The sequence below is a fragment of the Lineus longissimus genome, chromosome 9 (genome assembly GCF_910592395.1).
Source record: "Lineus longissimus chromosome 9, tnLinLong1.2, whole genome shotgun sequence".
Classification (NCBI taxonomy): domain Eukaryota; kingdom Metazoa; phylum Nemertea; class Pilidiophora; order Heteronemertea; family Lineidae; genus Lineus; species Lineus longissimus.
This window is the reverse complement of record NC_088316.1, coordinates 10,120,833-10,192,921: the sequence shown is the minus strand read 5'-3', so window position 1 is coordinate 10,192,921 and position 72,089 is coordinate 10,120,833. Positions and strand designations below refer to the sequence as shown.

The 72,089-nt window shown below is 41.4% G+C and overlaps 1 protein-coding gene across 1 annotated transcript; it reads right to left on the bottom strand.

Annotated features, from left to right (window-relative positions):
* Nucleotides 1-15,387: 15,387 nt before the first annotated feature.
* Nucleotides 15,388-44,130, bottom strand: LOC135493803 (uncharacterized). Its single transcript, XM_064781382.1, has 4 exons — nucleotides 43,932-44,130; nucleotides 27,451-28,539; nucleotides 17,605-17,804; nucleotides 15,388-17,360 (listed from the first exon to the last, which is right to left on the bottom strand). The coding sequence occupies exons 2-4, from the start codon at nucleotides 28,449-28,451 to the stop codon at nucleotides 17,149-17,151; spliced, it is 1,413 nt and encodes a 470-aa protein (XP_064637452.1). The 5' UTR covers nucleotides 28,452-28,539; nucleotides 43,932-44,130; the 3' UTR covers nucleotides 15,388-17,148.
* Nucleotides 44,131-72,089: the final 27,959 nt, after the last annotated feature.

The window sequence follows — 72,089 nt, the reverse complement described above, 5'->3', positions numbered from 1 at the left end:
CACAAGCTGCATACAAGCCGAAACATGACTATGAAGACTTGCCCGGAAAGAAAGGGAAACCTACGGAGAAACGTGGAGGAAGTCGGAAAGGTCATAGAGGGAAACAGAAGCTACACGCGATGGAGCATTATGCCCAGGAATCTGCCAGCAGTACAGATGACGAGGATGATTATCTCCTATCGATGAACGATAAACAGGACTTTCCTGAGAAATTATTCGCAAAGCTGAAATTGGGAATGCCTGGTGTTTCAATAAGATTCCAGATTGACAGTGGATCGACTGTCAATGTGTTGCCCCTCGATCAATACAAGCGCATTTTCAAAGATGACGACCTCCAGTTCCTAGAGAAAGCCAACCCGCTGTCAATGTTTAATAAAACAGAGATACGCTCAGAAGGGAAGAGACATGTCATGGTTACGAATCCGAAGAATAGCCGCCGCTACAGAATAGAGATTATCGTCGTACCGGAAGGTATACCCATCCTAGGTGCCCAATCCGCGCTGGGGTTGAAACTGATTAAGATCAATAAAGACAACATAATGCAGATGTCTACTCAGAATGGCGAAATACCCGAAGAAGTCCAAGAGATTCTCGACAAATACAAGGACGTCTTCGAAGGTGAAGGTCACCTTGAACACAAGCTCCACCTAGAGGTCGATCCAGCAGTAAAGCCAGTCAAGCTTTCTGTCCGAAAGTTGCCACTTTCTGTCCGAGATAAGCTGAAGTCAGAATTAGACAGACTCGAGAAGCTGAAAATCATCGCGCCTGTCGATAAGCCAACAGATTGGGTGTCCTCTATGGTAGCTGTAACGAAGCCTAATGGAAAGATACGCCTATGCATGGATCCAAAACCATTGAATAAAGCATTGAAGAGGAACCACACGTACTTGCCAACGATTGATGATATCCTACCAGACCTGAAAGATGCTAAAGTATTTTCCGTTGCCGATGCCAGAAACGGATACTGGCATGTAGAATTAGACGAGGAATCAAGCTATCTAACCACTTTTTCTACTTGTTATGGTCGTCGGAGGTGGTTAAGAATGCCGTTTGGAATCTCCCCTGCAAGTGAAGAGTTCCACAATCGCCTGAAAGAAGTACTAGATGGTTTGCCAGGAATAGCAATTATCCATGATGATATCCTCATCTATGGAAAAGATGAAACCGACCATGATCGCCACTTAGAAGCCCTGCTACAACGATGTCGTGAGAAAGGGATAAAGCTGAATAGAGACAAGCTGAAAGTCCGCCTAAATGCCGTGCCGTTCATGGGTCACATACTCACTGACCAAGGTCTGAAGATGGACCCAAGCAAGCTAGAAGCCATTCGAAAGATGCCAGCCCCGCAAGACAAGCAAGGAGTTAGACGCCTATTAGGAATGATCAACTACCTTCAGAAGTTTGCACCGCTAGCTGAACTAACTTTGCCGCTTAGAGACTTGATAAAGAATGAAACCGAGTTCACCTGGTGTGAAGACATCCATGGGAAAGCACTCGAGAAGATTAAAGATGCACTTAGTACACCGCCTGTACTCGCCTACTTCGATCCAGCGAAGCCCACCACGATCCAATGCGACGCGAGTATGTCAGGATTAGGAGCCTCGTTGATGCAACAAGGACAACCTATCGCGTATGCCTCCCGCTCGATGACAGAGACTGAAACTAATTATGCGCAAATAGAAAAAGAGTTACTCGCGAAAGTATACGCCGTCGAACGTTTCCATACCTACGTATATGGTAGAAGGATAACAGTAGAATCCGACCACAAACCGTTGGAATCCATCCTAAAGAAGAACCTGACATCCGCTCCCAAACGTCTTCAACGAATGATGCTACGCCTACAGCACTACGATTTTGAAGTCGTCTACAAGAAAGGAACCGAGATGTATCTTGCCGATACATTGAGCCGAGCCTACCTCGAGACAACAAATGGAGATGAAGCCTTCGAAGCAGTACACCAAATCGACTATGTCCCTATGTCGATTGAACGCCAAGAAACTATCCGTAACGCAACCAGCGAAGATCCAGCCATGAAGACATTTACCGACATCATACGTAACGGATGGCCTGAAACCAAAGACACTGTCCCGTATGCTGCCCGTGATTACTACAACTTTCGTGACGAGATGAGTGTCCAAGATGGTTACATCTTCAAATGTCATCGCCTGGTTGTTCCAGAGAAATGCCGTCCCGAGATCATCAAACGTATCCACAGCAGCCACATCGGTCTACAAGGTTGCCTGAGAAGAGCCCGAGAATGCGCCTATTGGCCCAGATTATTCAATGATCTGAAAGCCTTAGCTGATAAATGCGAACCCTGCAGCATGTTCCAGGCCAAGCAGCCGAAAGAGACAATGGTACCCCACCAGATCCCTACTCGTCCTTGGGAACTGGTACCTGCGATCTATTCCACTGTGATGACCAAGACTACCTCGTCCTCACAGACTACTACTCCGATTTCATCGAAGTAGATCGCCTGCAGAACAAGAAAGCGCCAGAAGTCATTGGTAAACTGAAAGCCCATTTTGCCCGCCATGGTTTGCCAACTGAAGTGATGACAGACAATGGTCCGCCGTACGACTCCCAGAAGTTCAAAGATTTCGCCAAGCAGTACGATTTCAAGCATGTTACCAGCTCTCCTCATTACCCACAGTCAAATGGTAAGAGTGAGAGTGCCGTAAAAGTCGCTAAGAAGATCCTGAAGAAAGCCCATCGATCCGGTGAAGACCCGTACCTAGCCCTCCTAGCCCAGCTGTGAATGGACACTTCTTAGACGTTCATCCGGTTGGAAAGCCGACTACCAACCTCATTATTTCCGGGGTACCACCCTTTCTGCCCAACGATGCCATAATAATGCAGCTTCGTCAATTCGGAACAGTAACCAATAACATCCGTTACATCCCTCTCGGTACCAGGCAAAAGGGCCTAAGTCACATCAAGTCTTTTCGTAGACAAACTAGGATAAGTCTCGATCCCGGGGCAGAGCTGCCGTATACTCTGATGGTTCCGTCTGGTCCTGACCTGGTCAAGGTCTACTTGTCAACAGATAACAATCTACGGTGCGATATGTGTAAGAAAATCGGCCATCCTACGCGTCGTTGTCGTTCAAAAGCAAATTCAACTACTGTGGCTCCTCCTGTCGCAGGAAAAGCACAAGCCGCTTTGTTGGCTTCGACAAATGATCCAAAAACAAGCACCCCAGCCATTCCCACTGTCGCAGGACCTGCAGCGCAGGAGTCCGTTGGAGACTATGTTTCAAAATCAATCAGGAGTGTTGTTGTGGACCCAAAGGCCAGCACTGACCGTCAAAATCTAGATTCCTCTCAAGATGACACTCAACCACGCCTAGGTTTGAATACGGATTCTCTGCAAGATCCTATGGAAACCTCTCAAATAGACAGTTTCAACCCTCTTGTTGGCAATGCACAGCCCCATCAACCAGTTGACACGCCCTCAGTCGATACTCCTGTGGATACGGGCTTGCCGTTCACTCTCGATGGCTTGAACTTCTCTCTAACGGCCCCTTACGTATCTGGAAATGCTGCTGAGAGTGATTCAGTTCCGACAAAGAACGACAGTCATCAAGCGAGCCTTCCATCCAAGCCAGCAACTAGAAAGTCGCGTGCTAGGTCTTTGTCGCCTACCCCATCAACGTCACCGCACAAAAGTGACTCGGCCTCGCGCAAGGTCCCACGTATTGAAAAAACTATATCTGCAACAAACGCACAACCTCCTGATGAACCCATTGCGGAGCTTGGGAATGATGATGCGGAGGATGGATCAGCTATGGATCTGGATCGCTCCTTTGACACAATGTCCCAGATATCCGTCTCATTCGACAACCTGTCTCAAGCTTCAGATGTACAGTCTGACCCATTTGCCATCATAAAAGCAAACGAATCAGGAGATCTCTTCTCGAACAGGAGGGTCATCGAGTTTCTAAAATACGTTAAAGGTTCTCCAAAGCCCCTGCTAAAGGCTAAAGAGTTTACTAATGATGTCGGGAAGCTGCAGAGAAGTCTTCGCAACTACAGAAGTACAAACAAACTTTCTTTTGGGGACCAAAGGAAGATAACAAGACTTGTCGACCATCTGAATAAATCCTAACTGTCTATCTACCTACGTATCTTCCAATGGCTTGTTTGGTTGTTGTCTTGATTATGTCTCTGTCCGTTATTTCGGCTAATGTTAATGGTTGCCACGATTCATTAAAACGTGCAGAAACCCTTAGCTTCTTAAAATTGCTCAAATCGGATGTTTACTTCTTACAAGAAACGCACGCTTCCTCAGCAGATGAGGCATTTTGGAACGTTGCTTGGGGTGGCACTATTCATTTTTCTCACGGAACCATAAATGCTAGAGGAGTAGCCATTCTCTTCTCTTCCAGGATGCTAGGGTATGATGTTTCGGTCAATTATCCCGTAGCTAGTAGGTGCATTCATATCCACCGTACCTTCAAAGGACACGGTCTCAACTTCCTAAATGTTTACGCGCCCAACAATGGGGCTGATCGTATAGCGTTTTATAAAACAATTGGTACATATCTCGCTTCCATAGACAACGATGATCCTTTCATTGTGGGTGGTGATTATAACTGTACCCTTACGCCTAGTTTTGACCGACTGAGCGGCAAGGAAACCAACGTTGCTTCGAGTCATGCTTTGAGAGACGTCATCGATAAGCATGAGCTAATTGACATTTGGCGTTCAAAAAATCCAGATAAGATTGAATTCACATGGTCCTGTCGCACGAACCTAAGGAATTCCGCAGCGAGGCTTGATCGTTTCTATGTTTCAGACTACATTGCAAATCACGTTTCTCAAGTGGAGACCCTGAAAGCTTTCAGGTCTGATCACTCACCGGTAAAACTTCTTATCCAGTTACCAAACAAAACGTCAATTCCTTCACCACACTGGTGTCTGAACACTGATATCCTCTCTGAGACTGCATATGGCAAGGAAGTTCGTGATTTTTGGACATCTTGGCAAGCCTGCAAAACCCAGTATGACTCTCTCTCTCTTTGGTGGGAGATTGGAAAGAATCGGCTCAGGTTGATCTCTAAGCAACATTCCATAAGGAAGAACAGAATAGCCGCTGCTGAGGAGAACAAACTAAATCAAGGGATTCATAGGTTGGACTTGCTTCCCAAACCACTTGACTTGGCCGATACAGCTGAGCTTGAGGAGAAAAAGCAGCTACTTCAGACTTTGAAGGAAAGGAAAATTCGCGGAGCATGTGTCCGGTCACGTTTCCAGTTCTTGCATCATTTTAACGCGTCAACGTCTTATTTCTTTAGCTTTGAAAAGAAGAAGGGCATAAACAGGACAATTTCTAACCTGAGGAAGGAATCTGGAGAAGTGGTCACTGACCCCAACGACATACGGGATATGGCAAAAGATTTCTACTCCAATCTCTTCGCAAAGGAGCCAACTGATTCCGATGTTCAGGATCATTTGCTTCGTGATCTACCAACACTATCCGAAGACCTCAGGAACTCTTGTGATAGTCCCTTAACGCTCGATGATCTCACGGAAGCTTTGTCAACCAGCTCGAGTAATAAATCCCCAGGTATAGACGGTCTACCTTTTGAGTTTTATAAAACGTTTTGGAGCATACTAGGTCCTGACTTACTAGATGTTTTCACCTATGCTGTCGCAAAAAGCGAGCTACCTATATCGTGTAGACGCTCAGTTGTTACACTTTTGCCTAAGAAAGGGGACCTCAGTTGCCTAAAAAATTGGCGTCCTGTATCACTTCTGTGTTGTGATTATAAACTCTTCACAAAGGCCTTATCAAACCGTTTAAAAAACTGCCTACCGGAGGTCATTCACCCTGACCAGTCGTATACGGTTCCAAATAGGTCAATTCTCAATAACATATCGCTTCTACGAGATACGCTTTTCTACTACAACAAGAACAACCTAGATCTTGCAGTTGTTTCCATTGACCAGGAAAAAGCGTTTGATCGGATTGATCATGATTGGCTCTTTCGTGTCCTCCGGACTCTTGGTTTCGGAGAGTTCTACATATCCTGTATCAAACTTCTGTACGTTGATGCTGAGTGTATTTTGAAAATCAATCGATCTCTTGGTGCTCCTTTTGGATTCACTCGTGAAATTCGACAAGGTTGTCCATTGTCGGGGTCGCTCTATGCTATTGCAATTGAGCCTCTTCTCAATAACATTCGGATGAATCCTGATATACAAGGGTTGTCTTTTCCAGATACGGATTTACCACCTACTAAACAGAGTGCGTATGCTGATGACTTAAATGTCTTTATTACATCCAATCCAGGGTTCGTGGCTTTAAAAAACTGTATCAGCACTTATGAGAGGGCCAGTTCGTCCAAGGTCAACTATACAAAATCCACAGGTCTATGGTCCGGTGCGTGGCGGAATAGACCTGATCGGCCACTCGGGTTGTTGTGGAACAACAAAGGCGTGAGAAGTCTCGGAATCTTTCTCGGCAACGAAACGTTGTTTGAAAAACAAAACTGGGATAACACCATGGAGAAGCTCAAGGTGAAATTTGGGGCATGGACGCCTGTCCTTAACTGCTTGTCTGAAAGAGGCAAGGTGTTGCTTATTAACAGTCTTGCTCTGTCGACACTTGTATACAAGCTTTAAGTCATTACACCCCCGGCTACATTGGTGGCTGATGTTCAGCGACTCATGCTAGACTTTTTCTGGACCAACAACAAACACTGGATACCTTCGGAAATTTTGTCTTTACCAGTTTCCGATGGTGGCCTTGCGCTTGGCAATGTCAAATGCAAAATCAGAGCTTTCCGTCTACGGTTCCTCAGAGACGTCCTTTTCGGGGAAAGGGGTCATCCCTGCTACGCTGTCTCTCTCTACTACCTCAAGAGCCTTTTAGGCCTCAACTATACCCAGGAATTTCTAGTTGCTCGTTTTCCAAACGAGATCATCCGCACTCTCCCAAGGTTCTATTCGGAGTCAATTCGTACCATCTCCCAGATCTCCATTATTCGTGAACCTGACACTCTAACCCTCGAACAAATTATCTCCGAACCAGTCTTCTTTAACCCGGATATTCTCCCCAACTTCTCTCCAGTAAACTCGCTCTTAGCCAAGGCTGGTGTAACTTTACTTAGACATCTTCTCCAGTCGGATCTGTCCTTCAGGAATATTGATGAAATTCATCGAGCTGTACCTGACAACTCCAAACGACTCCTTTCAAAGGAGCTGAAGGCCCTAGTTGAGTCCCTTCCTAGGAAATGGGTAGATTTTCTCGCATTTCCAACTTCAAATGTAAGCTCCTTTGATAGGCCTCAGCTGAGGGATGTTCTGGTTGCAGTTACAAGGATTCATGAGAAGGGTGATGATGTCTCCCTAAACGGGGACAACCTCCCCTTCGCCTCCATAACAGTCAAGCAGGCATATAATGTCCTCTGTCTGAATCCCTATCAGGAGAAGTATTTCAGAAGGCCTGGTCACAGGTGGGATGAATTTTTGGCCGGGTCTGATGTTGCTCCCATCTTCACCTCTACGTTTTCAAAGCCTATCAAGGACGACCACGCGTTTATTCATTTTAGACTTCTACATGGTGCAATGCCCACTGGTTTGTTTAGATATAACGCAGGTTTTGTAAACAACCCCCATTGTCTGTTTTGTGGGAGTCACGACGACCTACTACATTCCTTTGTACAATGTCATCATCTTACCCCTCTAGCTCAATGCGTAGCAAGCTTAGTGCTGAAAGTCAACAACGAATACTCTTTCTCGATAAAGGACTATATATCTTTATTACCCCTCACCTCTCTCGCAAACAGGTACATCAATTACATTTTTGTCACCGCCCAAGCAGCAGCATACAAGGCACTTGTGCATAAAATCTTTGGTGAAGGAGCCACCGATCCGCTAGAGATCGTTAGATCATTTCTAAAATACCGTATCAACATAGACTACCTCTATTACAAACTAGAGGATGAAATCATGGTATTTGACAATATGTGGTGCAGGAATGACGCATTCTGCACCATCAATGATGCAGAAGAATTGATCTGGAACTTCTAATTTTCACATCTGGGTTTTACAATCTACCATTTTAGATTTTATCACTTTTGTTTCAGAAAATTCCCTCTAACACTTAATTACGTAACGTCTTTTTTTAGCAGACAATGTCTTTTTCTAACCGCTTTTAATAGACTTTTCAATATCTAGACCTCAAAATCAATATCAACAAAAGCCAACCAATTGTTATTCACTCCTTGCAACACCACTCCCGGGAGAGGTGCCGCAGCCTAAATGTACGTACCTTGCATTATATTAGTGTTTTCAATAGAATCAAAAAATATAGTGCCCTGCACAAAGCAGACAACCTCTCTGACCACTCTAGTTTACAACTGGCTGTTGAAGTAAATAATCAAACTGGTAAAAAGTCCGATACCAATGATAGAAAGCCGGTAAAAACCCAGTTATGGGTATGGCAAGCCAAAGCGGAATTTATTCAAGACTTTAGAATAACCATTCAAGAAGTTGAATATAAGTTCAAGAAGGAAATATATGTTCAAGACTAAAATATGTTCAACCTTGAATCAAATGTTTTCAACCTTAAATAAAATATGTTCAACCTTGAATAAAATATGTTCAACCTTGAATAAAATATGTCCAACCTTGAACAAAATATATTCAACCTTGAACAAAATATATTCAAGACTCACGTGACCATATTCAAGACTCACGTGACCATATTCAAGACGCACGTGACCACAAAATTGATGACGTAGAGCGTAGAATCTGTGGTACTTCTGATGCGTTCTGTTTCATGACGTGATTGATTGCCTGTATAGCCTAAACACTCAAACATGTCAAAAGACAACGAGAATCCGATACAGTGGTATGAAAGGTGAGAGGCATTGCGCATTTTGAACCTATAATTTGCCTGATATGTCTGTGAAACATGTATCGACTCTGACATTCACTCGGCATCCATGTCATGATGTGTAGGATTACAGTACATGTCAGGTGTAGGCGGCTAGGTACGTGTACAACCATGTGTCAAAACCTTCGTGCGAACAATTCGAGCTCCGAAACGCAACACAAGTACCATGGGTTCGGGAAAGTCTGGACGCGGGTTCGGGAAAGTCCGTAAAGCATCAAAACATGAGCAACTACGTCATCAATTTTGTGGTCACGTGCGTCTTGAATATGGTCACGTGAGTCTTGAATATATTTTGTTCAAGGTTGAATATATTTTGTTCAAGGTTGGACATATTTTATTCAAGGTTGAACATATTTTATTCAAGGTTGAACATATTTTATTCAAGGTTGAAAACATTTGATTCAAGGTTGAACATATTTTAGTCTTGAACATATATTTCCTTCTTGAACTAATATTTAACTTCTTGAATGGTAATTCTAAAGTCTTGAATAAATTCCGCTTTGGCTTGCCATATATGGGACAGTGTCGCTCAAGACGATATTGTGAGGTATCAGGAAGTATTAACAGCCAAATTAGGCGAAATAAATGTTCCTTTTCAGGCACTTAGGTGTTATAATTACTCGTGTACGAACCACACTGGGGATATAGAAAAATTCCACGATGATATAATATCGGCATGTGTAAGGGCAGGTGATGAAACTATACCTTATAGTAACAAGAGTACCTTTCGCGGTAGAGCAGGTTGGGACGAAGAAGTCAGTGAGCAAAAGAGACGGGCTTCGTTTTGGCATGAGTTATGGAAAGAAAATGGGAGACCAAGAAATGGTTACGTCGCAGACATACGTCGCCACACTAGGGCACAATATCATTTAGCGGTAAAACGGGTAAAAAAGAATCAAGATAAGGTAGCTGCAGAAAAATTAACAAACTCAGCTGGGGGTAAGAGTAGTAAGGAATTCTGGACAGATGTGAAGAAAATAAAAGGTACAGGTCGTGTGACACCTAATACTATGGACGGTGTTGAGGGGAGTGAGGCGATATGTCAAGTTTTTGCAAATAAATTCAGAAGGTTATACAACTCAGTTCCGTATGAAGTAGATGAAATGCATGAGTTGAAAAGGAGTCTAAATGATAGTATTTTACAAAATTGCTGTGTTGGTCAATGCCAAAATGATCATCGAGTTAATGTGCAAGAAGTTAGTTAGGGGGTGAAACAGCTTAAAGCGGGAAAAAAGGACAGTATTTCAGACATTAGAACTTGTCATTTTATAAATGGTGGTCCTAAACTTTATACGTATATATCGTTTCTGCTTAGTTTGATAATCTCACATGGTTACTGTCCTACTAATTTTACAAGGTCTAAGGTAATACCAATACCTAAAAATAACAGGAAGTCTTTATGTTCATCAGAGAATTACAGAGGTATTTCTCTGAGCAGCATTATTGGCAAGGTTCTTGATAACACCCTATTAAAGAAGTACGATTCTGTTTTATCTACATCTGACTCCCAGTTTGGTTTTAAGGCTGGGATGTCAACTGCTACATGCAGCACTGTTGTGAATGAGGTTATAGAATATTATAATAGCTGCAAAACCGCAGTCTACTGTGTTATGCTTGATGCAAGTCGGGCCTTTGATTGTGTTCATTTTATTAAATTATTCAGGGTATTGATGAAGAAAGGCCTGTGCCCTTTAATTGCACGACTTCTGGCCAACTTATATACAAATCAGATCATGCAAGTACAATGGGGTGAGGTTTTATAAGTGGAATTCACAGTTAGGAATGGTGTGAAACAAGGAGGTGTCTTATCACCAGTATTATTTGGTATATATCTTGACGAACTTTTAGATAAATTGGGTAAATCTGGGGTAGGCTGCCATATTGGAAACATGTTCTTGGGCGCCTTTGCCTACGCAGATGATATCATTATTTTAGCACCGGTGCTAGGAAAATGCTGAAGGTTGCTAGTGAGTTCTCGCTTGAGTATATGATTTCGTTCAACGCGTTGAAAAGCAAATTTCTTGTATTTGGGTGTAATGACCCTCCGCCTGAGGTGGTTTTTCAAGGTAATGCAATCAGAGTATCCCAAGAGGAAATTCATTTAGGGATACTTCTGGGTCATGACGTACGACGTAGGCGGATACAACTATAGTCTTGGTTCCACTACAGGGTTTAGATCCGTTTCTATCGCATCCGCATCAGGTCCGAACTTAGCTTAGTCCGGACTAACGAATGTGGTGCAGTTCGACTACAGGATTGGTAAGTTAACAGATACGGCTACAGGCGGCGCCACTCTATGCGCGTTAGGCTAAACTCCTTGGTCTTTGGGTGACCAAGTTCAGTCAATTCTTTTGCTATTTTAGCATATACTTTCGTGTCTTTACAGGTCCCATTTAGTTGGGCCTGAATGTCCTCACGCTCCCAAATGGTTAGAATCGCGAGGGTTTCCACCTCTGTCCATGAACAGCGAGCCATAGTTAGGATAAAGCACTAGAATTTACTTAAATTAAGAATTGAATAATGAAATGAGAAATGAGAACGAATCAGAGTTGACCTGTTGACAGAAATACCGCGTGTTGTTTTGACAGAACCAACACTGATCTTTATAAACGCACGAACATTTTAATGTCTCAGTTTAGATTTGGCAACTACAGCACAAGATATAGACTATTTAAAACCTTCTGTATGTCCCTATATGGCTACCAACTATTAGATATGTCAAAACCTTATATGGAAGATCTTTACATCGCATGGCGTAAATGCATCAGACAGGTATTGTGTCTCTCTCACCGTACTCATAATGAGTTACTATCAGATATTATTCAAGATGCTGTATTCAAAATCAATTGGAAAAGAGAATGGTGAAATTTGTATATGGCATGTGTGTTGCAAAAAACATGTACACTCGGAAATGTTTTCAGTTAATAGTTGCAGGTAGCAGTTCACCAATAGGGAAAACTTTTACCTTCATTACCCATAAATATAGTTGGAATAGGTACAATTTGCCACTTGTAGGACATATGATACATAATGTTTATAAATTGCCAGGTCAAACGAGGGTGGGATTTCAAATCAGGGAACTGTTAGAATTAAGGGATCAGGGGAGCAACTTTTTGTCGTGTGCTGAGATCAAAACACTTCTAGATTTTTTGTGTACAATGTAAGTGTCTGAATACTTTTATTGTTTTGTCCATAAGTTAAAAATTATGTCGAGATTTCGGTGATGTTCTTTTGTTGGCACCCGCACAAAATGTTCATGCACTTGCACAATATTTCTGTACCCTTAGTACGAATAAACATACATATTAGTTCAGGAGTGCTTGGATAGGGCTGTATTTTATCAGTAGAGGTCATGAAGTCATTATCTAATTGTCTAATTATGTATATGAAATGTACCAACTTCTCGTTTGGTTAACAAAATCTTTGCTTTTTTTACCTAACAACTTTCTTTAACCCTCCTAACTAACCCAAACAGAAATGACGAGAATGTACTGACTTCACAAGACAGTCCAAACAGTACTACATACTGATCTGTTAATATCCTCTCTCTCTCATTCTCTCATGTTCCAACCGGGCCTGTGATAGCCATTCAAGCTGCGCTCGATTAAAGCTCTGCTCGATACAAGCTATGCTCTATTAAACACGGACATCATTATTTTGATCCCCATGGATTAATTAAGTGTCATGCATTGAATTACTTCTTACCGACAGTACAGACTTTACAGACTTTACACTTTCTAGTAAGTGCAGAGTATTATGATAATGCATGCTAGATTATTCGGCTTTGTATTGGAAATGAGGCAACTTTAATGGGTTTAATTGATAGATTTTGGCCCTTTTTGCTACAATTATCGTAGAAATCGTGGATTGCATTATCATAACACTAATGGTGTAAAATGAGTTGACATGACATTGACCGATGTCCGCACAGCAAACAGAGCACTATTGAGGTACTTGTCCCATTCAGTCCGATACTTTTTTGACAGAACCTTGGCGAGCATGGCTTTTAAGGTCCTATGTGATCGTTCTATTTTGCTGTTTGTGCTGGAATCGAAGGCAGTGGTATGAATGGTCAGTACCCCGAGCAGTCGACAAGTATGTTTATACAATTCAGAGAGAAATTGCGTTCCCCTGTCCAAAAAATATCGTTTGAAATCCTCCAAACCTGGTAATGATTCCTTCTGTAAGAGCTGTCGCTACCGAGAGCGCAGTTTGGTCCTTCATAGGGAAACCTTCCATCCAGCCACGGAAACTATCCATAACCGTGAGGACGTACTTGTACCCATTGGAACTAGTTTCGAAAGGGGCCAATGAAGTCAATTGACCAACGGCTAAATAAGGGTTCCACAGGCATAGGAATTAATGGTCACCTGAGAGAACTCGTCATCAGACTAAAAGTTGCTAATCTCAAACTAAAACCATCCAAGTGCTCATGGGCAGTGAATGTACTCAAGTACTGCTACATTCCCACTGATAATTATGTGTTATCAGGCCAATATAATGTCTACATTCTTCCTTCAGTGGAATTTGGTAAGAAGCTTGGTCCAGATCACAGAGGCTCAAATACTTAGCCGAATTTACGCAACCCTGAGGAAGTCTGCTAAATTCCCACTGATAATTATGTGTTATCAGGTCAATATAATGTCTACATTCTTCCTTCAGTGGAATTTGGTAAGAAGCTTGGTCCAGATCACAGAGGCTCAAATACTTAGCCGAATTTACGCAACCCTGAGGAAGTCTGCTAAATTCCCACTGATAATTATGTGTTATCAGGCCAATATAATGTCTACATTCTTCCTTCAGTGGAATTTGGTAAGAAGCTTGGTCCAGATCACAGAGGCTCAAACACTTACCCATTTCCGAGTCCTTTTTGTTTTTGCGTCTTTTTGGTACAGTGTTCTTTGTCTTAACTGTAGTTTTCTTTTGTTCACATAAATGTTCTACCTTAATGTTCTTAATATCATTGTCGATGTTACTATCACTGTCTGATGCACACAAGGGCTCCTCTTTCGACGTGGGAACTGCATGCAGCAAGCCGTTCTGTCTTCCCGCTATCCTGCTATTGGTTATTCGGTCTCTGCTGGTTCATTTCACAACTTCTTCCGTATAGTGTCCAAGCTGTCCACACGAATAGCATCTTGGTTTTCCGTCTGTATCACGTTGGTTTCGGCCAGAAGCTCCCCTGCGGACATAATTCGGATTTTGTCTCGTCGATGGTCGATCTATTCTTTCTCTGAGTTGTCACACCTGTTCCGCCAAGTCTGTAACTGTTAAAGTGATCTTATCTATATCGGACTCTAATTTCATCGACGTCAGGGAGTGCCAATCTATCCTTAAAACCTTGAGCGCATTTCTGGCAAGTTGATCCGCATCATTAAAGGTTGCTGGCATGGAGGCACATACAATCTTTCGGATTTCCATTGGTAGTCCGTCCATGAAGATACTGTGACTCATATGTTCTGGTAAATTCAACTGCCTTATCCTTCGGCGAATGTCATCTGTATACGTTTCAATGGATTCACCCGACAAGAGCTTTCTTCCTGTCAGTTTCCGTGTCCGGATCCACTTCAGATCCATGTTATTATAACGATCGAAGAACTGGGCTATCAATTTGTCCCATGTTCGTAGCTTTGTTTCATCAAGGCCTTGGAACCAGAGTGGGGCATCCGCCCTCAAATAAAGGGGGGGGGGGACCCATTCACCTCGTCAGTGTCACTCCATTCTAATAGTAGTGTGCACTTTTCCCCCAAGTCTTTATCCAGGAAACAGGATCGGATAATCCGGAATAACACCCAGGTTTCTGTGAATGTTACTGCACTTACTTGCATTTTGACTGCCCAGCAGCTTCTTTTGTTGTCCTTCGTATCTTTCTGACCCTGAAAGTGAGGAATTGTCCTTTTTCCTTGTCCTTGTCCATGCTTGACATGGCAATTTTGTCCTGCAATTCAGACACCAATTTCTCTTGCATATCAGATGCTAATCAACTTTCGGATGTTTTGTGGAATCCTCCGTGTCTCATCTTTTAAGACGAGACACGGAGGATTCTTGAGAAATTAAAATTTCTCAAGAGACGCATGGACATCCTTGAGGGTGTTGGACCCTATTTCTCCAATTTAAGCATTAGTTTCTAAAATGCACTCACCCAAGCATGAAACTGTTTTGGAAAAGAATCCTCCAATTCTTCACAGCGTGCCTCCTGATCCTGCTTGTGAGATTTAAAAGCCGTTCCCATAGTTGCAAAAATGCCACTTTTGTCGTCTAAAATACCCCGTAGAATTTCCTTTTGTTCTTTTAGTTCTTTTGTGAGATCTCCCCTTCGGTTAGTGCATTATCCACCATTGTTCCTGTATTTTCTCCTGCTAGTTTAATGGTCGACATCAAGGTTATAAATATTGATCACATTCCACTTTGATGGCACACAGCACTCTGACGAGTTTAGTCCACCATTGTTAAATTAATTTCTTACAACGCATCATATGGGGATATAGTTCCTTTTTATTATTTTCACTCGACACACAAAATACATCTATCTTCCTTCGCATTCTTTAGGGTGTCTATAAACCTAATACTTAAGACCTAAGACTCTATAAAAGTAAGACCCAATAGAAAACTAAGACCCATAGGACTATAAAACTAAGACCAAATTAGGAAACAAAATCAGGCTGCCCCACCTGGTAGCTAAACGTGAAACTAGTATCCATTGCGCGCAGTGTGGGATAATGAAGAACTACCCTGTGTGGTATTGACTGGTTATCTTCAACCGTAGTTTCGTATTCAACCTGGGTTTCGTTGTAACGGCCAAGAACAACGTTGAACGGTTGTCTTCCTTTAGAGGCGACCGCGAAAGGGAGATTCACTTGAACATGCCCACATTGTATAACAGTTCTTTGGCCTGATATTGCATGCTATCAGTAATGAGAAATGCCTTTTTGGTGAATAAGGGACAAAAAATGTGGCCGTTCAAAAAGTGTCCCTAGATGAAACAAGCCCATCATGCATGCTATGTCTTTAAGTAAACCAAATCCTTTTGAATTAGGGTACCTAATTTGGCCTTTGAATACGGTATTCCCATAAAGGACAGGTTTGCGTGACCTCTGGTTTCTGAATGACGTGTTCGAAGATGATATATCCGTACGGGGCAGGTGTATTCTGGTTGGATGCGACACTGTCTTCAAGTAAATCAAACCGTTCAGAATGACTTCTTCAAATGAAGCGGTCAGGGCCGTTGTGCTTACCTGTAGACATCAGCCAACAAACGCTATTTTGTGACCTTGAAAAGTAGGCTTAGCTGGGTTAGGGTTAGGGTTAGGCAGACACGGCAACCACTGGGGTATTGGGGCAAGGACATGTTGTCCATGATGTTGACACACGTCAAATTTGAAAACTGACCGTGCCAAAATTTGGCATGCGCTTGGAGGTCATATTGAGGTTATGTATCAAATATGAACACCCTAGGTCAAATTGCTTTTGAGTTATAGCACTTGGATCCGTTTTGGGTCAGGCCCCCTGGTGGCCATATCTGAAGTTGGAACGGGCTGAAATTTTGTGCCCCGGAGGTCTTCCTGTCATACATTTTTCCAGGTTTTGAAGTTGCTATGTAAAACAATGACAAAACGTGCCACATTTTTTGTATTTTCCAACTTTGACCTCTGTCACCTTGAAAAGTACATCAATATGCACTATCACCAGATGAACCCACGATAATAGTTTCGTCTTATTAGCTAGCCGCGTTCAGAAGTTATGGCCAAAAGTAGGTTTTCACAAAGCGCCCCCTATATGCCAGAAAAATAATCAAATTGCGCCAAATTTCGATATACAAGTTACTGTTGCCCCAAGAGACCCACACACTAAGCTTAAAGTTTCTAGATCCAGCGGTTAAGAAAGTGCCACCATTGTTTAACGGACGATGGACGACGCGCTATTGCTATAGCTCCCCTGTCCTTAAGACAAAAAGGTATTCCAAACAGGGCAGCGCAAGTGTTTGTTCCAGGTGGATGTATTCTTGTTTTCAAGTATATCAACCACTTTCTATAAAGTCTTCAAAGATGGTTTTACAAAACAGATCATCATAATCACACACTCCGTGACAATCATACATGTAGATAATATGACCCACGACCACCATTCATGATCACTTATAAGTTAATTTAGGTCCGTGAAATGACTAAAGGTTTTCTTAATGCATAAATCTGCTGATTTTAACAAATAAGATAAATATAATTTCTTGTAATGAGGTGACGTTGTTCACTTCGTCACCGGTGTGTTTGAACTGCCGATCAGCAGCAACACAGCAAAGCAAACCAGGGCAATTAGGGCAATCCGCAGGATGAGGTGCCCCCAGGTAGTGGTGCTCCCCGGATTAGGATCTGACGGCGATTTTGGAGGTTGATCCCTCAGCTCCTTCGAGGCTTTCCTACGGCGAGTCATATTGGGTTTCTCAACAGCCGGTTGTGGATCTGCAAGTCAGACATAATGTGACGATAGGTTTTACAGTTCTTGTCATACTTATGGTTACCCAGGCATCTACTTGTATCTGGGCAATTGCCTCTAAATTACGAATTTATGACTGATAATCAAATAACACTTCCATACAAAAATTTGCGTTTAAGAAGACTTCAAGCTGTGAAAGGGTCTTTACGCTTTTTCCCTGTCTTCATAGTTTTGAAAACGATTCTCGCTAATTCTTAATGAGACATATACCTAGAGTGGGTGCACTTTCAATCCTCCTCATCTCATCCAGGAGTTGGCTGATGTCTCGCTTTTCATCTTCGATCATTTGCTCGAGCTGGGCCTTGGCATCGTCGAGGTTGGGATGATCTGTGACCACGTTGTAGAATCTATTCACACATTCACCCATCAGACGAATGGTTGGTTTTAACCGCTGCCTCATTGCCACAAACCTGAGGGAAAGGGAAAAGAATGTGTCGAAAGTCATGTATAGAAGGCTGAGGTTCACCTATAACACATCTATTGTGCGCTTCCAACAAAAATATCTGTAACATATTGATCACAAAGTGGTACCTATTTTTTAGTTCCAACCTTTTATCTTCCCATTCAGCTTAAAGATATCAATTTTGACAGATGAGAATAGAGTTAATTAGCTTTTAATAAGAGTTCATAATTTGAGTTTTGAACAATTCCTACAGACTTTACGATGCGACATATCCGTTTCAGACATGATGACCTCACATCGCAAAATATCAGAGCGAAGCGATAGGTTGACAAGTTTATAGGGTTTTGAGGCCGCCGCAATTGCTTTACTTTGCTTTTTTGTACCCGAGGTTCTGACGTAATCTTCTTCAATAATGTCATCACAGCCCGGTAAAACCATGCGCCTCAATGTGAGATCTCGTGATATTTGGTTGGTCGATCGCTCCAGTCAACACCTGGACGAATTTGCAATTTGCCACAATCTAAAACAACTTTGGACACTGCATGCATGTGGAAAAAGGAATCATCGTATCTTTCCAGGTTGTGTATGTTGTATACTGAATAATAAATGCATAGTTTGAAGAAAAAGTGATGCCTGACCGCAACCCTGAAATTTGACAGCAATTAAAGGCCTTGGTTTTCAATGGTCCGCTGATTTGCACATAATATTTTGAAACGCACTCTAGTGGGCTCGTGTTGTAAATAGTAAACAAACCGACATGAATGATAAAGTTTCAAAATGTCAAGCAGTTTTTCTCCACTTTTATAAAACATTTTTCAAATTTTGAAAATGGAAATGTGCTGTTAACCAACTGGAGCTTGTACCGCATGCCGCGGATTTTGGGTTTTGCAAGAAAATTTCCACGACATTTCCGAAATAGAGAAATTATGTGGAGTAAAAGCTATACTTTGTTAATTACATGCATAATTAGAATTAAAAAATAATAATCGGCGGTTATACGGACATGCGCTAGGAATGGTTGCGTCCTTTCCAACAGAGTATGCTTCGATGCGACATAGCATGTTGACATGAAATTGACCAAGGTGATTTTTTGACCTTCCTGAAAAAGCAGTATTTCTGGGTAATCCAGAAATACGATCCAGTTATTTAGGGGGAAAGTTCACTTAGTTGCTTCATGCGTAATGTACCGTACCATAATTGTTTTGGGAATCATTGTTATCAATGAATTATTACGAGTTGAAGTTAGGTAGTTTTGAGCCGAGCATTTGCGCCACGCCAGGTATTGATTGACCTCAACCTATGAATGCACCTGATAATATGAAGCATGCGGTGTCCAACTATAGCTCGTAGGCAAATATTACTGTAAAAACGCAATTCGCGCCAGCACAAAACTGTTATAAATCAAGCAAAACTGTGAATTATTTTGAGATCATGCTGCCTAAGACAATGTCACACCTCCGTTGATCCGATATGTGTGCAAAGTCTCAAAAATACACTTCGTAATACACCTTTGGCGGCGACCGAATGCTGTGATTTTGCGAGTTCGTCAAGGCATTGAAAACGTAGCTACAATCCAACCTTGGGTCAGGAATTGGGTCTCACAAGCTAGTGCGGAGAATGCCTCCAGCTGAACCAACGAGTAGGTCCAGGCATGTTCTGGAATCCTTCTGAGCTCAACCTTTTGTCCATACTGCAACCATCCTACTACAACCATCACTTTTTTAGATTTGTAGGGACCCAGGAGAGACTTTTAGAGCATGTTCGATGGACTTTATCTGCTAGTTTCCAATAGGTAGCACACCGATCCTAGAAATGGTCCAAAATAGGCCTGATGTGTGTTAAGTTCACCTGGTCGTAGATTGGTGAAATAATATTTATTTCATCGTGAGGGAACAACCATGTAATTGCCAGGGAAATATATTCTTAAATCAAATAAAAAAACCATAGGGGTGTTGCGACTTTTCATCAATCAAATTTGACTTAAATTGAAACTACAGGAATTGACTATCGCGCAACTATCACCAGACTCGCCCACCAGATTGAAGGTATGTTGCATATTGTTTGGGCGGGGTATCAGTTATAACTGCCACACCCTACACATTTTAAGGTTGTAGAGACCAAGCAACGCATTTTGGAACAATTTGGATGGATTTAATGTGTTGTAGAGACCAAGCAATGCATTTTGGAACAATTTGGATGGATTAAATGTGATAAGGAACCAATAGGTGGCGCCACCTTTGATACCCCCCAGATCCTGCAAACGGTCAAATATTGGAGAAAAAAAGTTCTTGCTGTGAGGCTGAAGTTTGTCTGGTCAAGGACTCAATGATGAAATATTTATTTTCATCTGAAAGAACCACCTTATGATAGCCAGGAGAATACTGTTTCTAAATTTGATCAAAAAAATGCACGGTCGTTGCTGCTCTTCCTATAAAAAACAACAAAAGCCTATTTTTATATAAACGATTGAAAGAGTTGTCGTTTGGATTTCTCAAGGTGATGAGTGGATGTGTATGAAATTTGTTTTTCACCATCCTTGTTAATATTACAAGGATGTAATACGTGCACTGGATACAGGGAAAGCGGTCTTCGTAGTGGCACTGGACCTGTCCGCCGCGTTTGACACTATAGATCACGAGATACTTTTAAGTCGCCAAGACAGGAGATGTGAAATTCGCGGTACTGCCTTGGATTGGTTCCGCTCGTACCTGTACGCGCACGGGGCGCACGGGCACGCACGGAGTATAAGATCAACGTCATGGTCTTTAAATGTCTTTCAGGAACTTCTCCGCAGAACCTCGCAGACTGTGTATCGGCTTGGTAGTTGATAAAACTTGGAATCAGTGAAACCATGTAACCTGTGCTAAACCATGGAATCAGTCCTAAAAATGCATAAAAACATGAAATAATGCCATTGGAACCTAAGGTGGTTACGAATCAATATTTGGAGCTTATTTTTACATGATCAGATCGGAATTTGACGGTAGTTTAGAAATCAGTCGCATTTCCGATTCAACAATATATATTTTAGAACAACCCAGTCATACCTCGCCTCCAGTGTACATTACTGATCTCCCAAATATGGGCATGCACGTCACGACACGCCCACCACACACCCATAATATGCACCAATCAGCGGTGTGATCATACAGGGTGATACAGAGAAGATTGACTACATCATGCAGTACCAGCTGGCACTTATCCGTATATAATCTTAAGCATGACAAGAAACGTATAAGAAGATTTATTACCGAAGGTTTTAGCCGGGTTTGGAGATGAAAAATGAGAACGAATTCCTTCACGGTGAGCGATTTCGTACATTTTCATGCACACATCAGGATGTAGAGATATTTTCGTGATGTCACCAGTTCTATAGCGGACACATTTTTTAGTGATTCCCGAGTGCATGTTTGTCCTATCTACCAAGCTTAATCAGAGCATCATACATACAAAATGATTCTTAGGAATTAGTCGCAGATCCGTTTTAATATTCCATATTTTGGAAAAACCCAAACGTCCTCCGGGTAGGCCTAGTGACCGGCTAGTGACCTAGGCTTGGTAAGGTCCGTATAGGCCTACCCCTGATGTCACTAGCCGGTCACTAGGCCTACCCGGAGGACTGTTTCACCATTCTTTCAAAGAGCCTGCTAATAAATAAGGATACAAGAATTCCTATTTCTTTTACAAGGGAAGCCTTTATTTTAACAATATAAACATCTTCAGCATACGTCCTGGAACCCTTGTTATATTGTATATTGAAATCAGCTCAACCCAGATATTCGATGACGTCATCCTCCACAAAAAGGTGGTTTCTGGAACTACTGGCAAATTGCTATCAATTAAGTCAGCTGGGACGAGATTGGCAGTTGGAAGGGTATTAATTGTGGAAGGAACGCGCCCGATTTCACGCGGTACTTGCACAGTGATTCCACGGTTCAGCACTGACTATTCATTGGTTTAGCACAGGTTACATGGTTTCACTGATTCCAAGTCACGTTTTATCAACTACCGTATCGGCTTATGCTCCGGCCCGCGCTCTCAGATCAAGTAATAAAAGTCTATGCCGGGAGGGGCGATTGGATCTTCAAGCTTCTCTGTGGCGGGGCCAAAACTTTGGAACCAATTACCAGATGTTTTAAAATCCATAGCTAACATCAAAACTTTTAAGTCACACTTAAAAACATATCTTTTTAGGAAGCACTTTTTCGGTGACAATGCACTCTAGAATGTTTTATAGTCATCTTGTCTCTAATTGTCTTACCTAATGTCTTATAGTCTCTGTTTTGTCCAGCATCAAGAATTTATAGTGGCGATAAAGTTTTAGAGTGACATTTGTGTTCAAAATAGAGTATCGCGAGTGCCATTCAAGTATAGCGTGACATTTACGTCAAAAGTCGTCTGGATTAATGTCAAATAGAGACATTAGCGTCAAATGCCAAATTAGTGACTCTGCGCCTAGTTTGCCTTAGTCTATCAAACTTACATTGAGTTAAAATTCCTCGCAGTTTTCGCTACTAGTGATAATATTAGTTTGTTACATCAAGTTGATCTATTTAAGTCTAGGGTTGTGTGTCATGGCTGCGTCATGGGTTGAGGTCGTCGCTGACAAGATGGAGGTTCACCCTCACCGTTAAAGTTGCCGACTGTACGTGAAATGATGGACTTAGATCAGAAACGGAGGCGAGAGAAAGTGCTTACAGCCCATTTGGAAGAGATTGAAGATGACATTTAAGACCTAAACGCAGAGCCAGGAAATGCGAGAAAGGTTGAAGCTCGCTGGATTGAAAGAGGAATACATGGAGTTACGTAACAAGATTGTTGATTTGCTTCTGGCCGAAGTGTGCAGTACATACTAATGGAGATTTGTCAGATGTTCAGAAATTTGTCTACCTACGAAGTACTTTGAAGGGATTAGCATTGAAATTCATCGAGGGATTCGAAGTTACTTCCAGGAACTATCAACATGCAGTGAATACCATCTGAGATAGATTTGGTCGGATACGCCTAATTGTTTCGTCACTAGTCAAGTCGATCGTTGGTTTAGACATCAAGGGTAACATGACTGCTGCTACTCTTAGAGATTTTCACGACATGTTACAGAATCAAATCCGAAAACTAGAGGCCCTACAAGCCACTGCACAACGTCAGCCTTGTATGGAGCTGCTGGAGATAACAAGAAGAAACCCTGTGCTGTCTGCCAACACCATCCAACATTAGCAACTGTCCAGACATCGTGAAGAAAAGTGTAGAAGATAGATGGGAGCTCGCAAAGTCCAAACATCTTTGCTTCAACTGTCTGAAACCAACAAACCCCAGTCACTCAGTGGGAAGCTGTCGGACAGCAAGATGTTTGATGGAAGGCTGCGGAAAGAAGCATTATCGCTTGCTACACAACAGTCATAGGACAGAAGAAAAGAAGAAGAAGGTGACTGGATTATTAGTCAAGTCCAGTCCGGCCCGAGCAGCACAAGTCTTATTACACACAGCGCAGACTACGATGACAGTAGATAGTGGGAAAAGCATAATGTACGCCTACTGTTGGATCCTAGCAGCCAGAGGTCATACATCCGGAAGCGAATCGCAGATTCCCTTGGATTGAAGGGACCTTGTGAGATGTTAAGTATTGCAACCTTAGGAGGGCAAACTACCGAGACCAAACGACTGAGAAGGGTTGGTGTCAAGATTGGAGTTGTCGAGATTGAAGCATTAGCAATTGAAGAGATCTGTACACGATTGGAAATAATTGGTTGGAACACAACAGAAGACTGCATTCGTTTTATCACTGCCAAGAAGCTAGTTCTCATAGAGGATCCCAAGAAGAAGTGAAGCTTACTCAGCATTGCAGCGAAGATATTTGATCCAATGGGTCTATTGCTGCCCTACACAGTACAAGCCAAGCTTTTCTTTCAAGAATTGTGGCAGAAGGGATTAGACTGGGACAATTCACTAGATGACGAATTGGTCCAGGTCTGGCGTCGGTGGAAGGAGGAGTTGACTGAACTTGATAAGATACGCATTCCTCGTTGCTTGCCTTTGGATCTCGGTGTCGTTTATTCAAGAATAGAGTTTCATAGATTTGGGGATGCATCTGAAAAGGCCTACAAAGCTGGAGTGTACCTTCGCATTACTGGTGTAGATGGCCAAGTGGTTACTAGACTGATAACATCAAAGTTAAAGGTTGTAAGCGTGAAGAGAGTTTCTCTGCCAAGGTTGGAGCTCCTGGCTGCAGTGATGAATACTCGTCTCGTCAACTTTGTCCAGTGCACTTTGTCAAGAAAAATTTCTAGAGTTACACTTTGGACTGACAGTATGGTTTCACTCGCCTGGATTAGGAAACCAAGCCATGTTTGGAAAAGTTTTGTAGCCAATAGAGTTCAAGAGTTCCAGTCAAGATGGGAGCCGGAGATGTGGAGATTTTGTCCTGGAAAAACTAATCCAAGTGATCTGCAGACCAGAGTGGTGGGATGGTCCAACATGGCTGAGAGAGCCGGAGAATGAATGGCCACAGCAGAAGGCATTGCAAAAGGATATCCCAGAACCCAACTTGGAAATGAAGAACACCACTAAGTCAAATGTCGGAACTACTGAGCAGAAGACTGATCCTCTCATTGATGTCAACAAGTACATTACATGGGACAAGTTGGTGAGAGTCACAGCCCGTGTTATAAAGTGTGCTGCTTAATGGATGAGTCACATGAAAGGAGAATATACTAACTCCAAGCAGGGATGGTTAAAGCCACTCACAGTCCATGATCTACGACGAGCAATGTTATACTGGCACCAACAGATCCAGGAGAATGCATACCCAGTGGACTTGAAGTTGCTGAAGCATGGAAAGAACGTCACTCCGACAAGCCATCTCCTGAAGTTGGATCCATACTTTGATCAAGATTGTCAAGTAATTAGAGTCAGAAGTAGACTGCAGAATTCTGAGTTTCCAGAAGAAAACAAGCACCAAGTCATCCTGCCTCATAATGACCCAATTGTCGAGAAGTTGATCAAAGCCACTCACGTCTTGTTTTCACATGCAGGTCCCGATACAGTACTAGCTAACCTGAAAGCAAGAGTTTGGTTGACTCATGGCAGAAGAGAGATTAAACGAGTCATTTGCAAATATTTTGAATGTCGTAGGGAGAAAGTTGGTGCACATTCTCAGAAGATGGGACCATTGCCGATGATAAATCAACATGGGATTTGAGACACTCTCTGGTCAGACAACGCCAAGACTTTTAAGTCAGCAGAATCAGTCGTTAGCACGCTCTTCGGAAAGCTTTTTGGGTTCGTTAATGCTGAATGTTTCTGTCATGCTCTGCGTATGCTAACCCAAATCTATATCCTCATTCAAATCATGATAATTGTCATTCCCATGAAAGCTGTTGAAATTTTATGCATTTTGACCTTCAGTAGAGCACTTGTTGATATTTCGCTATCAGAAGTAAACTAGTTATGTTTAGGATGAGGAGAAGGCAATACTGGTTGGTTTAGCATTAGCATATCAGTAACAAACAACATTTACAGTCCGCTACAGCTTATGATGGACGTGATGGTGCGGCGACTGGAACTTATGGTGAATTCTAACTATACGCTCCAGCAACTTCAAATGAGGGTCACAGCAATGTAAGGAGTCTAATTTAATGAGAGCACACATTACATTTCTGGAGCCCTTGATCCCGATTCGGATTTTGTTCTATCTTCCCTCAAGATCGTCCATTGTTCCCGACCAAGCGTGAGCCTAATTCCTCAACCCCAAACAATAGCAAGAAGGCTGTTCCATATATCAGCCGCCCTCCCTGTTACTAATCCAACAGAGGGCAGCAGGGTTTAACACCTCCTTTTGTTGAGGATATGGGTCATTGCTGCTTTGTGTGATTATTGCATAACCAGATGTGTATAAACAAGCCTAATTCTAATCAATATATTCTGTGTCACCCCAGGTAGAGATTAATTACCAGTATATATACTATGCTTAATATATATATCATTGTTTAGTGTAGTGAGGACGACTCTGACTAGAAGCATGGTTGATTTTTGAAAATAGTGACTTTGATGAACAAAAAATTTACAACAATTATAAAAGTTATTTTGTTCTTAGGACGCTTTATGTTTGGGCCAATATTGTTAGAACTTTGACAGACTGATTATTAGGTCTGTGACAACATGAATATATGAGCATTTTTTTCAGTGAAATGTCTCATCTTACAAATGAAGTGGTCCAGGGACCATGTGCTCACCTCGGGTAATGTAGTGCATGTCATTTGCAGTGGATATGGGAAAAAAAGTTTCTGGCTAGTTTCACCAGTTTTGATTCCATTGAATAGTATTATTCTTCACGGCTCAATGGCACCAACGAAAATTACTGGTACCATCTAAGTATAGCATTTCGGTTGTAAAGTTGACTGAATTTGGGATTATTGAAGAGTGTACATGTCACATGGAAATTGGTTGACATCTGTTCAACAGTTTAGGAGTAATAGGACTTTATTGGATTTTCAAGTTGGCGGCCTGGTAGCCATATTTGTCATGGGATTTGACTGAAAATTAGGGATATTGATAAGAGTACATAGATACATAATCACATGAAGTTTGGTTGCAATCCGATCATTAGTTTTGGGGGTAATAGGACTTTGTTTAATTCTCAAGATGGCCACCTGGCGGCCATCTTAGCAAATGGATTTGACTAAAAATCAGGGATGTTGTAGAGAGTACATAGATATACAATCACATGAAATTTGGCTGCAATCCAACTTTGTTTAATTTTCAAGGTGGCTGCCGGCCATATTTAAAGTCCAAGGGGGACAAATATTTGGGGTAGAATAGAGGGTCCCTAGATATATGTCCTCACATGTTTAGAACCATCTAGCTCAAATAGAAACGAAACGTGCTACCAATCGGTGATTTAGTGAACTTTGACCCCTGTGACCTTGAAAAGTAGATCAAATCAAAAACCCAGGTGATATGTCATTTAACCTTATAAGATACACACACCATAAAAATGTTGTCACTCTACGTACAACCATTAGCTTAAAAAGGCAAAAAACCAATTTCCAAGATGGCCGCCTGGAGGCCAGGAAGTAGGTCATATCGCGAAAAAGAAAAATAGGTCTAGGCATATTGCCCAAAGCTACCATCACACAAAGTTTTAGCCATCTAGCCCTAGCGGTTAAGAAACATGCCCAGGATACGACGACGGACACAGCGGTATTGTATAGACTCCCCGAGTGATGAGCCAAAAAGGCAAATAACCAATTTTCAAGATGGCTGCCTGGAGACCAGAAAGAAGGTCACATCGCGAAAAAGAAAAATAATTCTGGGCATATTGCCCAAAGCTACCATCACACCAAGTTTTAGCCATCTAGCCCTAGCGGTAATGAAACGTGCTCCGCTAACGGACGACGACAACGGACGCCACGGTATCGTATAAGCTCCCCAGAGATGAGCTAAAAACTAACTGTGAGTAATTTTTTTTGCGTCATTAAACATTAAACTTATTCCTAGCCGAAGATCATGACACATCCAAATTTTGTCACAGATAATAAAAATCCGTAAAGGATAATAAAAATCCCCGGCAGTGGCCGCTTTAGCGCCACCACGTCGGGCCTAATGGTATTAGGCTACATCGTTTGTCAAGACCGATTTCTAATGTTTAGACTTACCAGGAATGGGTGACCAAGGCCTCGTACTTGAAGGCTTGTGAGGAAAGCAACTCCTCAAAATCATCCTCATCACTGGTGTGGTCAATCAGCTTCTCAACTATCGTGTTGTATCGTGTGCCGATCGCCTGCCAGAACGAAACTTGGCGCTGTAGGCTAGCCTCAATCTTCTTGAATGCATCCACTGTACAGCAAATGCCCTGATCGAAGGCACTGGCTTTGTCCACCTCTGACTGAGCCGAGATCTTGCTAAATTGAAGATTAAGCAAGTCCTGCTGGATATTAGCCATTTCTTCCATGCGCGTCTGGGGTTCATTGCCGGGGAACCACTTCCGTCTCAAACTTTCGATGGTGGTGTTCAAATCAGCAACATGTTTCTCCTTTGCCTTGATATTGCTGGTCAGACCCCTGACTATCTTCTCGCTCGCCTCTACCTCTTTGCTTGCACCATCACCGCTATCAACATTTCTTGTCCTCATAGCTTTTACTTCCGTGGACAAATCACTGATCTCCTCTTTAACTCGTCGGAATGCATCTTTCATCTCGTCTGCCTTCTTCCGGGAGGCTGTGAACTTGGCCAGCGCCCTCTTCTTTCGCCCCTCTACTGCGTAAAGGAACCCGATGGTACTGCACTCCAACACATCTTTACAAGCAGAGTCGTACTCTATTACTGCAAGTTTGGAATCATCCATGCATTTTCCAAACCTCATGGCTAAGTCGAATATCTCATTGAGGCGTGTTGCATCACACTTGTTACTCGCTATGAGTGTAAAGGTGGCAAGCCTCAGTGAAAGGGAGGCGCGCACACTCAAATCAGCCTGCTCAGCAATGGCATACCCATCCTTGGAAATGGTCTGTTTGAGTTGCTGTACGAGTTGGCATGTCTCTTCTGGTTCCTTGCCGAGGTTGTAGGTCTCGCCACTTGTGCTAATTGTAAGGGATGGTTGAAAGGCATCACCAGCCTCCCTTTTCTGTTTTTGCTGTGATACCACGTTTATTTCCATGACCAAGTCAAGTGTGTCAAAACTCAATTCTCGGTCTCAGCTCGTTCCGTTTGATGTCAGGTAACTAGCGCAAAGGATGATGGGGCTTCTGAAATAAGAATCAAGAACGTACTTTGATCAGATTGGTGGCAATCGTTGGGTCGGTGCACAGACTGATTCTTCTTTCCTGATACTACCAAAGTGTGCCGATTTGTTCTCAGTCCGTACTAGTGTACTTAATGTTGCTAAGCATTTATATATTGTACAGGGTGTTAAAGGAAGAAAGATCCTAAAATTGATTTTGGTTGTTTTTCGGTTTGCACATAACATTTTTTCATTAGTTTGCAATTTTTTAAGATCTTGTTTTTACTCCAAAAACAGCATAAATACGGCTTTTATCAATTTTAATACACCGCCAAAGGAGATTTTGTTTTGGAAGTGACTACTTAGTATTTTGGGAGCGCGGCTTATCAAACAACCGCTCATTTCTGCTAGCATTAGATGGCAAGCCGATCTCATTCATGCTAGCCTTCCAGGAGCTCATTATCATTTAAAATGAAAACTCGGTCATCTGACAACACTACTGGAGGTGAAGCGAAGGATATTTAGCAGTGTACCAAGTGTATTTACTTTACTTCTTGGTTACATTTTACCGTCCTGTTGTATCCCATTCGTGTACATGCCTCTTCATCAATTATGGACAAAAACACAAGTTCAGTAAGAGTAAGAAAGTGAATCAAGAGCGAGAAGATGGCCATTGTTAATTATGTCCATATTAATCCAACTATGACATCACAGTTCTTTTTGGCTAATAAGCGGCTCTCCAAAACAAGACAAAAATGATGCTTGTTCGGCGAGTGACACGCCAAATATCCCAAGCTTGTTTTTACGATCACGGACCTCACTAGATTCTATATTATATGTCCGTAGTACGACGTTCCCCCATTGATATGCAATCTATACTCATGGCAACACGGGGGTAGTCAACTTTGGTGATGGTTGTGAGTTCTATGTCGACGTAAGTCGCTGACCACAATCTTATTCACACGCGGCTTTCTTCAAAATAAAATAAGGACGATTTGACAAGCATTTTTTATGTAAAAAGGTTGCTGATTAAAATGAAAAAGCCAGAGCCATTGTGTTCACCTCCGTCACAGACATGTTATTGTTTTCTTTTTTAGGCAGATGGTGGCTAAACCGGACCAAAATTTAGTCTGCAAGGTTTCAAAACATAGGGTCACCATCGGCTAATTTAGGCTATTTGACCTCTCTGGAGTTGAGCTAAAAACACACAGTCTTATTGACCCAAATCTCGACAAAACCACTCATTTTTCAAGTTGCATCATAATTACGTAAGTAAGTATGGCAAGCCGTGTGTCCAATAATTAAGAAAACCTAGTTTTTTCGAAGAGAGTTTTTTGCAAGAAAACTTTGTAAACATCAATACTAAAACACCAGATTCCTGTTAGGGCCCACAGGGACAAACGCAAGAGGAACTACGTGCTTCTTGTGACTCCACATGCGAAGTGATCTTTATTACAACATTATTACAAGGGTGAACATATAAACCACGTGACTCCGTAAATGCATGTCATATTTCACTACAGTAAATTTGTCTACGGTGCCCTGTAAACCTAGTTTACACAAAAACTGTGTTTTTAAAAATTAAACCTAAGCTTCTTCAATAAAAACGTAGTTTCGTATAAGAAAACTTGGTTATGTGGAATGAAACCAGGTAATGTACATGTCTTCATCAAAACCGAGGTTTTATTGAAAAAGCAGGTTATTTCTTTTTAAACCTGGTTTCCAATCCTTACGCCAGAAAACCTAGTCTTTTTACCTCGTCTCTACGGCATGGCATGCATGGCAAGAGGTTGGGTTGGAGACGAGCGAGGTAAAAAGACCAGGTTTCAGTAGAAACTGGTTTTCTTCTTTCAACATGTTCAAAAACTTAGTTTCATAGAAGCAAACCATGTTTTTTTTCAATGAAACTAGGTTTTTATGGAAGAAAACCATGTTTTCTTCTGATCTCTTATTTCTGTAGTGCAGAATCCCAGGCTGTAAATCACACAATCTCAAATGACGTAGGTGTAACCCAAAAATGTCATTGAGCCCACTCGCAGGTAAGGCCGGTCGCCAAGGCACTAGTGTTCACGTACAATAGACCGGGAGCCAATTGAGATTGTTGCGGGTATGGCAAGCCAAAGCGGAATTTATTCAAGACTTTAGAATTACCATTCAAGAAGTTAAATATAAGTTCAAGAAGGAAATATATGTTCAAGACTAAAATATGTTCAACCTTGAATCAAATGTTTTCAACCTTGAATAAAATATGTTCAACAGTACCTTGAATAAAATATGTCCAACCTTGAACAAAATATATTCAACCTTGAACAAAATATATTCAAGACTCACGTGACCATATTCAAGACGCACGTGACCACAAAATTGATGACGTAGAGCGTAGAATCTGTGGTACTTCTGATGCGTTCTGTTTCACGACATGATTGATTGCCTGTATAGCCTAAACACTCAAACATGTCAAAAGACAACGAGAATCTGATACAGTGGTGTCGGCCTTAAGATTAAGAATGAAAGGTGAGAGGCATTGCGCATTTTGAACCTATAATTTGCCTGATATGTCTGTGAAACATGTTTCGACTCTGACATTCACTCGGCATCCATGTCATGATGTGTCGGATTACAGTACATGTCAGGTGTAGGCGGCTAGGTACGTGTACAACCATGTGTCAAAACCTCTTGCGAACAATTCGAGCTCCGAAACGCAACACAAGTACCATGGGTTCGGGAAAGTCCGGACGCGGGTTCGGGAAAGTCCGTAAAGCATCAAAACATGAGCAACTACGTCATCAATTTTGTGGTCACGTGAGTCTTGAATATATTTTGTTCAAGGTTGAATATATTTTGTTCAAGGTTGGACATATTTTATTCAAGGTTGAACATATTTTATTCAAGGTTGAACAGATTTTATTCAAGGTTGAAAACATTTGATTCAAGGTTGAACATATTTTAGTCTTGAACATATATTTCCTTCTTGAACTTATATTTAACTTCTTGAATGGTAATTCTAAAGTCTTGAATAAATTCCGCTTTGGCTTGCCATATGCGGGAGTTCCAAAAGGTTTGAGGTGGCTGAGTTGTAGAGGTACCCCAGCTGACCAAACAAACCCAATTCTTAAGTTAATCTAATGCGGGAGCAAATAGGGGGCGCAACTGTACCCCCAAAAAGGGATTTAATTATTGTGAAAGTTCCATTCAAAATTCTTTTGATATTTGATAGAGGACATCTCACTGATCCCAAATCCACTACTTAAGAACAATTTTTTGGCTGGAAAAGCTACTTAAGAAGTACGCTAATTAGTGCTAATTAGGGATTTAATTGTTGTGAAAGTTCCATCCTTGGAACCAAATGTAAAATGCAGGGTATGATCAACCGATTAAGAATCACCAACTGAGGAACACTTGTGTTGCGTTCCCGCACTAATTATACCTTTGACCCCTTCTAAAGTTCTAATTAGTGCCAATTAGGGATTTAAGAAGGGATAAAGTGCTAATTAGTGCCTCATTGGCAATTTCCCCAAAATGGCCTATTTACAGTACATTTGACCTCTGTGACCTTGAAAAGTAGGTCAAATCAAAAAAGACCCGGGTGACGCATTGAATGGTTGCTAGAATTAGATGTACCTATGATATAAAATTGGTGCCAATCGAGCAAGTAATTAAGGAATAATAGCATTTTGAAGAATTTTGGATTTGGCCCTCTCCCTGGAGGTCGAACGGCAAATCAGATCACACAAAACTTCGGTACCTGGGATCACCTGACCAAGGGGTACATGTGTACTTAATTTGTGATCAATAGCCATTTCGCTTAAGAAACGTGCCATATTTACGGCCTGATGACCAATTTACGCTATTTGACCTCTGTGACCTTGAAAAGTAGATCAAATTAAAAACCTGTGTGCCATATACTGTATGGTGGTCAGATGTACCCATGATATCAAATTGGTGGCAATCGGGCAAGAAGTTAAGGAATAATCACATTTTTAAGGTTTTTGGATTTTACCCCCTGGTGGTCAAGTGGTGAATCATATTGGACCGAACTTCGGTCCCTGAGATCACCTGACTAAGGGGTACATGTGTACTAAATTTGGGATCAATAGTCATTGCAGTTTAAAAACGTGCCATAGTTACATCCTAACGGCCAATTTACGCCATTTGACCTCTGTGACCTGGAAAAGTAGGTCAAATCAAAAACGCGTATGATATGTGATGTATCCTCGCTGGGAGTACCTACCATAAATTTTTATTGAAAACTGATCATTAATAAGAGACAAATCACACTTTTTATGTTTTCAGTTTTGGCCCCCTGGTGGCCAAATCAGGAATCAGGCATGGGGAAACATGTGTACCAAGTTTCAAGTCAATAGCTCCAGAAGTTACGAAACGTGTCCTGATAACGGACAACGCCTCTCAGAGAGGTGAGCTAAAAAGGTGTCAAATGCCAGTTAGCACCAATTAGGGATTGCTGTAATAAAGCTCCATCCAAATTCCTTTACTAATTAAAAGACAGTCAAAATAAACTACTATTTGTTGAAAAACAAGAATATTTTATTTCACAACAGGTTTATCTTATAATGATTTCAGAATAACAGTAACAGTAACAGTCAATACAGTATAAACAGTAACAGTAACAGTAAATAGCCTACACCTCCATCATGATACTACAACCGGTATATTGAGGTGGGAGTCATATGGTATTATAAATAATGCGCAGACTAAGTTCACATCATTGTCTTGCAGTTGAATATAATCAATTTAATGTAACGTCCGTTCTTTAAATGTCAAATCACAAGTCATGAAGATCAACGAGGTTCATCGACTCTTGAAAGGCAGATGGGTTAGAGCAGTATTGTCAGTGCTTGAAGCATGTGCTTCAAGTATCAAATATGAACAATACGATTAATTTAAACTCACAAACACTCAAATACCATCCTTGTATACGTAAATGGTGAACCCTTAATAAACACACAATCATGTATATGTTGACATGTATATGATGACATGTATTTGATATCCTGATCAAAAAATTGCCGGTTGCCCCGTACATCTTCGAAGTAAATGACTAGATGGTTTCTACATGAAGTGACGTGTTGTCCAGTTTTCCAGTTGACATTTCTGCAAATGCCTCTTGGGCCACCTTGTTTTTTTCCAGCCTTGCGAAGGGCGAATTTTTCCTTTCCTTACAAAAGCTGAGGTATAATCGCAATCCGTAAAGGCGTGAAATGCGGGCAAAGCGAGGCACAGTGGTTGACCCAAGGCTGCACTCATGACTGATAAATCGATATATCGCCTGTCATTCCTTGATGCGGTGCCTACATCCATCCACACATTGGCAGCAAATTTCTCTGAATGATAGAGCATGATGACAGCTTTGACCCCTTTTTAAGTGCACTTTCCCACAAGATAATTGTTCTTAAGTTGGTTATTCTAAATCGGGTGACCATACTCTACATTTTACTTTTGGTTCCAAGGATGGAACTTTCAAAACAATTAAATCCCCAATTGCAAATTAGGCACTAATTAGCATTTTAACCCCATTCTTAAGTGCACTTTCCCGTTATATAATTGTTCTTCACACTTTTGGGAGGGCAGTTATTTTCACCCAGGGATGGAGCCAATTTTTGGCCTTTTAGGACCTTTTTTAAATGGGCTAGTTCTCAAAAACTAAAAGAGATTACTTCAAACAACTACTTGGAACATATAAGAAACTTACTAAACTTTATTCAAAAATTAAAAATTCTGAAAAAAAAGCTAATTAGAACAGGTGATCTAATTAGCATATTCCGTGACTCAGTCAAATGTCAATTTCGGTGATTGAAATAAGTCCTAACATTTATCAGTGCCCCTGATAAAAAAAAAACAGCATAGACCTGAAGGATGATATTGTTCTGCATATTTTAGCAGAAGATTATTTGAAAAAGATTGGAACATGAATTTTTGGGGGTGTTTTCTTGATTTTAGTGAAAATCGTCAAAATCCGTGAATTTTGCAAACTTATGAAAGTCTTCAAAAAAAACATGTGGCCTATGCTGTTTTTTACATACAAATTGTTTTGTGAATATTACAAGCCTGTGTAGGTGATGACATCACCATCTGATGCTGATAATTGCATATAAATGAAATTTCTCAAGTCTTCTTTGGGGGGGGGGGGGGGGGGGGCTGATCTACATGACTTATGAGCACCCGACACGACACCCGACACGATTTTTTTCTCGGCTCACGGATTAAGACTCAAAAACTCAATTTTAGTAAGGAGTGTGATCCGTATTCTTACACTACTTGACTTTTAAGACGGTAAGGAGTCTACTCAGCGACATTTGATCTATCAAGTGGCTTAGTCCAGTGGTTTTTGAGGACTGTCTACCGAAAAACTCAGTGCTTTTCCGGTGCATGTATTAAACGTATACATGCGAACGTGTGTATTCGCCCATAGTAATTCAGCGGTATTGTGATCTTTTCGCGTGGCTAGCTATGTGTGTCGAACGCTGCGGAGGTCTCCCGAATGGGCCGTGCCCACACAGCGCAACGTCTCTTACAGCAGATGACGTAAAGTATAGGCATTGTGATTTATGGCTGTGCACGAGCTGTTTTAACGTAAGATTCCCAGAGAAACAGGTGTCCAGTGAGAAGTTAAAGGACTTATCGGAGGTGACACTGAACAAAAAGACGCCTAACCTGAGTGCGCGTTTCGTCGCTTCGCTGGACAATCTTTTTCAATATCGTGTCGGCGACATAAAAGGAACTCTTAATGAACTTGAACAATATTGCTTGATGGACATACACAAGAGGCTCTGTAGTAAGCTCTGTGAAATGTTTCCGGTCTTAATTGATAAAAGACCTATCAATCGCCAGGTGAAACATAAATTGATTGACGACATCTATCACCTTGGCACTGGGGTGGTAGATTCAAACCTCTCTGAGGATATTGAAAAGATCTTCAAAAGTGAGGGCTCTGGTGCATCATCGTCTCTAACGTCTGAGACTGATGGTGTGAACGAGCTGTCAATAGATCAGTTATCAAGGATTGTATATGTTCAAAAACTTCGCATTGAGATGTTGGAAGCGACTGTCCAGGAACTGTGCAATGTGTTGAAAATACAACCTACTCGTGTCACATCGGAGTCTCAATCATCAGTGGATATCACGGTCGCAAGCGACATTAATGAGTCCAAGATCGATTTATCCCAAGTATCCGATGGCACAGTGGACCCTGATATTGTGGCAACAATTGGAACCGAGGATAGGGCTAACGAAACCGATGTTAATGTGAATGGGACTGACGTCGATATTCCTGCCGAGGACTTTGTTTTGCAGCCTTCGCAGGCCAAGAAAGTTAGGCAACAGGAGCGCAAACGGCAACGGCAGAACAGGCGTGGAGCATCCGGGGGTCAGCCTGCTAAAGGGCCGGCCAAGATCGCTGCTGCTCCTGTTCTGTATGACATTTACATCGGGAGAGTAGATCCAAAGCATACCGAGCAGGACATTGTGGATCACATCCATGCACACGGTGTCTTGGAAAACGTATCTGTCCAGATCCTAGCAGATCGTCGCTCTCAGAAATCGTTCAAAATCACTGTTCCTCAGCATGATTTTAAATCTGTGCTTGACAGAGACATGTGGGATAAGGGGGTAATTATTCGGCCCTTTCGCAAAGCAGGGGGCGCGATTCGAGCGGCATCAGCGCAGGTTAAGCCTCACGCCCAACGGCCATATCGCCGCCAAGTCCCCAGGCAACGGCAGAAACGTGATCAAAACACGCACACGTACAATTCACATTACGAATACGACGGATACTCCCGTAGGGACTACGACCAGGAAGGCTACCACTCATACAAGTATGACCGCCGGGACTACGGGCAGGAACGCTCCCCTTTCGAATGCGAAGAAAGAGAGGAGGGCCGCCGCTGGCGCTAGTGTGCAGGTCGGTCTTCTGAACACTCGTAGTGTGAAAACTGTGACAGCGTCCCGTAACAAGCTTGCTGAATTCCAGAATCTTGTTATCGGTGAGAATCTGGACATTGTATGCGTCACCGAATCGTGGCTGGACGACAATATACACGACAATGAGGTTCTTCCTTCGAACCTTTTCAGTGTTTATCGTCGCGACCGCAACACAGATACATGTGGTGGTGGCGTTCTTCTCGGCGTCCGCAAGGGATTCTATTCGAGGCGAAGAAAGGAATTCGAGACGGATGATAACGAAATTATGGTTTGTGAAATCCAGGATGGCCAAACGGGTCCGAAAGTTGGCTTTATTGTGTGTTATAGGCCGCCGGACGACAATTCGTTTGTGAACAAGCTGTATGAAGTGATTTTGAATTGTGAGGGCGCCTTTAATCGAACGTGCCTCCTTGGTGATTTCAACTATAAGGAAATCGATTGGAATACTGTGTCCGCTCCGGGCCTTGGACCCGCGCATTGCTTCTGTGAGCTCGTTAGTGATTTCTCTCTGACACAACTGATTAATGAACCGACTCATAAAAAAGGCAATATTCTTGATCTTATTCTAACTGACTGTCCAGAGGTCTTCTCTCATGTCAGGGTGCTGCCTCTCATGTTTGACTCAGATCATTACCCCATCATTGCTGACATGAACTTCCGTCCAGCCCGTAGGCCGGGTACTCAACGTACGGTTCTTGACTTTAAAAATGCGGACTTTCAAGGACTCCAGACATATTTTAGGGACGTGTTTAGCAATGTTTCGCCTTTTGCCCACCGTCATTCAACGTCGAGGGATGTTGAGTCTATGTGGTGTGACTGGTACTCCATCTTTAATGTTGGCATTGAGAAATTCATTCCGAAACGACAAGTGAAGGACACTAACAGGCACATATGGATTGATGCTGAGGTTAAACACCTTTCAAACCAGGTGAAATCAGCTCGTAGAAAAGCCAAGTCGGATAGCAGACCGCAGTCGTGGGCTAAATTTAAATCCTTACGCAATCGTTTACGTAATTTGACCAGGGACAAATACAGGTCTCATGTGAAAGATCTTGGCGAGGTTTTCAAAGCAAATCCAAGGAAATTGTGGTCCTTTTATCATGGTAAAACAAAGTCTAAAAGCGTCCCGGACACTGTCACTTTCAAAGAGCAGCGCGTTTCAGACGGGACATCTAAAGCAGAGGTTTTCTGCGAACTTTTTTCTTCATTATTTTCTGATCAGCGTGCTCAACCTTTGCCTGAGATATCCATTGTTAAAAATGACAGTCTTGAATGCTTGAACTTTTCTGATGATGATGTTCGCAGAGTTCTCACAAATCTAGATGCCTCCAAAGCGGTTGGCTCGGACGGTATCTCACCTAGGGTTCTGAAACATTTCGCCGACGCTTTGTGTAGTTCTCTTGCAAGTTTTTTTAACAAGTCTATGAAGTACGGGGCACTTCCCAATTGCTGGAAGATTGCAAATGTGGTTCCAGTTTTCAAGAAGCACGACAAAGAATGTGTTGAAAACTATAGGGGGATTTCTCTCCTTTCATGCGTGTCTAAGGTTATGGAACGATGCATCAGTAACCAGGTTTATCCTTTGGTGGAGAGCATGTTGTCTCCCTCTCAACATGGGTTTGTTAAGGGTCGCTCAACTGCTACACAGCTTGTCCAATTTTTAGATAAAGTTGGTAAAACACTGGACGATGGCGGCCAGATGGATGTGTTATACCTGGACTTCTCCCGCGCTTTTGACTCTGTCCCCCACGTGTTATTATGTCACAAATTGCAAACTTTTGGCTTTAATGGCCGCTTATTGGCATGGTTCAAGGACTATCTGCAGGGCCGGTCCCAAAGAGTGGTTCTTGATGGTTTTGCCTCGCCCTTGAAACCGGTTTTATCGGGGGTACCTCAGGGTTCCATTTTAGGTCCTCTGCTTTTTTCATTATATGTCAACGATTTGCCCGAGGCAGTTAGTGAGAGGACTGGCTCGGAGCTTTACGCGGACGACGCCAAGTGTTACAGGGTAATTGAGAACTTGTTTGATTGTCTGTCTTTACAGGATGACTTGGATGCCCTTAGGGCATGGAGTAGCAAGTGGGGTCTCTCCTTTAACACTCTGAAATTTCAAATTATAAGTTTCACGAGACGCCTTCATCCAATCAAGTTTCATTACAATTTAGGCGGTTGCGTGCTGGAGAGGGCAAACCAGGTAAAAGACCTGGGGGTATTATTGCAAAATGACTTGTCGTGGAATAAACATGTTGACTTTGTTGCGCACAGTGCAAACAAACACTGGCACGTTATTAGAAGGATAACTGGTAATTGTAAGCACAAGGATGCGTTAAAGACATTGTATTCAAGTGTTGTCAGGAGTCGAGTCGAGTACTGTTCAGTGGCTTGGAGTGGTCTCTCCAAACGGAATCTTTCTGTTTTGGAGAATGTTCAGCGCCGGGCCACAAGACACATCTCGGATCGTGATCTATCTTATGCTGAACGAATGTCAGGGCTTGGACTTTTACCTCTGGCCTTTCGCCGTGAAATTTTAGATCTACTCTTTATACACAATTGTTTTACACAGAAGTTTTCAGTGCCTGTCGATGAGTACGTCAATTTTACAACTCGTAGGGGCGACCCCATGGTTTTAAAACAAACACGGTGCAGGACCGAGTCGTTTTTTACTTCTTTTTTTAATCGGATAGTAGGCACCTGGAATGCGCTATCAATCGCAGCTCGGTGCCAAAGTCGCCACGCATGTTTTAAAACTAATGTTATTGATTTTTATTGTAAGAAGCTTGGTGGTTTTATCGTCGACAATACATGCTCTTGGGTCACTGCCTGCAGATGTCCCCTCTGTAGGCAGTGCTAGTACACTACATTTTATGCCATATTTATTTTTCTACTGTATTTATTTATACTTTGTGGTGCTGGCTAACATAGGACATTTCCTGTGCCAACACCACTCTGTACATGTTTCTGTCGTCACTATTATTGTATACGTGGATGTACATGTACAGTAAAATTTCAATAAATAAATAAAATAAATAAATGTAATCCCCAGTCGGAATCATTTTCCCCACCAGAGTCAGTCATAAATGCACCAGCCAGCTCCTCCGCCGTAAAAGAGGACGACTATATTTTCGCCATTATTGCTACCACGTGCCACGCCGCAATTCGCGCCAAAATCCTGGGGCAAACCTAGCAAACCAGAACAGATTCGCCAAACCATTAGCTTTAGTTTTATGAGCTATTAGGAGATGGCAGCACCATACACATAGTGTATCACTGTGTTGAAAGCATAATACGCGGAGCATATCATACGGAAATAGTGTGGGAAATACATAATATGCCTGCGTACCAAGCATCCCGAAAGGGTTAAGTTGGTTATTCTGACTCGCGTGATCATACTCTACATTTTACATTTGGTTTGAAGGATGGAACTTCACAACAATTAGATCCCTAATTAGCACTAATTAGCGTACTTCTTAAGTAGCTTTTCCTGCCAAAAAAATGTTCTTACGTAGTGGATTTGGGATCAGTGAGATGTCCTCTATCAAATAGCAGAAGAATTTTGGATGGAACTTTCACAACAATAAAAACCTAATTGGCACTAATTAGCACTTTAACCCCTTCTTACGGGCACTTCCCCACAATATAATTTATTTCAAGTTGGTGATTCTGAATTGGGTGACCATACTCTACACTTTACATTCGGTTTCAAGCAAATGTAGTGAATTTGGGATCAGTGAGATGTCCTCTATCAAATAGCAAAAGAATTTTCAGAACTTTCACAACAATTAAATCCCATTTTGGGGGTAATAGACCCTATGCGTTAATAATTGTAATCACTCGGACGCCATTTTCTTCCGACCTGGAAGTAAATGGAAGTGCCCGGCTTCACAGCAAACGTATTGATTTTTCATCAATACGCAATTTTAGTGTCTCTTTACTAGTGTTAAGTACTCCAATCAGTTTATTCTGTTCTCTAATTATCACTGAATACCTGTAACAGCCACATATTTTCCAATACAATATATTTGATAAGAACATCGGCATTAAATGAAACAAAACTTTAGCGGACGAAAACAGTTCAGCGCCATCACCGATCACGTGATGTCTGCAGTCCAAAATGTTGGTCCTCATGAATTGATAATTGATTGATACATGTATTGATATGGGCACGGTAAGGATTAGCCTGCAGTGCACACTTGATTGCAAATGGCGATCAGTCTTTGCTCATCAGCTAAAAATATATTTCGCTTAATGTCAATTTTCTTCTACAAGGTAAAGATTCGTACACTTTTGGGATGTTACACGTACATTGTGATGAATATACAACACGATAAGCCGGTGGGAATGCTTATCACTCGCAAGGAGCATTAAAAAAAAGGTTTTTCTGCAGCCGTATTGACAAAAAATGAAGAGCCGGGCACTTCCGGGTCGGAAAAAATGGCGTCCTAGTGTTTACAATTACAGGGGGGTACAAATCTTCAAATTCGATCTCCTGAACCAGTAGGAGGCAGAACGTTACTTGGAACAGCCGGGGTTCCCTGGCTGTTCCTCGGGAAATACCCTACCTATATGACGTCACAATAGTGGTTGGGACTTAGTTTTCCCAGTTAAAGAAATGTTTTGCGGCTTGGATACAAAAAACTGCAATAACTTTGGCAATTTATAAGTCTTAACTCAACACGACAAAAAGCATTCTTTTCTGCAAAATCTACTTTACCCGAAATATATCATGAGGTACTGTGTAGGATATTGAATAAGATTTTACAAATATCAAAAATCAAATTGTAATGACTTTACCCCTATTTTGGCATTCATATGCCAATATAAGTCTAGAAAATAAAATTGGAACAACATGAAACAATTTTTGGATCCATCACAGCAACAGTCTCCATACTTTTGGAGTAAAATCATGTGAATAGGCAACTGGATTTTTTAAAGCCCCAAATTAACTGTTTTGGCTGTATAACACTGTTTATTGGTTTCTATGGTAACCGGCCAATAAATAACATTAAAGACATCTTACAAAAAATCCTATTAACTTGAAGAGGAGATAGTACCCTTCATCACAAAAGTAGAATTAAATCAATTGGTCATGTTTTAAGAAATCTACATGTCTTTCAATAATTTGTATCAATCTGATAAGTTTCATTAAAATTGACGTATCAAAAAGTCGTTGTTGACTGTTTGCGATGGAAGCAAAAGATAAGTCAGATTTTTTGGCCTAGTTATTTAGTTCGTTGGTCCCCATAATGGACCATTGTTTCAATTTTTGCATTTCACCACTTTAAGTGATAACTAATAACTTTCCAAATTACAAAGATATGAATCCCATATTTTGACGGGTAATGGAAGAGTGCTGGTGCTTTACAGGGGAAAAAATATCAGGATTACTAACCATATTTTTTATGAAAAATGCAAATACTAAAAAATATCACCTCTTGAATTTAAAAAAAAGCCAAAAACTGCTTTGTTGATTGTTCGGACCATTAATATCAAATTTTCTTATTGAAACTTTTTTCAGTTATAGCCCATAGCATGAAATGAGAGACCATCATTGCCGATTTTCTAATTTCCCCACCGTTTGAGAATTTGAAAAATTCACTGAGCAATAATGTTTTAGCTGATTTCGGCTAAATTTTAAAGTGGTGTATATCCTGTAATTCTTCAGAAATTTCATACTGTTCATAATCTAGGTTTAGTGAACATATTCTTACTTCAGATTTTGTATTTTAATGAGTATCAATGCAACATGATATCTTTATTCAGCCGAATTGTCCGTGGAAAACGTTGTTTTTTATAAGATCACCCTTAAAAAATATTTTTTAACCTATTTTTGACAAATTTATGATTGAAATAGATAGCACAGGTATCACTTCATGAGTTTCTAAAAGATGAGTTAATTGTAATTCCTCTAACTAGTCGAATTGCGAATTAGTAAGGGGGTAGTTGAGGCAATAATAATACGCTAATTAGGGTCAGCCTTACGATTAATCTAAATAAAAATCCGCTTTATTCAATCAATAACCATGTTTCTATACATTTTTGTGTTTGCATGAATATCCTTAATGTACTGATGTAAAATTAAGTACTTGTGTTGCTGTTTCGATGAATTATTCACTTTAAACAAATGGTAATTACACATTTTTGAATTTTAAACTTGTTGTTGGAGCACTCATAATCAATACAGAGTATCAGTCTTTAAAAGATCAAGCACCAGCCTACATGGAGGCTAACATATTGGCTTAAAGTGGGTCGGACCCTTAGTGGCATCCTGAGAGGCTTATATAGTGAAGATGTGCCCCCCTGTACAATTATTAACGCACAGGGTCTATTACAGTAGCACCCCTTATTTACTCCCACATTAGATTAACTTAACCCCTTGCCTCCCTAGAAGGGACGATAGATCGTCCCTATCTTTTGTCTCGCGTATACCTTGTAGGGACGATCTATCGTCCCTTTACTGATGCATTGGGATAGAATTCACAGTACACCAACTGATTAGCATATACATTAATATTCTGATATTCGATCAATCAGTAATAGACAATAGTCAAAGGTTATCAATCAAGTTACGCTGGTCATTAACAGGTTGTAACTGCATCAATTACAGTTCCATATACTTGTTCAAATCAGAAAAATCAATCAATTAGAGCAAAATCAATCAAAAAAATATTGATTATTATTGATCACCGATTACCTCTTACCCAATCGATACCCAGAAACAACGCCAATTGATAGCCAGGTAATCAGCTTTACAATCAAATGGCCAAGGGCCATTGGGTGATTTCAAAGTCAGTTTTTAGATTTAGTTTTAAAACTAAATGGAACACTAAAACCCTTGATTAAGCCGGCATTGAAATGAAGCGGGTTTTAGTCTCATCCTATTTCAGAGTTGGTGTTTGTTGGTTTTAGCATTATGTCCGGTTTTAGCTTAAAACTAAGGGATGGTTTTAGTGTCAAAAACTAACACCGGGACTAAAAGTAAACTAAAACTCTCCACAACACCAGAAATGAAATCTGTTCTGGTGTTAGTTTTGACACTCAGATTTAGCATTATCCTATTTCAAATGCATGTTTGGTTTTTCCAAGGTTTTATCTCTGCCCATCTTGGTGTTAGTTTTACCTGCAGAATAAAACTTCTTCTTAGTTTCAGCCCAGGTTTTAGGTGTTTAGATAAAACCAGGTGTTGGTGTTAAACTAAAACCTCGAATTGGTCTTATCCAGACATAGGTTTTTAGGGGTAGAAATTAAGAATAAAACTGACACTAACACCCAACACTAAAACCAAAACAAACTTTGAAATCACCCATAATGTTACAATACATTGGCCTTGAGAGCCAGAGGGTTAAGAATTGGGTTTATTTGGTCGGCTGGGGTACCTCTACACCTCAGTCACCTCAAACCTTTTGGAACTCTCGCAACAATTAAATCTCATATTGCTCCTGTACAAGTTTATATGAGAAAGAGAAAGTACTTCATACTCACTTTCACTTCGAATCCGATCTCAAGCGAAATACGTCGGTTTTAACAAGATACCGGAATGGAGTAGAAGGATAACCCAGCAATACATCAACTATGATGCAAACACCTTTTGAAGGACTGATGCCTTATGAGTTAAGAAGGCGTCAAACTGAAGAGACATCAGAATCCAACCAGGAAAACCATATTTCATGTATTTCCACGTAATTCCATACGGGGATTCCCCGCGTGTGAATCTGCCGAGCTTATGCGAAATGCGAAATCGCGAGATACCAACCTCGTTGAGAGTACCATGATGCGCCACAGGTCTCATTAGCCGGTGCGGAGGCCATGCCTACCTGCCTCCAAAAATGACGCAACGTCATTTCATGCATACCCCTGTTCTAGCGGCTGTAGACCTGACAGTATCTCACTCTCATACAAACCTATACATTTCTGAATAGCTTGTCACTTCTAGAATACATCTGGCCAAGCTACAATGTCGTCTCGACATTCAGTCATACATAGACTCATGCAGCATAATGCATGAGACAACATGTATGTCAACACAAATTTGAAAGATTTCACCTTTGTGCCTTGTAACTTCAAGATTAACAACGATGGTGAAAAAAAATTTCATACACATCCATTCATCATGCCAAATGACAACTCTTTCAATCTTTTATTTAGAAATAGGCTGTCGTTGCGGCTTTTGTTTGAGTTTTTTGCCCTCGAAATTTTACCTTGAGAACATGTGCAATCTCACAGGAACCAGTCTTTGTCAACATCATGTTGAGCTATAAACAGCATGCGGGGCCTGCTCACCGCGTAAGTGCACATAAGAAACTGGTATTTTCGTCAAATAATCGTCAGAGCTACCCCTTCACAAAATACCTCGGACATTTACATTTGAACAAGTAGCAATACACATGGAACCTGAAAAGGCGAACATTCATTGGACCGAGGCTGTATTAGGGAGCTATCCTTGTTTTGATTGGCCCATTGAAATAGACTCTGCTGTGCGGTGTGTGGAATTTAAGCTAATTTATAGCCTAGTTTCGATGGTCAGACTATCCCGTGCTATTTTTAGGGATGACCATACGTTCACCAGGTGCATGCCCAGTGTTATCGGTCAGTCATATGTACGGTGACTTGTGCCGCCAGGCGTAACAGGAAAATAATCTTGATACACGCAGCATCCTGAACCTCGTGGTATTACACTCACAATATATCTTGATAAGTTGCAAAAACCTTAGTGGTCAAGATGAACATGCAGTTGCATGAAGCCTTTGTATTGTCTTCGGCCCTACTATCATTGAATGGAGAAGTGGACAGCAGCATCAGAAATGGTGATTGTCATTGTCCAGGGAAGTAGAAAATGTTGTGGCAGAAAATAATGATTACTCATCTCGCGATTTAGCGATTTCTCACCTCGCGGTTTATAATAAGCCAATCTGCCGGTATGTCCCGGATATGACATCCTGAGGAAATCAGGGGTTAATGTTCGCTTCTCCGGCCCTGCACACAAACGGCTGAGACATTCGCCCTCATTTGGTGAAATAGCCAGCGCAGAAGTAAGTGCGCCCAATCAGAGCGTCGCTTACATTTGAGTCTAGGAATTTCCAAAACGCTATCCAAACTCACATTCATTCTCTGGCGCAGTGGATAGTTGAGATAGTAGTCCTACACTATGCTTGAATGTTATGGCTGCTTTGGAGAATGACTGACTCGCATTTGATCATGCCGACAACTAGGTGCGCACTGCAGCCTCGATTCTAAGAGTTCTGAGTGCGGTTTTCATTCATACGAATCACAGAAGTACGGTATTAGAACCGAGGTTATCTTGGTGCTGACTTAATGCAAGTATCAATTCGTTTCTTGTACCCCCCCCCCCCCCTCCTCAAGGGTAGTTAAGCTATCACCACTAATCTTTGCCGATGCTTGAGTAGTATTTATTTTTCCTTTAGTGAAAATTTGGCGAAGCTGGAAAGAATAAGGATGCTAATGTGTTGATGTCTTGTCGAACATACAGCCTTACCCAGTAAAATTAGTTCGGTTACTTTATATGACGGTGATAACTGATATATTGTTGATGGTGATGTCTTGACGAAAGAAAAAGTAGCATTGGTGAAAAAAGGGTGATGCTTGAGCCTTAAGATGTCGTTATAGGGTGATAAGGTGTCGTACCCTTGAGGAGGGGGGGGGGGGGGGGGGGGTACAAGACACGAATTGATACTTGCATAAAGGTGATGTATGCCTGTACTTTACCAAATGAGGGCGAATGTCTCGGGGGGGGGGGGGTTGTGTGCAGGGCCAGAGAAGCCCGGATTTCCTCAGGATGGGATATGACGATGGTACGTATAGGTTTGCTCATAACTGACATGACCACCAACGCATATCTCATTCAAAGAAAACACTTCGTTGCGCACCTGATGATTATGCTATAACATATCAGATCACACTGGTTTTTTTCTCTACACGTATGACATGTATGAGGTGTGCAAAACTAGGTTGATGTTATTTTCGATACATAATTGCAGGTCATGTGATATTTGAGGTTTCGCGGGAAATAAATGGTAAATAAACACACGTGCGCGCAGCTCAAATGTCAACAAATGCACGTGGGTGGTTGTTTAACTTGGGCTTTCCCGTTTTTTGGTCATTCTTCTGTCAAGGGGGGACTATAGGCAGGAGCAGGGGAGTCAAATTTTATGTACACTATACATTTTCCTGTACATTTTTACAATTTTTTGGCATAAAAAATTGGTACGTGCTTAAAGAATGGACTGATAATAATGAAGATAAGACAATCAAGAGGGGAATGCAACCGGAGACCTTGATGACAAGATGCTCGAACTGGGATCTCGCTCTCCCTCTGATTGCATGCGTTCCTTGGAATTTCACGCCCTTCTAAGTCCTGGTATTCTAAACTAACCTGATACTCGAAATCTTGACTTGTCCAAAAGCACTGACTTTAACTAAGAAAGACGATATGCATGTATCTCATTGAAATCTTGATAATCATAGTAAAAAGGAAGGAGCTTCATAGCCTAATGGCTAGTGCTGGCTACAACGTAAAAGGCCCTGGTTCGATCCCGGGGAGAACCAAGGATCGTATTTCTGGATGAACCGGCTTAGATTTCCCTGGCCCTTCACAGTCCTTCGAATGAGACTACAACCGGGAGGTTCCTTGTATCTGTTGTCTACGGTTAGACCCCACCAAGTGGGTAAACATGAATGGCTAGCGTTGACTCCTGGTCCGAGTCACTTGGCCTTGCCGAAGTCGGAGTCACAAGGCCAATAAACCCTATTGGCGCATAACCGTAGTGGCTCGCAAAAAAGTACGCTCAGCCCGCCTTGGGGGAGGAATACTCCCTGGAGAAAATCACCTCCAAGTGCAGACCGAACGCTAAAGAGAGAGATACTAAAAAGTGATACATATGTGTGATATGTACTGTATGCCTTGGAACTATCTGTGGCAAAGAGGCAATAACAGACCAAGTCAAATTTACCATATACATGTACGTATATATGGTATTGGAATACAAAGCGTGGACCACGCGTGTGTTTATTTACAACACATGACCTGATATCTTGTCAACCATAAAACTAGGTACAGTGACAACAAATCCAGTCCTAAATTGAATTGAATTGAATAGTTTATTACACTCTAAACATAGACAATGAGGAGTCTCAATAATATTATAATAATAAAAAAGAATTTATATAGCGCCGCTTTAAATCAAATTGTCAGCGGCGCTTTACAATACATACATAGATATAAAACAATTTAACCATAAAACACATTGAATAAAACACTATCTAGTGGAAATATAGGTTAAAAAGGTGCCAATGTTTTGGACAATTTATTTGTTTCTTGCAATTTGTTCCAGAGCTGTGGAGCGCTGACACTATATGCCCTATCTCCAGCTGTCTTCTTCTTTGACTAACATTGAGTAAGTCTCGGTGCCGCTCCTGCCCTGGTTGTTCTCTGGGTCGAAAGAAGCGGCAGCCGAAGATAGGCAGGGCCACAGCCAAACACAGCTATGTAAGAAAAGGTTAAAAGTTGAGTTGAGTTCCAGCATGAACTGGTATAGCCAGTGAAATTGACGGAGGACAGGAGTTATATGGTCTCTTCTCTTGGTGTTGGTAACCAGTCGTGCAGTTTGATTTTGAATTTTCGTCAGGCGGTTGAGTTCATAATCTGGCTAACCAAAGTACAATGAATTGCAAAAGTCCAATTTAGATGTAATAAAAGCATGGGTTAAGGTAACTAAAAGTCCGGCAGGGAGATATTTTTTCATGGAGACAATTTTGCGTAAGTGGAAATAACCTGCGGATACAACACTTGATATTTGATCATGAAAGGTCATTGTGTTGTCAAAGATAAAACCTAGATTGCGAGAATTTTTGGACGGCAGAATTTCAGCAGTGCCCATGTGCAGTACAATATCACTTGGTCGCATTTGATCCTGAGAAGGGGACATGAGTCAACAACAATACAAAGTACGTGAACAATAAAGATATGATAACATCAATAATGAGCACCATCTACTCAGCATGGAAACATCTGTAGAAATGAATGCCAGGAAAACATATATATTCCTTCAAACCGTTATCTATGTTTAGATCACATCTCACTCTAAGATATCTTTTTGTACAATCAACGTTCCCAAACAATGAGGGATAAACACTGACCAGAAACACTCAGAAACGTTACACTCGCAAGGCTGCGAAAAGCGTCCTGTGACGACACCTCGCATATACTCTAAAACCTCGAATACAAGGAATGAGGCTCCGCCCCCATTCATTACAATGGATGAGAGAGTCAAAAACCTCAATATCAATTCTAAAGAAACGACACAATGGGGTCTCTTTTATTAAACGAAATGGGCCTACTACAACCAGTCGTGTTAATTTCGTTTCACTGTCAATGTCAGCCAAGATCAGAGCGTGATTATAACACATGCGACTCCATTGGCCCATGCCATTGATAAGAGAATAATAGCTGACTTATTGGCCCATTCCCATTCAAACCATTGTAATGATTTTTGGCGGAGCCCCATTCCTTGCATTCGAGGTTTTAGAGTACATGTATAACAGACACGGCAATAATCAGATGGAATCACGATAACACGGTTGTTTTGTCAAGTTGAGCAATGGATCGTCAATCCTGAATCAATATATAAACTCGCCAGAATACCTTACAAGCGTACGGTGTGCAACCAGACCCACAGGGATAAAGTGCACTCTCCATGATGGTGTATGAGACAGTGCTCGACGAGACTGCGCATCTCCGTCAACGTTTTCTCACAAAAATTACAAAATAAACATTGCTCCTGAAATAGAGTAAAATATAAGCCTAATTAAAGGAAATTCCTGTGCCACGAAGGCATCAAAGATCAACTACTGGTAGTAAGGCTACATTTTAGATTAGGAAATATGACCGTCAGGGCCAAATTCCGAGTGAAATGCGATAAATAATTTTTTTATCGTTGAACTATACAATCCGCGCGTACTCTTTCAATGCGTTACATTGCTAAACCAGTGTACAGAAGTATCGCTAAACACCGTACACTTTCATGAAGTCGAGATATTTTGCGCTGTATCTCAGCAATGCGAAGGGCATATACTCTAAAACCTCGAACACAAGGAATGAGGCTCCGCCCCCAATTATTACAATGCTTTTGAATGGGGATTGGTCAATAAGTCAGCTGTTATTCTTTTATCAATGGCATTGGCCAATGGAGTCGCATGTGTTATAATCACGCTCTGATCTTGACTGACATTGACAGTGAAACGAAATCAACATCACTGGTTATAGTAGGCCCATTTCTTCCAATAAAAGAGACCCAGCCTATTACTTAGATTGACAGTCAAGATCAGCGTCATTGGTTGACAGAACAATGCGAAAACCTGACAATCCTTCCTCCATTGTAATGAATGGGGGCGAAGCCTCGGACCTTCTTCGAGGTTTTAGAATCCCTCCTTCCTTTTAATGAATGGGGGCGGAGCCTCATACCTTGTATTCGAGGTTTTAGAGTATTACTTGCCACTTCGTCAGTCTTAACTGTTGGCATTGTAGTACATGTGCAAGATAGCCCTGCAAGAATGGCGTCAAGAATAAGTGTAATAAGTGACATGTCCAGTTACATCACGGTGACATGATTATGTTAACAAGGACTTTAAATGAATTCTTTTCAAACTAAATCAACAGAACTAAAAGACCTTTACTCGACAATCAGAGGATAGGAAATCCAACACCACATGTTCATTTTAAACATGACGTAATACCACGTTGCACACCTACTCTACCTTCGGGTTCCAGACGAACTCGGCCATGTCCGATGGTGATGACGTCACCGGCTTTGTGTCTATTTCGATTAATCTCCGAATATACGAGTCCATATATTCGCAGGCTCTTATACTTATGAGCTACATTTTGAAGGCACATTGTTGTTCAAAATCATTCTTATATCAGACCCCACTTGTGACGAAAAAGATAACACCCTCAAGGTGTAAATTTAAATCCCACATAAAATCTGATGTGAATGATTTCGAAATCAGAGTGAAATAAACAAAAGGAAAAGCACATTTTGGGTGGGAGTTCGTTTCATTTCCCTAAAAATCGTGTTGCTTTGTATTTGTTGGTCTCTGCGTACAGAAACACGATTATGTAATAGACTCGGAGCTGATCGATGACGATGACAGTCTGCATAGAAGTGTGAATCAGTCTTGGCATGAGATTCGTATTCAGCTGAGGCCCACGTATAAAAATTTGACGGTTTGAAGGCAGAAAACGAACCACAAAACAGGTTGTTTTCTCCATGCGTGGCCATCTGTGGGTGGTTATAATTAGGTGTGAGCTAACATAGTTTCCTAATTTGTAGCAGCCGTGTTAGCTGAGTGAACAGTCGTAGCAAGGGCATTTTAATCGAGTTTGGAAGATTCAACTTATGCACAACTTAAGAGGGGAAAAAATCAGTCCCATATTTGATGACGTATTTTGCAAAAAATATAAGTATACGTATAAGTTTTGCTATAAGGTGCGGATCTCATACTCATGTGGTACATGTCGGACCAATGAAAAGAAAACCTTCTTCAAAACTATTGATAAAGGCAGCGGTGGAGCGTAAATTAAGCATGTACCGGTATAGTTGCGTATGTTACAGTTATTTTCGATTGATCAAACTCTATTTTGAAACCGAGTCGGGGATTTATAATAATATAGACATATATAGAGCTAGTCAAATATAGGTTTGCAGCAGTGCGCGAACAATAACTTCGTCATACGTGTTGAAGCGGACATGGCTTACAGGCAGTTAGTTTAATTCAGGTCCCCAGTATAACCAAGCGGTTTTATTTTAGTTTGGACTGTGCCTCTGAAAGCGAAACGAAATTTTCACAGTGTGTGCCCGGTTAACACACGCGCATTTCATTGCTTACGGGGACTAAATACGTTGAATGACGTTTTAAAACAAGCTCGGACTTGGCCCATATTCCAGATGTTTGTGTTGAGTTAAAGAGGTACGCCGTTCGTAATAACTGGTGGTCTAGGAAAAAGAAATGCAGTACATAAGGCGTCGTGCAATTATTATGCATACGAATTTGATGAAACTTGGTATTCGTAGTATCTTTATATCTGTCTACGCAACGGCAATGCTGTATCTAGTAGGGCGTATAAATGCATTTAGAAATTTTCTAATTCAATTACAAATTTCCAATTTTTAACGAACAGTGCTGACCTTAAATACTTTTTAGGGACGAGATTGGTAGCTCACATGATACTTGACAATAACCTTGTTACTGAAGCAATGCCAACGTCAGTACTCAAACAGGGCATGAATGTCTCGGGAAGTGTCATCACGTCATCGGTTCGCGTGGTGGAGATCTACAACTTTATTCAAGGCTACATCGTCCCAGGCCTGTTGCTCCTCGGGATCATGGGGAACACTCTCTCCCTTGTCATCTTCATTAGGACCAGGAAACGTGCCGATGCAGCTGTCCAGTACCTGAGCACTCTTGCAATCTCTGACACAGGGTTTATCATCATCCTTGGAGTGGCATTTTGGATTAATGATGGTCTTGCTTACGTCTCCAATGGCAAACATTCCTTCGATGTATTAACATATTCAAATGCAACATGTAAACTGCTAGGGTTCATAAGGCACGTGTTGGAAATTGCATCTGCGTGGACAATAGTTGCTTTTACTTTAGAAAGAGTTTTTATTGTTTGGTACCCTTTACGACGAGTAGACATCACTGCAAGAAAGCGAATAGTTACAATAGTTGCAATTTGGGTCATGTCTGTTTGTCTGAGTATGCATCGACTAATTTTATTTCACCTCTTCACCGAATCTTCTATGTCCAAGTGCTATTATACGACGCCATTATCAATCACTTTTTGGATCCTTATTTTCGACATAGCCATTTATAATTATCTGCCCTGTTGCTTTATATTTGTTGCAAACATTCTTATACTGTTTGGAATACGACGAGCTAAGACTTCAATCCCTTCAACAACTTTAACGACGAGAAAGGAACATCAGGATAATCGATTGGTCGTATCTTTGCTGTTAGTTTCGACGCTGTATATCGTGTTCATGACGCCCGTTTCCCTCTCTGCTACCCACTATTTCCATTACCTTAAATCTCCTAAATCAATAGATCCCCAAACGCATGAAATTCTCTATTACGTGCTTACCTTTCTTGACCAGTTCAGTTTGTTGAATTATTGCTCCAATTTCATCATATATGGCTGCACCTTACCATTTTACCGGAAACAAGTGTATCGACTACTGTCACTGGGCTGCATGCATCGAAATGGGGCCGGGTAAGGGGTATCCAAGCAAGCGCTTAGTAGTCAGGGGCCGAATAGATCGAAAGGGGATCCTGTGGGAATTTTTGCATGAAATCTGCCGACTGGTCTAGATCGATAGAGAATTGCTTCGGGAACTCGAAAAAGATTGTCGGCAATCTGGACACTTTTTACAGCAGTTATGGCCGTTACCATGGCAACCAGTCATAAAAAACGTTAATCTTTGTAAATACCGTTTTCTTCCAACTTAGTTATCGGAAATATTCAATTTAAAAATTGATGCCTCATCCATGACTTGCAAATATAACTTGCATCTGAAACATTCAATGAACATGGGGTCAGAACAAATCTCTCATAATTAAAGGGAACTGAAACCGCCAAGCCAGTTCATATGACCTCGTTTTCATTTCCCGCGTATCGGGTGATCAGAACGAGGCATGAATGAAACATGGCGCCCAGCTGTCAATCATTGAGTGACGTCACTACTATGGAATTTACTACGAAAACTCATGAATGAAAGATCGCATGACTCACGTGATTCTCACATGATTCTCAATAATAACAAATTGAACTGCGCATACTCGGGCACTGGGGCGGAGCTACAAATCTGAACTCGAATAGGAAGTTGGAAGTTTGACTTCTCGGGCGGTGAAAGTCGAAAAGTTGAATAAATCACTCGGCGGTTCCAGTTCCCTTTAAGGGCATAAGACCGGCGGCAGGGTTGCGAAGCGATATCCTCTTTTCTATAAGAAAATAAATTGACAACGAAATAAACTAAGCCACAACTAAATTTGGACGACCGCAATCTACATCCCTATCGCAATGGATCCGTAAAAACATTGTGAAATGGAAAGTTGTTCGCTAATTGTTCACAGAATCAACTATTCCACTGTAGGATTATTTTTATATACACTTCTTTACTATGGCAATGTTAATCCACAATCGAGCAATAGGATATGTATGCATTAGAAAAATACTATCAGACATTGATTCAAGTCACATTGGTCTGTACGTCATCTCCGGATGTACGGAACGGGACGGACTTTCTTGAGTATTTTGATTGTTTTACAATACAATTATTTAACTGTGTCGCAGTTCAAAGACATCACTAACAATTCCAGGTTTAATTGATGAAAACAGGTTTCAATGCGATAAAAAACGGTTGGAACGAAATGGGCTGAAACGTAAGTGCGCAAATGCGTTCAGTGGTGGAATGCAGCCATTTTTGAAACCCCACACGCCAGAGCCACCTAGGTGGCACTACGCAGTGGGGACGGGGTCCGTTTTGTCCCCCACCCCACCCCCAGGGAAATGTAGTACTTAGGACGCAGGCCGTTACTATGTTCATGAATGGGTCCAACCTGTTCCAAATACTATTTACTTTGACGCCCTGGTCTTAGTTTCCATGTGCAGAGGGATCTTTGGCGATTTTATGAGTCTAGAATCTTTGCCATTTAAAGCGGGTCTCAATCTCCAGTTTGGCCTGACTATGTAACAGACCTTCCATCTGCCACGCGAGGTTGGGCGTAGTTGTGCGAGTGTCAATTATGCTCGTCCAAATTCTAGGCCATATAGCGAAAAAACAGCCGAAATGACACCAAGTTTTCACATCAAATAAAGAAACTAAATGCATTTGGCTATCTGCCGGTGGTAATGGCATTCCCAAGTCATTCATTTTGAACCGACTGAGGCCCGTTTGAAGATCGCACACATCATGCCATTTCTTGGTCAATTATTTACCATTTTCAGGATCCGAGTGGTGTCAAAAGTGGCGCCACCTATCGGTGAACTTATGAATTAAATGCAATGAAATTGCTGCCTTCTTCTTCTGTGGATTCATATGAAACCAGAAATGTATGGATTATGGTGCCTATGATGTATGATCAGGCCTCAGCAGGAACAGAAAGACTACCTCGTGTCGGTTGCCCGCGGCCTATTTGACGCTGCCCTTGACGCTGTCCTCTGCACTGTGTAGTGCCACCCTATCTGTTTTAGGCAGTGTCAGATGCTACGTCCTCATGACGTAACAACTCTTACGTCACTTGGCTTCATCGATCGAGCCAAATCGAAACACTAAGGTCTCACTAGCCAGTGGTGATCAGGTCAACATTGGTCCCCCTTAAAAAAAAGTTCTTCAATCTCAGGCGATTACCATGGATACAGATAAGCCTATCATATCGCTATTGCTGCATGTTCAAATGTCGGTGTCCTGGGTATTTTGTGAAGAGGTAGCTCTGACGATTATTTGAGGAAAATATCAGCTTCTTCTGTGCACGTCCGCAGTGACCAGGCCTCGCATGCTATGTATAGCTCAATCGGATGTTGACATGAACTGGTTCCTGTCAGAGTGCACATGTTCTCAAGGTGAGACTTCGCGGTCAAAATGCTAAACGAAAAGCCGCAACGGCACCCTATTTTGGTATCAAAATTTAAAATTGTTATTATTTGGCTTTCTCAAGGTGATAAGTAGAAGTTTATAAAAATATTATTTCACCATCCATGTTAATTGTCAAGTTATAAGGCGGCAAGGTGAAATTTTCAAAATTTTCATCGATGTACAGGGTGTCTCATGTATTGTGCTGCCCCCATGTTCTCATGACTGAATTACTTGATAACAATGAAAGCTGGCCAGATGTATTCTAGAAGCGACAAGCTATTCAGAAATGTATAGGTTTATGTGTGAGAGTGATATACTGCAAGGTCGACAGCCACTTGAACAGGGGTATGCATGAAATGACGTCGCGCCATTTGTGGAGCCAGGTAGGCCTGGCCATTGCACTGGCTAGTGAGACCTAAAATGCTTCGGAGAAGCATTGGGAAATGTTATTTTTCTGAAAAAAATGGCGGAAATGGCCAAAAATGATGAATTTACGTTGCACTGGTTGTTCGAAAGGAGGTGGCTATAACTCGGACAATTTAACTTTGGAGATGAAGCTTTATTCGCAGTCTCGTGGTTACATCTTACACTCACAACAACAACATTCCGGTTGGGCCACGACCCACTCTTACTAGCCGAAGACACGTGATTGTGACCGGCAATCATCAATACGCAAGAACTTGTTAACACTAAATAATGCTGACTACACATACAGTAGTAGTAACTTACTTTAAAACCAACTGTTTACCAAAAAGTGAATAGAACATTGTAGAAAATGACACGAAAAACAAGAACATACATGATCTATGAAAAGTCCATCAACTAACTTATCAGAAATGAGAATGACTCTGAAGTTGGCAAATACAGCTTTTAGACGAGCTGAGGCCATAGGTTTTTGACTGACTGAGGCCTCACATAATCCTGCAGGTACTTTGGCTCACTTGTCATTCTCGAACTACGTCTCAGTGGTGGTGAAGACAAATTAAGAGCCACTGCCACGCTTGGTTCACCTGATCCCTCTGAAACACCTGCCGGATTCTGGCGGTTTACAGAACTACCACCATTATGCAACAGTACACTGGGATTCGCATTTACACTAGGAGTGCCAAGGGAAATGTTACTCTGGGGTACAGCCTCTCATGCAACTGTGGAACATGGGGAGGAGGAGCAGCGCTTGGAGCAGTTTCTGGTACCTCTAGAGGATTATGTGAGGCCTCAGTCAGTCAAAAATCTATGACCTCAGCTCGTCTAAAAGCTGTATTTGCCAATTTCAGAGTCATTCTCATTTCTGATAAGTCAGTTGATGGAATTTTCATAGATCATGTATGTTTCTTGTTTTTCGTGTCATTTTCGACATCAGTAGATCTCATTTGCACCCGGTTTCTACGATAGACACCGCCGTCTCTCCGCCTGACAAAATAGGTCCTTTAACCAAGTAAATCAATAATCTTCCCCAAAATCCAGCGCTCCTATTCCTTATGTTCAAAAAACACACTTTTACTAGTAGAAAGCTTAGGCAACTCAGTAGCTTTCTTATCATGGCTACGCTTCATCGTAACCTTGCGTTTTTTACGCCCTTCACTCGACACAGCTTTTTCACAACTTTGGTGCATAGCACTAGCGTCCGGAATCACCGAACGTGTATTGCGTCCAAAAAACATTTGAGCAGGGCTAAGCCCAGTGTCCTCTCTCGGAGTATTGCGTAGCTCCAGTAGTGCAATGTACGGATCAGTTTTTGTCTTTTTAGCCTTGGTTAGCAAATGTTTGGCCACTTTCACAGCTGCTTCCGCTTTTCCGTTGGCTGAGTGGTGACCCGGCGACGATTCCACATGAACGATACCATAATCCTTGGTGAATTTTCGGAATTCATCTGACGCAAGTTGGGACCCAGAATCAGTGTGCAACACGCGCGGTATGCCATAACGTGCGAAATGCTTTTTCATCACTAATATCACCTGCGCACTAGTGATATTTGGCAAATAATCCACTTCTAGGAATTTGGAGTAGAAATCAATCGTAACTAGATGCTGACGACCATCAATTTCATATATATCACTCGCTACTTTATCCTATGGTCTTTGACCATCGTCCTGAGGAATAAGCGGCTCCTTAGGGCTACGGGCCCTACGTTCTTGACATGGCTCACAGGTGGCAACCATTTGCTGGATATCATGAGTTAATCCTGGCCAGAAAACAAGGCCACGAGCTCGACGGATCATGCTGTTGTATCCAAGGTGAGCGGCATGAAGACGAGATTTCATATCTGCACGTAAACCAGCAGGGACAACGATGGCTTCTCCTTTTAGAATGATACCAGCTTCACAGCTAAACGTGTCCCTGGAATCGAAGTATGGCCTGGCTTCATAGGGAGTGTCGTGCTTGGTTTCAGGTCAGCCATTTTGGATCAACAACATCAGCTTTTGCATCGTAGGATCGCAGGAAGTGGCATGACGTACCTCTTCCAATCTCGTATCAGAAATACGTGAGAAGTAATCGATGTTCATTACCCTCGGCCTCTCATCCTGAGTACCAGAGTCAATGAAGGCGCGGCTAAGCGTATCCGCGATTATCCGTTCAGTTCCTTTGAGGAAATGAAACTCCACATCATACCTATGCAGACGCATCAGTAATGCTTGTAGACGCTTTGGCGCTTGACTTAGCGGCTTTTTCAAGATTGCAGCCAAAGGTTTGTGATCGTTTTCAACAATGACTTTAGTCCCTTTGGTATATTGATCGAAACGCTCAAGCCCAAAACAAACTGACAACAGTTCTTTCTCTATTTGCGCCCAAGATATCTGAGCATTCGAAAGAGATCGCGAAGCATATTCCACTAGGCGTCCATCTTGTAGCAAAACTGCGCCAATACCATCCTTACTACTATCCGTCTGGATCTTAACTTCTTTCTTGGCATCAAAATAGGCCAATACTGGAGCAACAGTCAGTTTTGTTTCACCGTTTCGAAAGCTTGGTCACAGGCGTTGGACCAATGCCATTCAGTCTCTTTCTTCGTGAGAGCTCGGATAGGACCCACGTCATTGGAAAGGTTGGGCAGGAATCGTGACATATACTGCACCATGCCACAAAATCGCTTAACCCCAACTACGTCAGTTGGAGCCGGCATCTTTCCGATTGCCTCAATTTTGCTCTCATCAGGCTTCACTCCGCTATCCGTGAAGCAATGCCCATGGAAAATCATTTCCGTTTTACCGATTTCTTTCTTTTCCTCATTCAGTACGATATGCCTATGATCACAATGCCTGTACAGTCGTGCCAGCTTGACATCATTGTCCTTGAGGGCCTCAGATTCTGATGCTCCACATCCGGCGACCGTGATGTCGTCAGCGATCGTGAAGACACCTTCGAGTCCACTCAGAGCTTCCGTAAGCCTCTTCTGAAAAATCTCGCTGCTGACTTTCAATCCAAATGGTAGGCGGCACCACCTATATCTACCAAATGATGTGATCATAGTAGTCAACAAGCTGGATTCAGTATCCAACCGTGCATGCCAGAAAGCATTTTTCACATCGACTTTACTATACACCTTTGCCTCACTGAGCATAGGCAGAACGTCATCAAGTGTAGGTAGTTTGTAGTACTCCCTCATGAGTGCTTCGTTGAGTGGCTGCGGGTCCAAGCAGATCCTTAGCCGACCGTTTGATTTTCGCACAACTGCCATTTGGCTAACCCACTCGGTTGGCTCTGACACGGGCTTTAGGACGTCCAGATCCACCAGATGATCTAACTCACTTTTCACATCTCCCTTCAGCGCAATTGGTAGATTCTTGCATGGTAGAACACGAGGTTTAACGTCAGGATTCACGTGAAGATGTGCCTCCCCAAGGTCACCGAGTTTTGCTGTCGTCTTCGTTTTCACTTTCGCGACGAAACGATCCTTATCAACAGTAATCAGTCCCATCTTTTGCATCGTACTGAGACCAAGTAGGCAAGACAGGTCATTGGGTACAATTACGAACTTGACAGGTTGTACCTCTCCAGTACGGCTGTTCGTTAGGGAAAGAGTCGCTTCCCCTTTCGGTTTTACTTCCGAACCGTTCCACATGATCAATTTCTTCCTCGACGGTTTGATCTGGTCTTTTTTTACAAATCTTTGACAGAGCGTGTTTACCTCAGCGCCAGTATCCAATTGGAAATGAAGATTGCACCCATTGACTACCATCTTAGCAGTTAGAGTAGATTTACCCTTGCGACGCGATATCACTTTCTCTAAGTAGTAGTCGTCCTCTGATTCCGAAAACCTTTCACTATCCTGTGATACGGTCTTCACCTGTGGTTTTCGACACTTGGTGCTAAAATGATTTTTTGCCCCACAGTTGTCACAAGTCTTTCCCCAGGCAGGACACTTTTCTTTGATCATCGGGTGGTTTTGCCCACAGAACTTACAGTCCTTGGCCGGAGTACCACCGCGGTTCTTGGCAGAATAATCAGAGCTATCAGTAGTAGTGCTAGTACACTGACATCAGCATCACCATCTGCAGACAGCGCTTTGCCTTGAATGTTAGCATTCTCTGCAGCTTTACAGATGTTAACACAACCCTCAAGCGTGAGGTTGCGTTCCCGCAGAAGTAGTTTTGGAGTCTCTTTATCCTTGATTCCCAGAACAATCTTGTCCCTGAGAATCGAGTTAACAGAGTCAGCATGGTAATTGCAAGACTTGATGAGAGTTCTTATTTCGGCCATGAAAGCTTCAAAAGTTTCATTGGTCTGTTGGTCACGTTTATTAAACAAATAACGCTCATATGTTTCGTTGACCTCCCCTGTAGCGTAGCCGTCAAACTTGTCGAGAATTTCAGCAGCGGTTCGATTATCATCCGGGATGTCGAAACGAAATCCATTGCAGATGCGAAGTCCTTCATCCCAGAGAGTGTGAAGCAGGAACGCCACCTGGTAGGCACGATCATGGCCACGAAGATTAGTGATGACCGTATAATTGCTCCATTTTTGCTTGAACATACGCCATTGCTCAGCAATACTCCCCACAGCAGAGAAATCAGGTGGCTATGGTGGCCTAATGCCCTGCACAGGACGAGGAAGAGCCACAGCCACTGAAGCTGCTGCTGGAGCTACTGGAGCTGCATCATCGGCCATGCTCGTTTTAGAATGTCAAAGAGTCGTATACACTACAGTCAGATGTACAGCACGATGTACACGCACAGCGTTGAGACATTGCCTAGAACGGGACAGATGTATACCTTCAGTTCAACACCTCACAGCAGCGACGGAGGTTATCAGACTGACGGGAAAACAACTATAGTTTATTCATTAACTCTTTAACACCGCTGCCACCATGTTTCGTGGGTCTTGAGGTGGCTATAATTCGGACATGGAGATGAAGCTTTATTCGCAGGCTCGTGGTTACATCTTACACTCACAACAACAACATTCCGGTTGGCCGCGACCCACTCTTACTAGCCGAAGAAACGTGATTGTGACCGGCAATCATCAATACGCAACATTCCGATAACTAAGTTTGGAGAAAACGATCGTTACAAAAACTGACGTTTTTTATAACTCGTTGCCATGGTAACGGCTATAACTGCTGTCAAAAGTAATTGCCACATTGCGGAATTACTATCAGACATGTTTCCATGTCCATTTCTGTTTGTACGAGTTGTTGAATATATTTATTGATTTGCTCCAACATGTTAAAAAACGAGTTTGATTCAAGGAATTTTGGTTTAATTTCTAGTTTGCGAAAAAATTGAGTGGATTTAGTATCATATCTTTCTTCTTGTATGTAATCATATCAATAATGTAAGATATGACGATTGGCTTATAGTGTTCAGATGAGTTAATTAGGCCTTGTTCATTGTCTCATTTTCGGTAAAGCTTATGTCGGCCTTACCTTTTGAACCAGTCTTTTGATACATTCCATCCACAGTGTAACAGTGTTCCACATATCACATCGATTCACACGATCTTACACTATTTTAAAGCATAACAGTAACACGTACTAAGGCGCTTCCAAATATCCAGACACTGCCACAAAGGGAACGCTCACTCCACAGGAACTATTCCATTGAACGGCGAGATGTTGGGAAGGCCTGGCAAAGAAAGGGCTAGCATAAGAGGCACCAGTGTAAAAAGGACCCGCTAAAATCCTCCATTTAGAAACAGGTGTAGAAATTTGAAGTGTCCTAGTATCGAATGTCCGGGGAAGATAAGATTCTATTATTCGCTTTCGATCTATGAGCTGCTGACGGCCGTGGCCTATACAAAATTATATATCATAATCCGACAAAATACAACAGGACAGGACGCCTTTTCCAAGGGGTCATTTTCTACTTCTACACCGGCATTCATTTTAAAGGACTAGTACATGGTGTACAATTTCGAGCACTACTAAACTCACCGAATCAAAATATTTTCAACATATCAAATCACCCAGAGCCACAAAAAGCCAGCGTTCAGTTACTTTTCAACAAATTATCAGTCTCCTATCAATTGTCTACACTTGTGTCCATCATCGAGCAAGGGTGTCTTGAAAGATTTTCCGTGGATGCAACCCCTAACCGTAGTTCCTAAAAAATGTTGGATTTCCTGCTGCCCCGTACGAGTTGGGACATGTCATGCAGAGTTTCTGAAACCGGGTGCACTGTTTAATAGAGTTCAATGGATTGGAGTGTGTGTGTCAGCTGGGTGATCAGCAGTTGCACTGTCCAGTTTTGTGTGTTTTTCCTGTTTTGGACTAAAATCAAAATATTTCGAAAATGGCTGACTAAACTACATTTTTTATCGCTTTATTCTCGCGCATTGGCTATGGTGGTGCTTCAAGTGAAAAACAGTTTTTTTGAATTTACCTATAAATATTTTTTTAAATCGCGGTTTTTAGTGATTTGGGGGTCTGGTTTGAAAATGTTTAGTTTGGGATAGCCTCAAGTGCTCTGAGCCAATCCTTCACTAATACTGACTTGTATTCGTTAAATAAATGATAACAGCGCCATCTGGGTTCCACTACCCATGTCTATTTACACACCAATTATCATGGTCATATTCAAAGTAGTTTTCATAATAAAATTTAGGGCAGTGCGTCCAATCCAGAGTCAAATTATACACTAGAATCTTTGAGTTAAGTTTTCCCAAAATGAAAAATTTGATAATTGGGCACTTCGTGAAATCATCGACGAACATTTTGACCTTATCATCAAGGAAGACTTGACCTGAATTAAATTTTTAAAAATCGGCTTTCTTTATCGAGGAGGTAAAGAAAACTGAATTGCCATAAGTACACATTTCGATGGTTTGACCAAATACTTCCTGGCTGCGAGACAGCCATACACCAAGGACACCATTGTAGGAAAGACTAGTTTAATTGAGGCTGAAAGCCAAATACCCTTGAGGATTATGTATAATCGTTGAGAAATACATGTATATCGCCAGCATACCCTATCCTTGCCCAGGATAGGGTAAGCTTGAGGAAGCCCATGGCCGCCTGTTTCGCAGTCGACTGATGATGGGAGCGCGGTAGCTCAACGGTTGAGCGTCGGGAGGTCCCGAGTTCGACGCCTGGTCGGTGCCACTTGTAACTCTCAGATGGTCTAAAATGTCATTCCATGCGCTCAGCTTTTGGCTGCACTCTCCAGAAAGGTTTGGTAATAGTGTTTGTGCTTGTGTAACGCGCTATATAAAAATTCATTATTTTTGCCGTTAACCTAGATCTTGATCATTACCCAGCAGAAACGTCACAAAACAGTCTTGTTTCTTATTGTTCTTGATACCATTCTGCATACATGTAGACTCATAAACATTACCATGAACAACAGGAAACAAGTCTGCGGCGAAATAAATCTTAACCCTTCAGTGCCGGATATCTTTTTTATAAATTCTGAAATTAATATAACCTATTTTCAACAAGCTGTACCATGAAAACTATAAGAGTTAGAGGGTTAGTGTACGTAAATGAAATGTTCAGTATGGTTAGTAGTTTATGGAAAAAATAAATGTTCTTGCCTAATTTACATATGATGACGTCATCACTTGGCGGCCATCTTGAATTTTCACTTTTTTTCTTGAAAACGTGATTTCTCAGTAATTTCTGAAGCTTTTTTCATAGTTTTTAAAAAAGGACTATGCTTTTATTTGAGTTGTTGTGTATCCTGTTGTTCCCTAGCCATCAATAGTCTCCTAATTGAGGCCCTCTTCTGGTTCTTTAATTTCGGTTTTTGGCAATAAAAGCAGATTTCGTGCATGTTTCCTTAGGTTTTCCTAATGAAGCCTGCAACTCAAACAGTGTCATGAGATCACATTTGAGAGTGACTCTTATTTAAATGTATTTTTATTCGTTAAGGGTTAAGGGAATTAAAATACTTCTGAGATTGCAGTTGCTGTTGTGTCTTTAGATCAGTTGCAGTCCCTGGCCTCATACGAAAAACTTGCGAAATCTTACCTGAAATCTCGTCGTATTTCCACAAACTCAACGCAGTAAAGTGGTGACGATATGTTGTACGAACGTTTATGTATGGCCCATATTGCAAAAAATAAGACGAGACATCCAACATGGATTGCATAGGCTACAGATTGTATTCAAATCAGTTCATCAATCATAACAATAATGATAACAATAATGATAATAATAATAATAATAATTTATTATTATCTAAAGTGCTAAAGATTGTAAAACGTACACAAAATATACAAAATTGTACAATACAGGAGTTACAAAACCCAAACAATCAATAGGCTATATGCACTTGTAACTAGCATCCTTTCCCACCGTATTTCAAGTTATCATTTCACTTGGAATGTTTGGCCCTTTCTTATCCCCCAGCGCTAATGATCTTGGACGCCTTTCAACCGTGCATGCGCACGTGACTATACAAATCACAAGTCCGATATCGAAATATGTACCCTTTAAACTTGTATCAGCATTAACCTATTCATGGGCGTGCTTTGCATTTAAATCTTTTAGTACGAACTCCCAGCTAGGCCCGCGTTACCAGAGTATTCTTCAGTATACAATTAAGAAAGCAATGCTTGCGTCGTTTTAACTCATGTACATGTATTAGTCTTTAAAAACGTCGTAGATGATTATTATGTATATAATGAATGTCGTGCAATTTTTTCTGGTACAAACATTTTATTTTTTCTTTCTCTCAAAAACACAAAAGTTCTGACATTTATCGAAAAATTCTTTAAATAAAAGCTTATAATATTACCTTTAATGTTGGTTTCCCTGAAAGTATCTGTGCATTCATTCAACTCTTAAAGGTAGTAAATTTGCGAGGATGAACATCAATAGGATAAATAAATGTTCAGAGACAACCCCGGTCCACCACAAATGATTGTTGCTTAGTCCAGGCTGTAGAATGTAGATCTGACAACAAGAATAGAAACACAGTATTCTCAATTATGAACATCATTTACCGTGAGACATTGTTCAGTGACTGTTTCGGATGAACAATTTTTTTAAAATCGATTCAATCTGAACAAGAACTCTTCACTCAGGCAGCTTCATAATTAGAGGCGACTTCAATGTTGTCCAAAACTATGATCTAGACACTCTCAATATAAGTAGAAAACAATGTCAAAGCTCATGAAGCTGCTGCAGTAATTCAGAACGACCTGGACTTATTTGACCCTTGGCGTGCTACCAACCCATCTTCCAGGAAGTTTACTTGGCACTTAAGGCGGAAGCACAGTCCTTGTCTCCTCTGACTTGACCGATATCATTAAACCGTGAGAAATTAAAGCCGGTTATAGAGGTGACCAGAGTGTTATAAATGTAGAACTAGGGATTTTTCTGCCCAATAATGAAAAGGGAAGGGGTCTATGAAAACTTAACAACTCCGTTCTGAAGGACAAGCAATTTGTCCGGGAAGTTAAGCAATGTATGAATGACTCTATTGCGCAATACTCAGCGGTAAACTATCCGTCGGACATTCCTTTTTCTGAGCTCCCCTTAAAAATTGAGGATTCACTTTTCTTCGAAACGTTGAAGCTCCAAATACGCGGAGGCAAAACTATTGCATACTCGTCGGCGAAAAGGAAAGTACAGGACCAGAAGAAAAACGATATCAATAAGACAATTGAACAATGTTTTACCAATCTTTCGGATAATCCTGACGAAATCAATTATCAGCGCCTTCTGGAAGCTCAAAATGACTTAAAACTACTCAGGGAACCGATGGTGAAAGGCACTACCTTGCGTGCAAGGCAAGGTGGCACTGGTGAGGAATGTTTCGTGGTGTTGAAAAATATGAAAAACGGAAAGAGACCAGGGTCATCCGATTTTATAGTTGAGTTCTATGTACATTTTTTTGGGCGGACATCAACCCATTTATGGTCAGGTCATTCGAAGCTGCATTAGGCAATAAATCGCTCTCCACAACACAACGACAAGGTGTGATAACTTGCATTCCCAAACCAGGGAAATCCAAAGACTACTTAATGAATTGGCGCCCTATTTCGCTTCTGAATGTGGACTACAAAATTCCATCTGGAATCATGGCGAATAGAATGAAGCATCATTTAGAAAAATTAATCTTTTCGCACCAAAAAGGGTTTATGAAAGGTCGATATATTGGTGAATGTACATGACGCATGTATGACATAATACAAGCACTTGACAAACAAACGCGACAGGTTTGGTTCTCTTGCTGGATTTCCAGAAGACATTTGACACTCTAAATCACTCTTTCATTGACAAAGTCCTCGACAATTTTAACTTTTGCGATACCTTTAAAAAATGGATAGCAATATTATACACTAACAGTGAGAGTCGGGTAATTCAAATAGGATTTCTGTCGGCAAGTTTTCCATTACAAAGAGGGGTTCGACAAGGTGACCCTTGTCCTCATTTTGGCAACATAGTCGCTGACTGTTGCGCTTGTTGAACATCCGGATGTAAGAGGCATAAATGTTGACAATTCCGAATTTATCAACAAACAATATGCGGATGACACTGTCTTACTCCTTGAAAACGATGAAAAGTCGTTCTGCACTGTCCTTGGTATTTAGAGGCATTCGCAGACTGTTCAGGTCTGAAACTCAATTATGATAGATCAGTTGTGGTTCGAATAGGATTGAATAATGATGTTTTCTGCCTTCATTTACCTCTTCATGGCAACACGTGGCACCTTTAAAAGCTTGGGGATCAAATTCGTCTTAGATAGCGATGATTACACAGAGGTGAATTATCGCATAAAACCTAAAGACTTCCAGGCTTCCTTAAATGCCTGGACGGCTAGGAACTTGAAAGTATTTGGTCGCATCATCATTACCAAATCCCTTGCCCTGTCTTAACTTGTACACTTTTTCATGGCCTTACCCAAACCACCAAAACGGTAGGTGATAAAGCTTGGAAACAGTGAAACCTTGGAACCAGTAATAAACCTTGGAAACAGTCCTAAAAATGCATAAAAACATGAAATAATGCCATTGGAACGTAAGGTGGTTATAAATCAATATTTGGAGCTTATATTTGCATGATCAGATCGGAATTAGACGGTAGTTTAGAAATCAGTCGCATATCCGGTTCAACATTGGGTGATTTCAAAGCAGTTTTTAGATTTAGTTTTAAAACTAAATGGAACACTAAAACCCTTGATTAAACCAGCATTGAAATGAAGTGGGTTTTAGTTTCATCATATTTCAAAGTCGGTGTTTGTTGGTTTTAGCATTATGTCCGGTTTTAGCTTAAAACTAAGGGATGGTTTTAGTGTCAAAAACTAACACCGGGACTAAAACTAAAACTCTCCACAACACCAGAAATGAAATCAGTTCTGGTGTTAGTTTTGACACTCAGTTTTAGCATTATCCTATTTCAAATTAGGTTTTAGTTTCACACTGAAACCAATTGGAACACCAAGGTCTGATCTTAATCCCAGCTCGGTGTTATATTTGGAAGATTTGTAGTGCATTTTGTATTACCAATAAAACTAACACCTTAGGCTGACGTTACATAGGCCTCATTCGTTCACTTCCCACATGTCACGTTCCAGCTTTACTTAACGTTCCTCGGTGAATGCACGGCCTTGTGGCATGCATTCAGTGAGGAACGAACGCAATAAGGGGAACGTGACATGTGGGAAGTGAACGAATGAGGCCTATGTAACGTCAGCCTTAGGCATTAACACCGAGTGGATTTCAAAGTTGGTGTTGGTGTTAAGAAAAAAAAATCATGTTGTTCGTACCATTTCAAGAAGTAGTTGCTGGTATTTTGAACGCTGATGGGAATAATGATGGACGTGAAAGAAGACGAATAAATTTATATAGATCGGAAGCGGTTACAATAGTGAAACAACAGTAACAACGACGACAACATGCATGTTTGGTTTTTCCAAGGTTTTATCTCTGTCCATCTTGGTGTTTTACCTGAAGAATAAAACCTCTTCTTAGTTTCAGCCCAGGTTTTAGGTGTTTAGATAAAACCAGTGTTGGTGTTAAACTAAAACCTCGAATTGGTCTTATCCAGACATAGGTTTTTAGGGGTAGAAATTAAGAATAAAACTGACACTAACACCCAACACTAAAACCAAAACCAACTTTGAAATCACCCATTGTATATTTTAGAACAATCCAGTCGTACCTCGCCTCCAGTGTACAGAACTGATCTCCCAAATATGGGCATGCACGTGACGACACGCACACCACACACCCATTATATGGACCAATCAGCACTCCGCTTACTACGCCACCACACGGGGCCTATTTGAACTACTTAGCGGTGTGATCATACAGGGTGATACAGAGAAGATTGACTACATCATGCAGTACCGGCTGGCACTTATCCGTACATCATCTTAAACATGTCAAGAAACGTATAAGAAGATTATTACCGAAGGATTTAGCCGGTTTAGGAGATGAAAAATGTGAACAAATTCCTTCACGGTGAGCGATTTCATTTTCATGTACACATCGAGGGATGTAGAGATATTTTCGTGACTTCACCAGTTCTAAGCGGACACACATTTTCTAGTGATTCCCGTGTGCATGTTTGTCCTATCTACCAAGCTTAATAAGAGCATTATATATACAAAATGATTCTTCTAATAAAAACGTTTTATTTGTAATTGCGGCCCGTCATGAATATAAGTTTATTTTTTTACAACAACGCATTTCAAATGCATTCCATAATGACGTCAAACTCCACAAAAAGGCGGTTTCTGGAACTACTGGCAAATTGCTATCAATAAAGTCAGCTGGGACGAGATCAGTTGGAAGGGTATAAATCGTGGAAGGATCGCACCCGATTTCAATATTGATCTCTTTTGACAATCATTTAAATTGTCTTAGGTCAAACGAATTGTCAATCTTGACAAGGTTACCTCCTGGAATACTCTACTGGTTTCCGCTCCAGAGAATTATGGCGAACACTTTATCTGGTATAGTAATGATAACAATCCCTCGTTTTTATCTAAACTCAACCCCTTCTAGAAGGATGTGTTCGTCGATTCTTGGGCATCTCTGGCTAATAGTGAAATACATCACAACTCCAATAATTAGGAAATTTTAAAACAGCCATTATTTCATAACAAATATATCAAAATCAATGGGACGAGTGTATTTTACAAAGGCTGACGAAAGTGGTGTACGGTTTATTAATGAAATTATAGATGACGAGGGTAACATTCTGACATGGGAAAGGCTGTCACCTGAATTTATGTCAAGGAATGTACACTTTCTTCAACACAAGGCCCTGGTTGATGCCATACCAAAGAATTGGAAAACGCTTATAAAGGAAGGCCGGCACAAGCTGGCTGAATTTATTCCGGAGAACATTGCGGCTATCAAAAACTGTGCAAAACCAACTCAAATATTTTATAAAAAGGTTATCAAAATGAATGCAACAGGCCCGGATAAATCGCAACGCAAATGGGAAAACTTATTCCAAGAGGGCATTGATTGACCATCAATCTATTCCATTCCATTCCATTGTACAATGGAGACCAAATTGCGGTTTTTCCAGTTAAAAATATTGCATCGTTTTTTGCCGACCAATGACCTTTTGCATAAATATGGTATTAGCGAATCCAGAATGTGCAGCTTCTGTGGTCTTTACACGGAAACACTGGAACATGTCTTTTTTGAGTATACCAACGCAACGTCAGTTTGGTTGCGATTGTCAGATTGGCTCTATGATCATGGCGAAACAATTTCTACCAACTGTCCGAGAAGTAATTCTGGGAGATCTACATTCATCGGAATGGTCCATCATATCAATTTAATAACAAAACAATTCTTATATCACTGTGTAAACTCAAACATCGCAACCATTCTTCAGAAACTTATTATCAATGATACGGTTCACATCAAGAGTAGAGAGGATCTACCTCAGACCCGATAGCCTAAGTTTATTGCCAAATGGGGGCTTCTAATAGATGAACTGGAGAGTATATTATTAACATACTGTACATGTAATTGCAGCCTGACACACTTTTTCGACATCAACCAGTTCCCGAACCGTTTTGAACAACAAGGTCGCCATATATCGTTTTAACAATATAATATTATGAAAATGCATGCCCTTTCACTCTGTATTGTATGATGTTACCTTTGTGTTTTTGGTGAATAAAATTATCAATTACAAAAAAAGAATAGAAAACACTACCTTTAGACTAAGCGTGTACATTTTCTAATGCATTCAAGGTTTGCCCTTTATAAATGAACTCCATCTTCATCACTACTACAGTCAAGTCGTAAATGTTACGTCCGCGTCGTCAGTTTGGAGAGCAAACTATTGGTCGAATTTAAAGTTTGTTTTTATTGATCTCGGCTTTGAAACCAAACAGGGTTTTTTCGTCAGAGAAGCCAAATGGTGATTTTAGCGGTAACAGGGATAGGACATACGTATTTTGTTCCTGGGTATTATCAATTTATACTTTGCACATGAGTTAGTAATTCTTTGTACTTCAAGCGTAATAGATGTGAACGAAAAAATATTAACTTGGATATTTCACCCAGATTGCATACAAAAAATAATCAAATCGGTGCCATGGTAACTAAGATTTAAAACTCCTGTTCGGTTTTGAATCTCAGTTTTAAATAAAACGGCCAGGGGCCATTGTGCTCACCGCATCGATATTTGGAGGTTAGGAATTCATCTTGGTTAAGAAACATGCTGATATTGCACTTTTTACCTTTTTTTAGTTTTGGCCCTCTGTGGTGGCCAAGTCGAGAATCAGATCAGACACCGAAATTGGTGTGAGAGGTTATATGATGTAGGGAGTCATGCGTACCAATTTTCAAGTTCTTTGCTTTATATGATAAGAAACGTACCATAGTTACACCCAAATGGACAATTTACGCCATTTGACCTCTGTGACCTTGAAAACTATGTCAAATCGAAAACCTGTGTGATATGTGATGTATCCTTGCTTGGAAAACCTACCATAAAAATGTTATCGAAAACAAGTCACTCATAAGAGAGATATCACACTTTTTAGGTTTCCGCTTCTGGCCCCCTAGTGGCCAGGTCAAGAATTAGATCGGACCGAAATTCATTTTCAGAGATTACCTGACCTGGGGAGTCCTTTGCACAAAGTTTCAAGTTCATAGCTCTAGCGGTTAAGAAACGTGCCACCCTTTTTGAAACAGGTTAGGACAAGGGACGACGACGGACGACGGACACAGCTGTGTTGTATAGACTCCCCTACGGTGAGCCAAAAATCAAACTTCAAAGAAATCCGACCAGTAGTTCTTGCTCAAGATCAGAGCCTATAAGTTTTGGGACATGAACTTAAGTGCCGATGTAGAAGTAGGAAATGCCCCCTGGAAAAAGTACCCGGCCCTAATTGTATTCTGGTGGATTATGGTATTTAGTTCTTTTAAGGTCATGATTAAAGCGCATAAAACAATCCTTTGTTCCCGGAGATTCTATCCCGCCGGGAAGTAGTCAAAATGTCCCTGGAACAAGTGTCCCGCTCGACTATATTGTATTCTGACGGATTAAGGTATATGGAACAATAGATACCAAGACCAATGCCCATAATAGCATCCTTTGTAAAGCCTTAATATAATCACGCCTCTATTTCTTTTGGGCAAACTCGCAAGTAAAAATGTGCATTATGTTAACTTGCCCCTTACCTCACAACCAGTTCACTGTCACGGCCGCAGATATCACGGTGGATAACCGTATCGGTTTAGGTACCAAAAAATATTGTTCAACGAACTTACGTCTATTCACTCTAGCAGACGACGTGAGTTGAAAATCAGTATATGAAATAAAATATGGAAGATATGTATACATTTTTGCCTGGGCTCTTGCTAGATATAATGGACTATCCCTCAGATCATTATGCGATGGTTTTTGTCTTTTATATGTTTATTTAATTACAATCTTGAGCAAGTTTAGTAGGATACCATGTAATCGCTGTGTGGTCAACGATAGGCCGTCACATTTCCTTCGAAGCTATGGAGTCAACCTCTGGATAGGCGTTCCACGGTATTTCATTCGAAATTCTGTCCTTTTATAATTTTTTCGGGTGATTTAGACGGATTTCTGCAATAACCGTACCCGCGAGAACGGTTTGGCGACTTCACCGAGTACGATTTAACAAAGACAATCTGTACGTCGAAATTCAGCTTCCGACGTATACTGCAGCTTTCCATGGCAGGTACCGGCATGGTGATCCCAGTTCTTTTCGTCTACATGAACATCCTATCCAGAATCGTAAGTAAAGTTCTTTGAGTAAACAGAATAAAGAGAAAAGCAAACAACAATTTGACTGATAAAATTTTACTTAAAGTTTTAGCAAACAAGTTGTTCTCCGAGGAACGGTTCGTAATAAAAGAAAACCACAGGCGTGCGATCAGTGTGGAGAGACGTGTGTGTCAAAATGGTCGCTCAATCAGCACAAGGCACTCAAACATAGCACTGGCGAGAACATTTATAAGTGTGCGGTGTACGTGCGACAAGCGTGCAAAAAGTGCACTCTCCGCACTCCGGGATGTGTATGAGATAGTGTTCGCCGACGAGACCGTGCATTTCTGTCGACGTTTTCTTAAAAAAGTTTGCAAAGAAACATTGCACCTT

Excerpts from the sequence above, each read along its gene's own strand:
- LOC135493803 (XM_064781382.1), bottom strand. The coding sequence starts at position 28,451 with ATGGAAATAAACGTGGTATCACAGCAAAAACAGAAAAGGGAGGCTGGT. Across the intron at positions 17,805-27,450 it reads GCCTTGGTCACCCATTCCTG|GTTTGTGGCAATGAGGCAGC; the intron begins GTAAGTCTAAAC and ends CCTTTCCCTCAG. Across the intron at positions 17,361-17,604 it reads TGAAAGTGCACCCACTCTAG|ATCCACAACCGGCTGTTGAG; the intron begins GTATATGTCTCA and ends TCTGACTTGCAG.